This window comes from Apium graveolens, chromosome 4 (genome assembly GCF_009905375.1).
Source record: "Apium graveolens cultivar Ventura chromosome 4, ASM990537v1, whole genome shotgun sequence".
NCBI lineage: Eukaryota > Viridiplantae > Streptophyta > Magnoliopsida > Apiales > Apiaceae > Apium > Apium graveolens.
This window is the reverse complement of record NC_133650.1, coordinates 286,568,827-286,640,915: the sequence shown is the minus strand read 5'-3', so window position 1 is coordinate 286,640,915 and position 72,089 is coordinate 286,568,827. Positions and strand designations below refer to the sequence as shown.

The window sequence follows — 72,089 nt, the reverse complement described above, 5'->3', positions numbered from 1 at the left end:
AATTGATGATTCAGTCTTGCTCTTGAATGAAGATTTCCTTTGTTTGGCCTTCTGACAAGAATCACAAAGGCCATCAGGAGCAAATACTGACTTTGGCAGTCCTCTCACAAGATCTTTCTTGACCAGCTCATTTATATTGTTGAAATTTAAATGAGAGAGTTTCTTGTGCCAATTCCAGCTTTCTTCAATTGATGCTCTACTCATCAGACAGATTGCAGAACCATCAGTACTTGTTGAAATCTTAGCTTCATAAATGTTACCACGCCTGTATCCTTTCAGAACAACTTTGCCTTTAGATTTACTCACAACTTCACAGTGTTCTTCAAAGAAATCAACATGATAACCTCTGTCACATATTTGACTTATACTCAGCAGATTGTGTTTAAGTCCTGAGACCAGAGCTACTTCTTTAATGATGACATTCCCAAGATTGATATTGCCATATCCCAATATTTTTCCAATGTTGCCATCTCCATAAGAAACACTTGGGCCAGCTTTCTCCACAAAGTCTGATAGCAGGGCCTTATTTCCAGTCATATGTCCTGAACATCCACTGTCCAGAACTAGGATAGTTTTCATGTTGCCCTGCAATCACAAAGGCCACTAATGATTAGTTTTAAGGACCCAGACTTGCTTGGATCCTTTAGCCTTATCAAGTTTGTTAACATTTGCAGCGGATTTAGCATCAGAGTTTATGTTAACATTTTTCTTATCAGAACTTACACTATCAGACTTTGAATCAGAATTTACACTAGAAGGAACAATGGAAACTTTCTTCAAAGAAGGTTTTATTTGATAATAATCATAGTACAAACTATGATATTCCTTACAAGTATAAATGGAATGCCATAAACTACCACAATGAAAACAAGGATTTTGTGGTTTGTATCTAACAGACTAACTTTTAACTCCTGATTTTGAAGGTAAGGAGTTTATGTTCTTATTCTTCTTGCAAAAAGAAGCCAGATGGTTAGAACTTCCACAGTTATTACACATTTTCCTAGGAGCATCAGGAACAGGTTTATAATCATTGCTTTTATTCACACCTTCCTTTCCATTCATATTTTTCCTAGGTGATTTAACCTTGTTTGCATTCTTAACATTTTTCAGCTTATGCTTTAGCTGCTTCTTAGTCATTAAGCCTACGTTTACTTCAGCTGTCTTTTCCTGTTTTAGTTTGTCAGAAGTTAATTCCACTTTAACTTCTGATTTCTCATTATCAGACTTTACAGTTACAAACTTAACAGGTTTTAACTTTGGCTTTTGCTTAACAACAACAGGCTTAATTTCTACAGTTCCTTTATCATTCTTATCCTCTCCATGACCTAAGCCCTCTTTCCAATTTTCACTACTTAGCAAATTTTGAGTTGTTCTGCCAAAGTTAGTCCAAGTCCCGATAATCTCTCTTTCCTTTTCTAACTCAGTTTTTAGAGATTCATTCATTTTTAGCACTTCATCCCTAACATAAAAAGCATCTTCTCTATCCTTCTGAGTTTGATGGAACATAACTAACTCTTTTTCTAAGAAATCATTTATTTTCTTAAAAGCAAGATTTTCAAAAGTTAATCTTTCACATGTTAAAGTTTGATCTCTATAACTAACAAACATGGTTTTAAGATATCTTCTCAACTCATTAATATCATCAGTATGAAAAGCATAAGTAGTCTGAGGTACCTTTGTTTCAGCAGCTTCAGAACTGCTCTCAGCACTTTCTTTATCAGCATTTGCCATCAAAGCATAGTTCTCCTCACTTTCAGAGTCTGAGGTGTCTGTCCAGCTTTTCTTCTTTGTGACAAGAGCCTTGCCTTTGTCACCCTTCACTTTCTTGCAATCAGGAGATATGTGGCCTTTCTCACCACAGTTATAGCATTTGACATTGGTATAATCTCCTCTGTCAGACTTTCCTCCTCTGCCCTCAGATCTTCTGAAATTTTTCTTATCATAACTTGTGCCTTTCCTGGAAAACTTCTTTCCCTTCTTGAACTTTCTGTATGCAATCTTTGTGATCCCTTTCACCATAAGAGCACACAGTTTCATCATCTCCTCATCAGCATCAGTCTCAGGCAAGCTTTCAGAATCTGAGTCATTATCACTTTCAGAACTTGATGACTCAGTATCAGACTTTGTGAAAAGAGCTTTACCCTTGTCTTTCCTTAAGGTAGCTGCCTTGGGGGATTCTTCTTCAGCCTTAAGAGCAACTGTCCTTGACTTTCCTCCTTTCCTCTTGCTTCTTTGTTCCATCTCAAGTTCATGAGTCTTGAGCATTCCATAAATTTCATCAAGAGTTGTTTCATCAAGATTGTAGTTGTCTCTTATTATTGTTGCCTTCAAATCCCAGCATTCAGGAAGAGCTAACAGGAATTTAAGGTTTGAATCTTCAAGATCATACTCTTTATCAACCAATGACAAATCATTCAAGAGTTTGACAAATCTATCATATAAATCAGTCAATGACTCATTAGACTTTGAGTCAAAGTGTTCATACTCTTGAGTGAGTATTGTCTTCCTGTTCTTCTTAATTGTATCAGTTCCCTGACACCTTATTTCCAGAGCATCCCATATCTCCTTAGCAGTCTTGCAGTTAATTACCCTGTTTGACATTACATTATCAATGGCACTATGCAGTAAGTGTCGTACCTTAGCATCCTTAGCAATTGATGTTATATCTTCAGCAGTATAATCACTCTTCTCCTTTGGTACAGTCTTTGCTGCTTCACCTGCAACTGCAACAACGAGCTTGGTTGGTTTGTGAGGCCCTTCCTTGATTCTATCAAGATATTCTGGATCTGTTGCTTCCAGGAACATGGTCATCCTCACCTTCCATATGGGATATTTAGATGGTCTCGGTATGGGAACTCTGATGGTCTCATACCGACTCTGAATTTGTGTCTTTGGTGGTTCTTCAGTTTTGGTAGGCTTAGTTGGAGTTTCTGTGTCAGACATGATTGTGTTTGGATCTTTAACTGTATGTGCGTTAACAGATATGCTCTGATATCACTTGTTAGGTCACACACTGTAGAGGGGGTGAATACAGTGTAAAATAGAATCAAATCGAACTTTTAATATTTCAAGTAACAGAAAACAAACTTTATTGAAACAATAAACTATGTTACAGTATGGAACTGTTACCTCTCAGTGATGAACAAATATCACGAGAGCTGCTAGGGTTACAATGAATAATCTTCTCGAATATGATAACACTTATAGTGTAAACCCTATGTATGTGTTTATATACTACACAGTTACAAGATAATTGCTAATTGATATGGAATATAATTCTATTTCCTAAAATATATCAATCAGATATCTTTTCTTTCAAGTATTCTATTCTTCATAGAATTCCTTCTTCATGCATATCTCTTCTTATGTTTATCTCGATCTTCTTTCCTTTAATCAGCTACTGTCCTTATCTGAACGTCCTTCAGCACTTAAGTTCTAATATCTATCTTCTGATGATTATCTCCTGATAATATAAGTACTGATATCCTTAAGTACTGATTTGTCCTGTTAAGTAAGATCTGAAAACTAAACATAAATCATATTAGCCATGACATTATCAAATATATCTAACACTTCATACTATGATCAGAGATGCTAATGACATTGTTATCTCCAGTAATCTTTGACATCATCTATTATATATTACAGCTTGAAATAGAGCAAGATCAGAGGATGGAGAAAGGAAGGAAGAAAGAAGGGTCCATAGCACTGGTTATTGAGTTAGCAAAAGAGAAAGAGATGAAGGTAGAAGCTGTTGAGTCTACATCAAAGGTCTATGAAAGCAAGGGTAAAGGAAGATTTTCTAAGCTCAAATTCAAGAAGAATTTTGGAGCATCCAATCCAAATAGAAACATGGTGGATAAATCTAAATTCAAATATTTAAAATGTGGCTTGGCAGGGCATTTTGCAAGTGAATGTAGAAAGTCTGATTCTAGCAAGAAGAAGTTTGAGCCTGTTGATTATAAGCAGAAATACTTTGAGTTGCTCAAACAAAAGAAAATGGCTTTCATCACACAGGAGAATGACTGGGATGCAGATGGTTTGGATGAAGATGAAAAAACAAACTATGTCAATCTAGCCCTGATGGCCAAGTCTGATGAAATAGAAACAAGTTCTTCAAGTAATCAGGTAATCACCACTAACCTAGCACATTTATCTAAAGTTGAGTGTAATGATGCCATAAATGACATGTGCATAGAATTATATCACTTGCGTGTTACACTTAAGTCCCTCACTAAGGAAAATGCTAAAATTAAAGAAAATAATTTGCTTTTAAGTGAGAGGAATAATGTGCTAGAGTCTCAGTTTATTGAATTTAAAAAATTAAGAATTGAATGTAAGATTGCTAAGGATGAATTAACTGAGTTTTTGAAGAAAGAAGAGATTTTAAAGAAGCAGCTTGAACGAGAACATGAAGTGATTAAAGCATGGAAATCATCCAGAGATGTCCATGCTCAAATTACTAAAGTTCAAGGTATTGAGTCCTTTTGTGATGCAACCTGGAAGAAGAGTAAAGAGAATCTTGAGTCCAATATGGTTGAAGGATTGTTGACAGATGTGGACTCGAAGAATGATGAAAATCATCCGTCGGATAATCAAAAGGATTATCCGTCGAGTGACAAAGAGCCAAATCCATCGGCTGTGAGTAAATCTGTGAACAAAGCTAAGCTTGCCAAGCTGAATGAGAAATATGGATCAGTTTCCAAAAACTTTGTTTCAGGAGAATTAAGTCAAGTGAAGAAGGAGAAGAAAGTTAATGTTGGTCATCTGTCCATCAAGCAATTTAATGACAGATTAGAAAAGATTGAGGTTAAAACAGAAGCTAAAAAGAAAAACAATAGAAATTGGAAAGTAGAAATTAACAAGCATAACAACTACACACCTGATAAATATGCACCAAGGAAAATATGTGTTAAGTGTGGTAGTGTTAATCACATGTCTGTTAATTGCAAACTTGTCATGCCTACTCCTATGTCTGTACCTCCCTCTTTTTCCAACATGACTGTTATGCCTACCATGCCTATGAATGTTATGTCTACTCAGAATATGAATGCACAATTTGCTAATATGCCATTTGCACCTAATCCTTATTATGCTGCATTTAGTATGTCATAAATGCCATTTAGCATGCCTTACTGGAATAACATGTTTGCAAATAGCATGCCTTTTCCTGTTAACCAAAATGTGCATGATAATTCTGTACTAATGACTGGTTTTAAAGGTTCAACTTAAATGACTAAGGATGAATCAGAAATCCCTAAGTCAAATGAGATCAAACCTAAGAAATCAAATAGGAAAGCTAACAAGGCAGGACCCAAGGAAACTTAGGTACCAAAATCAACTTGATTTGATTTTGATGTGTGCAGGGAAATAGAAAGAATCTTTGGTATCTGGATAGTGGTTGCTCAAGGCACGTGTTTGGAGATTCTACCCTGCTCACTGAGTTCAAGGAAAGAGCTGGACCAAGTATTACTTTTGGAGATGACAGCAAAGGTTATACTGTGGGATATGGCTTGATTTCAAAAGAAAATGTCATCATTGAAGAGGTTGCCCTAGTAGATGGTCTCAAGCACAATTTGTTGAGTATCATCCAGCTTTGTGATAAGGGCAATTCAGTAACCTTCAATTCAGAAGCCTGTGTTGTAACAAATAAAAAGAGCAACAAAGTGGTTCTCACTGGAGTGAGAAAAGGAAATGTGTATTTAGTTGACTTCAACTCATCTAATGCAGAATATGTCACTTGTCTTCTCAGTAAAGCAAGTCAAGATAAAAGTTGGCTATGGCACAAGAAGCTGTCCCATCTAAACTTCAAGACCATGAATGAGCTTATCAAGAAAGAACTGGTTAGAGGCATTCCTCAAGTGGAGTTTTCTAAGGATAGATTGTGTGATGCCTGCCAAAAAGGAAAGCAGATTAAAGCATCATTCAGAAAGAAGCTTGATTCAACAATTGAAGAACATTTGCAATTGCTGCACATGGATTTATTTGGACCAGTCAATGTGTTGTCCATCTCAAGGAAAAGATTTGCCTAGTAATTATAGATGATTTCTCAAAGTTCTCTTAGACATATTTCCTAAATTCTAAAGATGAAGCTAGTAAAATCATCATCAATCACATAAGGCAAGTCAACAATCATCCTGATTTTAAAGTAAGAAGAATCAGGAATGATATTGGAACTGAGTTCAAGAATTCTGTGATGAGATCATTTTATGAAGAGAATGGGATTATGCATGAGTTTTATGCAGCAAGAACTCCATAACAAAATGGAGTAGTGGAAAGAAAGAACAGATCTCTTATTGAAGCTGCAAGGACTATGCTTGAAAAATCAAAGTTACCAACATATTTTTGGGCTGAAGTTGTGAATACTTCCTGCTACACTCAGAATATTTCTTTGGTTAATCATGCAAAGTGTATGACACCCAGCCAATTTTTCAAGAATAGGAAGCCAACTCTAAATTTTCTTCATGTCTTTGGCTGCAAATGTTATATCTTGAGGAATTAAACTGATCATCATGGGAAGTTTGATGCTAAAGCAGATGAAGAAATTTTTGTTGGATATGTTGTGGGAAAGGCATATAGGGTCTACAATCTAAGAACCAATATTGTTATGGAATCAATACATGTTGTGTTTGATGACAAAAAGATTGAAGGGCTGCAAGATGGAGATTTCCATAAAAGCCTCAAGTTTGATAATGTGGAGATGGTTAGTGATGACAGTGATGATGAAAGTGATCAAGAAATAGTGAATAAGGATAATGCAGAAAAATCTACAACTAATGAAGCACATAATTCAACATCTTTTGAGTTACAAAATGCTTCATCCGTCGGGAGACAATCAGCTTCATCTGTCGGGACACAAAGTGCATCATCCGTCGGAACATTAAGAGAAGCTGAAAGTCAGAATAGATCACCTACATAAAGTTCCCCTTTCTTAAGTCAAAGATTCACAAACTCAGGGGGAGTTTCTAATAATCAAAACTCAGTCACACATCAAGACAACAATGAAGCCTCTTCGTCTAGAGCTAATCTACCTCAACAAAGAAAATGAACTAAAGATCACCCTTTTGAGCTCATCATTGGTGATGCATCTTCTAGAGTTCAAACAAGGAGAGCAACTCAAGAAGAATGTCTATATAGCAGCTTTCTATCTAAGGAAGAACCAAAGAAGGTAGAAGAAGTTTTGTTGGATCCTGATTGGATTTAATCTATGCAGGAGGAGCTAAATCAATTTGAAAGGAACAAGGTATGGAAGCTGGTACCCAAACCTAAAGAAAAAAATCCAATTGACACCAAGTGGGTATTCAGAAACAAGATGGATGAAAATGGCATAGTGGTCAGGAACAAAACTAGATTGGTGGATAAGGGCTATTGTCAATAAGAAGGAATAGATTTTGATGAAACCTTTGCCCCTGTTGCAAGACTTGAAGCCATCAGAATCTTCTTAGCCTATACAGCTCATGCCAATTTCAAGGTCTATCAAATGGATGTCAAAAGTGCTTTTCTGAATGGAGATTTGGAGGAGGAAGTCTATGTTAGTCAGCCCCCTGGTTTTGAAGACCCAAATTTTCCAGAATATGTATACTATCATTTGAAGGCACTTTATGGACTGAAGCAAGCACCTAGAGCCTGGTATGACACTTTATCAAAGTTTCTTTTGGAAAATCACTTCACAAGAGGTACTGTTGATAAAACTTAATTCTTTATAAATGTTAATGGCTCTAGTATACTTGTTCAAATCTATGTAGATGATATTATATTTGGCTCTACAAATGAAAAAGTTTGTAAAAAGTTTGCCAAATTGATGCAAAGTAAGTATGAAATGAGCATGATGGGAGAACTAACTTACTTTCTTGGTTTACAAGTTAAGCAAGTTAGTGATGGAATATTCATTAGTCAAACTAAATATATTCATGATCTTTCAAAGAAGTTCAATCTAATGGATTGCACATCTGCAAAAACTCTCATGGCCACTACAACCAAGTTTGAATTAAACACTACTGAAAAGTCTGTGGATATTTCAAGTTACAAGGGCATGGTTGGCTCACTTCTATACTTACCAGCTAGTAGGACATATATAATGTTTGCTACTTGTCTTTGTGCTAGATTTTAGGCTGATCCTAGAGAATCTCACTTAATAGCTATTAAGAGAATTTTCAGATATCTCAAGGGAACACCAAAACTTGGCATTTGGTACCTTAGAGATTCTGGTTTTGATCTAACTGGTTATTCAGATGCAGATTATTCATGTTGTAAAATAGACAGAAAAAGTACAACAGGAACCTGTAAATTTTTAGGGAACAAGCTTGTGTCCTGGTTCAGTAAAAAGCAAAATTCAGTTTCTACTTCTACGGCTGAAGCTGAATATATTATTGCTGGTAGTTGTTGTGCACAGATTTTGTAGATGAAAAATCAATTGTTGGACTATGGTATACAAGTGGATAGAATTCTCATTTTCTGTGATAACACAAGTACAATTGCCATCACTGGAAACCCAATACAGCATTCAAGAACAAAGCACATAGACATCAAGTACCACTTCATAAGGGAACATGTGATGAATGGTACTATGGAACTTTATTTTGTTTCAAGTGAAAAGCAGCTTGCAGATATCTTTACCAAGCCACTTGATGAATCCACATTTTCAAGGTTGGTAAGTGAGCTAGGTATGCTTAATTCCTCTTGATTTATTTCAGATATTTTTGCAAATTTTTAAAGCAGCCAGAAACTTAATTGATTTTTCTGTTTTGGAAGAAATTTTGGCTAAGTAAAAATTCACATCCCGACGGATGTTCATTATCCATCGAGTTTGATCATCCGTCGGAATATTATTTGTTAATAAAAATTAATTACTTTTTTGGATTATTTTATAACCCGACGGATAACCGATTTATCCTCATCCGTCGAATAGTCTCAATCTTAGCCTTTATGAACTTTATCCATCAAGTATACTTACAGTTTGTAAGCATGACACGATGGATAAGTGATAGAATTTTTACAGTTTATTTATTTTTAAACGTCTATTTTGGGCTATTTCAATTGGTTACTTTATTTCACTTTATTATTTTTGACAGTTTATTTCTGAGATAGTATAAAAGTAGAATTCATTTTTATTCTCCTCTTTTATCATTCTCAAATCGATTGCTCTAACTTCCTTTCTTCTTCAAAGTGAATATCCTCTCTGTAAATTTCTCATTCTCTAACAATGGCACCAGTAGTGAAAATCATGTCTCAATCTGGATATATCTATGAAAAGAACAACTTTGCAGCACTCGTGAATAAGGAGATTCCTCAGCCTGGAGAATTTCACAAGATGATGGATTTTGTGAAGAGTTGTAAACTCAGTCATGCTATGCTGGAATCACCCACAATCTACTGTGAAGTTGTGGAGGAGATATGGACAACTGCAGTGTACAACTCTATTGACAAGACCATAACATCCACTCTCAAAGGTAAGCAGTTTTGCATTAATAGTGACATTGTCAAAGCATGCTTTAGAATTCCAAATAATACTATTACTGTTCCACACACAGACACTGATATAGTTAACATACTAAATTACATGGGATATGCACTTACTACCTCTAAGTTAAGTGAAATTAGGAAGTTAGGTCTTAGAAAGGAATGGAGTTATCTGTGTGATGTGGTAACTAAAGTTTTCTCTGGTAAAATTAGAAATTTTGACTCTGTTAATATCTTCATGCTTTACATGCTAGTTTCTGATAAATACTTTAATTTCAGTGACTTGGTATTGTTTGAGTTAGGTTATAAGTTAAGAGAATTGAATAAGAGAGGTAAAAGTGTCTACTATGCTAGATTCTTTATGATGATTGCTAACCATCTCATTGAGAACATTGAAATTGAGAACTCAACCAACAAGCTGAATTTTTGGGTTCAAGAAAGGAGGATTATTGCAGATCTCAACAGGACAAATCACCACAAAGAGGTGCATCTCCAATATTTTTCAATCATGGAGGGACCTCAGGTAAGTGAGGTAAGCACCACTATCTCCACTCTTCCAACCTCACACATTTCTTTGCCTTCAAGTGTAGCAATGGCATCTGTGTTAATGACCCAACAGATGCCTACCCAAGCTACCAAAATAACAATTTCTAAACCCAAAACTAAGTAAGCCCCCTCTGGTTTCTTTCAAAAGAAATCAGTTGCAAAATCCACTAAACACAAAGAGGGTAGTTTGAAGGTGAGTGAGCAAGGTGAGGGACAGGGTGAAAATTAAAGAAACCCTAAGGATAAGGCTGGTGAGATGAGTGTACCCAAGCCTAGCCACACCACAGTTTTCCAACAAACTGTGGTTGTTAATAAGGAAATAAGCTCAATTCTAGTTTCATCCTCCCAAAAGGATGTTACTATTGAAACAAGCTCCCATCCAGGAGCACATATCAAGAGGGCTAGGGATACAAGTTCACCACAAACTTATTCTAGAAAGAAAAGATCAAAAACCCTTGGGGATGCACAGGGAACACACACAGTGTAAACTGGAGCTAAAGACCCAGTCACTGCATAATCTCAAATTCAGATTGATGTGGCTCCAATAAATGTGGAGTCACAGCCAAAATCCTTAACAATTAAAGCACCTGAAACACCAAATTCACCCACACACTCACTGGATGTTGACATGATCAATACATCACTTCCAAATTCTCCATCTTTAACTCTTGTGGAGAAGCCAAAAATCCAATCAAGTGAGCATCATCTTTTAGATAATTTGTTGGCTCACTTTCCATTTCTTTCTGAGTCTGTTGAGACATCTGTGCCTAAATTTTCATCAATTTGCAAAGAGTCTACAATAGTCTCCACTCCAAACTCATTCATTTTTTCTATCCCGATGGATATTCATCATCCATCGAGTAGTGATTATATACCGACGGATAAGCCTACAGCAGTCATCGGTCGGATAGCCATACTACTGTCCCGATGGATATTCATCATCCGTCAGGTGTCTCTGCACAACTTCAAATTTCTTCAATTCTCACAAGTGCAGAAGACTTAATGGTAGTGCAATCACTCTTAGGACTAAGGGAAGGGAGTGAACTGAGTGAGAGGTTGGGTTGCTCCCAGAAAAAAGGAGAGAATATGAGTGAACAAATGCAGTCCATTTCTTTAGGACTAATAAAAGTGAGTGAGGGGAGTCCCACCTTAGACAGTGAAGGTGAGGGTGTGAGGGTGGGAAGCCAAGGGGAGCCCTTGATACAAAAAGAGAGAGATATTGAGAGAAATACAAGTACTGAAGAGATAAGGATGGACACCATTGCTAGTGAGTCAAAGAATGTCAATGATGCAGAAAGGAAAAGACTATTTCAGCAAGAATATCAAGTTATCATAGATTATATTTCCCTAGATGCTGAGACATTTACTCATCATGTTACAGCTTATCAAACATTAGTTGTATAGGGTAATGAGGAGGCTGAAAGAATTCTTAATTTGGTGCATACTACCCAATCTCTACAAAGAGAAAAGGATGCAATCACTGTTATGCCTTCAACTACTGGCAGTGATTTTGAACTGGCTGAAGACTTATTTGGGGATGCTGGTGGGGATGATGAGGAAGACAGCATGAGCATAGGGGGAGATGCAGATGTCCCTGTCTGGATGCTAACAAAAGAATGTTCCTACTCACATCTTCAATCAACACTATTCAAGCTGATTCATGACACCCAAACAGCCATTCAGACATCTACAAATGCCAGCACAAAGAGGCTACTAACAGCACATCTTGAAGCACTCCAGCTGCATAAGATTCAAGCTCTCCAACACAGTCAAATTATGGATAAATCAAGTAGGAAGTCTCTGAAGTAAAACAGGATTTCATAGCAAGGTTGGATGCTAGACTTTCTGGAACCACCATGACTGAGATAGCTCAGAAGCTAAGGAAGGAGGTTGATCTCAATAGAAAGGTTGAGGCCATGGAATCTAGATTATCTGATATAGAGAAGTCAATGGCCAAGATACTTGTTAATCAAGAAACTCAGACTGCTTTGCTCCAACAGTTGGTGGCTGCTCAACCTACTTCCACTCTCCAACTTGATGCTAACAAAAAGGGGGAGAAAGGCTCATCTAGTGAGGGGGAGAAACAGCTCAACATCCAAGTCAGCAAAGTAATTATGCCAATAATTGCTTTCATAAAGCCACCATCCATGGACAACATTGACATCATAAATCTGGCAGCAGCAAAACTGGAAACAAATGACAAACTGCTAAAGATTGATGTAGCAGCAGCTGAGAAGGAGTTAAAAGAGAAATGGAGGAAAATAGATGCAAAAATTCAACGGAAATTTGGACCAATTCAGAAACCATACAAAGTCTGCAATCATCATTCTCAAGTCAAGCACATCTCTATGAATGAAATGAGTTTAAATTATCTGGAAAAGGGTCAAACATCTTGCATCAAATCTCCAAAAGCAAAGCTGATCATGAAGCCTAAAAGAAACTACTCAAAGTTTTCAGACAAAAATCCTATGGATATTGTGTATGAGACACCTAGGCTAGATGAGAAGAAGCTGTTGGCTAGGTCAATTGTATTTTACAAAGATCCAGCTGATTCAGCACTTAAAAGAAGATTAGCCAAGATTTACAGAAATGGTAAGGAAATTTGTGTGATGGTTGGACACCCTATATTTGTGGAAGTTAAAAAGGAAGAGAAAGAAAGAATCAAGAAAGAAAAAAAAGCAAGTTGCTCTGGATGCTAAGAAGCTCAAACAAAAGAAGAAGCAAGCTGCTATCTTCGCCAAACTTCAAGCTGTAAAGACCACAACTGAGATTTATGCACAACCATCTGTGATTGCTGAACCTCAAGATCAAAAAGTGCAAGATGAACCACAACAGAAAAGAAGATTCAGATACAAGCTCCACTCCAAAAGAAAATTGGACTTCAGTGATAAGGAAATGGAAGACTACATTCCTAAAAAGTCTACAACTTCAACTCAGACATCAAAACCCCCAATGGTATTTGAAGAATTCAAGGTGGTGGATCCAACAAGGAATATTCATGGTGAGCCCATAATTCCAAAGGATGAGCCAGTAGACTGGGATAGTTTTCCAATTCCTGAACTAAACTTTCCAATATTCAACAAGCCAAAGAAGACAAAGACTAGAGCAAGCAAGAAAGTGAAGCCTATGACTCTCAGATCCAAGACCCTAACCAAATCTCAATCTACAGTCAACAAGGGAGATTTGTTATACATCTGTGATATCAAGGAGTTCTCTGACATAAACCTCTACTTAGATGAATTGGAAGAAGTAAGGAATTGATGCTCACGGACATCTTCCTGGAAGGCTTTAAATATAAGGGAGAAAAAGAGATAATATGGCCACTTCACAGGATTCTTCTAGAAAGCCAATCTGTTCTAATAAAGATCTAATCATCTTTCAAAAAGAACTTTGGATACAATGTGACTACAAGGAGATTAGTTCTAAAAAAGATTGAGGAGCTGAGGAGTAACAAAGCTAAAGATGCACTACCAAAAACTCTATCAATTCCCTTCATAGGAAAGAGAGTGCATTTGAGGCCTTATTGACTGATGGAATTTAGGGATGAAAAGGGAGTAAGAAGATTCTTCAGATTGGAGGACCAGTTGAGTATCTCTAGCAATGAGACTCTATTGGAAATGTAAGAAATATTAGATATCTCAGAAGCTGATGAACTTGAGTTCCACAGACAACTCCAAAATCAGATAAAAGAGAACAACAAGAGGCTTGGGAAGAAATCCAGACAATCAAGGAAATATACTTATCTACTCAGACTAGGAGCACCTTGATAATGATTGTGAGCAACTTCTTTGTATACTTTGCTTTATTCAATTTCCAGTAAATATTGTAGCACTTACAGTTTTATCTACTATTTCTTTATTCTGTATCTTTAGGATATTTTGTTATCATCAAGTTCTCTTAATTTATGGCTACAATTTCAGTAGACATAAATTGGGGGAGATTGTTAGGAATATGTTATGAACTTGATGATAAATTGAACAAAACACCTTAGTAGATTTAACTTAGTATATTTTGTAGCACTCGACGGATGATCAAATATAGTCCCGACGGATGATTTAATATAGTCCCGACGGATAAAAATTTGACATCCATCGAGTGAGTAGCTTATGTAACAAATAAGTATTGTAGCACATTTCTGCAAACAAATTTGTGTAGATTCTATAGGACCATATGAGTCATGTTGACTACTAGTGGATATGCAGAATAGGTTAATTAATTGTAAATATAAGATGTCTTGTAATTCTGTATAAGTGAAATGGAGTCAAGTGACAAATAGCTACCCGACGGATGATCAACAAAGCTACCCAACGGATGATCAACAAAGCTACCCGACGGATGACAAGCATGTACCCGACAGATGATCAAATTCAAATATCTGTTGACAGTGACAACACAGTCACATGCGTTGGGTGTTTGTAAAAGGAATGTGGCATCCTGTTAAGCAGGAATTTAAGAATAAAGAAGCATTGTCATTTCCATGCAAATGTGAAGATATTCAAAGATGTTGAAATAGAGTAGTGAAACAGCATGAAGTTAGACTAAATATGTTTGTTTTATTATCTTGTCTTATTGTCATGTAAACTTGGTGATATATAAACCAAGTGTAGCTAGTAGAACATTCAACTAAGCAAACACATTTCAAATAGAGATAGAAAAAGCTGTACTTGTCAAGAATTTCTCTGTAATTTGTTTGTTCTACTTGTAAGCAGTTGTGAGCTATTCAAGCTTCACAAAGTTCTCATTCGATATATATATATATATATATATATATATATATATATATATATATATATATATATATATATATATATATATATATATATATATATATATAGTGGATACTTTCAAATCCACCAGAAAGTTTTAAAAACTTGTGTTTTTATTACTTTGTGTTTTGATTTATATAACTACTTCATTCCGCAATCTGCAAATCAAACAATTATATATCTGTCGAGTTAGAACTGTTTTAAAATCTTGAAAAAGTAGCCAGAATTACATTCAACCCCCCCCCTTCTGTAATTCTTGTTGTATTGTTAGGAAATAACATATATATCAGTCACTTAAACATTGGGAGTACTACCTGGATTCATCAAGAGTTTGTACTCTTTACTGATTATCAAGCCTTGAGAAATATCAAAAGCAATACTAACTCTAACAGAATGCACCAAAAATGGATTGACTACATTGAACGATTCACTTTCACTGTCAAGCACAAATCTGGCCAACAAAATAAAGTGGCTGATGCACTCAGCCGTAGGGCTTCTTTACTGATTTCAATAAAAGCAGAAGTCATTGGGTTTGATTATTTGAAAGATCTATATGCTGAAGATGAAGATATTGGCGATACATGGGCTAAAATTACTAAATCTGGATTGAAAGTTGTTGATTTTCATCTTGAAGAAGTTTTTCTATTCAAAAGGAATAGATTATGCATTCTGAGAAGTTCTCTTCGTGAGCATTTCATTAGAGAACTTCATGGAAGTGGCCTTAGTGGACACATGGGAAGAGACAAAAGTATTATTTTAGTTGAGGAACGTTATTATTGGCCTCAAGTAAAAAGGGACATGAATCGTTTTGTTCAAAGATGCTACACTTGTCAAACGGTAAAAGGAAGTTCAAACAACACTGGATTGTATGCAACTCTTCATGTTCCGGACACACCATGGGTTGATATTTCCATGGATTTTGTGTTTGGTCTTCCTAGGACTCAACGAGGTATGGACTCTATCTATGTAGTGGTTGATAGATTTTCTAAAATGGCCCATTTCATACCCTGCAAAAAGACTTTAGATGCTTCTCATATTGCACACTTATTCTTTAAAGAAGTTGTTCGCTTACATGGTATTCCAAAGTCTATTGTTTCTGATCGAGACAACAAGTTTTTAAGTCATTTCTGGTAGACTGTATGGAAAAGGTTTGACACTAGTCTCAAATTCAGCACAACGTGCCACCCTCAAACTGACGGACAAACAGAGGTTGTAAATCGAAGTTTGGGTAATCTTTTAAGGTGCATTTCTGGAGATAGACCAAAACAATGGGATTTGGCGCTTGCTCAAGCAGAATTCACTTATAATAATTCCATTAATCGATCTACAAAAAAATCTCCTTTTCAGATTGTGTATACCAGCATACCTCAACATGTAGTTGACTTAATAACCTTTACCAAAACTCCCCGGAAAGAGTATAGCTGCAGATCATATGATTGAGAAGATTGCAAAACTTCATGAAGAGGTTAAACTGAATTTGGAAAAGGCCAATGCAAAGTACAAAGAGGCGGCTGATAAACATCGTAGGTTTAAATCATTTGAGGAAGGAGATCTTGTCATGGTGCATCTACGAAGAGAAAGATTTCCAGCAGGAACCTACAACAAACTTAAAGCTAAAAAGATTGGGTCGGTTCGTGTTCTCAAAACGATCAATGATAATGCATCTATAGTTGATCTTCCTGAAGAATTAGGCATTTCCAAAAGTTTTAACGTCAAAGACCTTTACGAGTATCATGGAGATATGGAAAGTCTGATGCCTTCAATTGACTTATGGACAAGTCTTTTAAAAGACAGAGAGGATGATGTAGTACAACACTAAGTGAAGTCATAGCTTTCTCAGCAGATCAATTCATAATAACTTTCACTCAGTTATTGGTCAGTTATGAGTGGGTACTAAAAACCGATCCTTGTGAGAAATCACCCCTGGTGGTTACTAGCTGTTAGTATAAGTAGTTATTATTACTTATTTGAAATGAAACAACCTATAGGAGTTCGCCTGGTGTTTTTAAGCAGTTAACTATTGTAGGATTGTATAAATATGTGTAAGCACTTATTGTACTTCCGATTTATTCATACTACTATCAAGAAATATACATACTCTTGTCAATGTTCTTGTTTATTCTATATCGTTGAACTAGAATTGTGCGATGTTGATTGACAATTCAACACTTCTGCTACGCCACTTTTTACGCATCATTTGATATGTATAAAAGTCATAGCTCCATATAATTTTTTTTAAAATTTATTTTTGATAAATTAAAATATAATATGTATACTTTTATTCTGGAAAAAAAATTGAAAAAAAATTAATGGAACTATTCTTTTTATTCACCTAAAAATACGCGTAAAAAGTCAAATGGGCTTATATTTTGGTACCGAGGAAGTATCCTGAAAGCAATAATGAAATATAGATAGCTTTTAGATAGTGTTGTCAATATATATATATACACACGTTGGATGGCTATTGTGAAAGACTTGGCAAGCATAGCTTGCAAAAATCAAATGGGTCTCATCAATTGCTGCCCATGAGCTACTCCATTGATTATTAAAGTTTCTATTAATGAATTGCTGCTCCGTCAATAATCGATGGCTTTGAAAAAGAATGGCTGCATCACTGTCTCTCCATCAGCACATTAATAAAGCCTCTAAATCAACTAAAACAGAAGTGCGGTGCATATGCTCTAATACTATGTGCCCACTTATTCATCAAGGCTTCAGGTTTGTTATTTCCCCGGTCTTTTTTCTTTTGAAATGTTTCTTCTCTGTATATTTCTATATGAGATCATGCACGAATGCAGTTTCAGAATGTTCGTTTTGTTGATTTGATAGTTGGATTGAGTTGATTTGATAGATGGATTGTGTGAAGAAACTGTACTTTCTTTTTACCAAAATGTTAGCTAGGGTGCAGCTAATCCTATACTCTTCTTTTGAATTAATAATGACCTTTAAGGTGTCTGTATGCTTTTCCTGCCATGATATCAAGAATGCACCGCCCTGCACTCTTTATTTTGTGTAATCTAAATTCCTTGCCTTCTATTACATGTCTGCCTGTACATTTTCGGTTTTACGGATGAGACTACTCTAACCTTCACCAAGTTGTGGTGAGGCTTCCCCTGCTGCAAAGATAAAGGAATGCTGCAGTAACTTTTCATTGGCAAACTGTTCAATATTGTATATATCAAATGTAGCCATACATGTAAATGGTTAAGCAAGCCACTGATTTATCTCACTCGATTAAGTTGTTACTACAGACTGCATTCTAGCAATCCGTCGCACTTTGTGTTCAACATCAGGTTGATGTCCCAAATGTAGCCAAGACAGGGAGATATCAGGTGCCTGGCTCAGGAGAAATTAGCAGAATCACCTGAAATTCCATGCAAGTACTATACACTGGGATGTCAAGAGATATCTTTGTATTACAGAAAACTTAAAAACAAAGTAATATGCAATTCTAGACCGGAGTAAAGAAAGTGCAACATGAAGAACCTTTGTATAACAGGGTCCAAACTGATTAGTAAAAGACTAACAAAAGATTGCTTTGAGTGGGAACACGAAACCACAAAATTATTAGAAATTTCTTAATTACAAAAAGGTCAACTTGCAGAGGTTGAAATACATGAATATCATAGAAAAGAAGACACCTTAAATCATTTTCAGTGTTTTACTAAATTGCATTGAACAAGAGAAATAAGTGATAACTAGGTAGATACCTTATAACTAGTTCGCCAATGTTACTTAAAATGTTCCAACTAGATAGAACCAGCACGATCGCTAATTACTTCTGCCTCTATAACATCACTAGCTTTCAATTCCTCGGTTGAGTCGGCATTACCAGAACCAGCATCTCCAACTTGGTCAAGAACATTTTCTTCTTTCTCCGCTGGCACCTCTAGATTCTCTGCTGTGGTCTCAGCATTTTCAGTATTCGCTGATGAGTCATCCAATCCTTTATTCCCAAACAACTTCGAAGGTATCAAAGAAGAAACAGCAGCCCTTGCACTAGCCTTGGCTTTTTCCGCAGCTTCAGCAGCGGCAGCTATGGCTTCAGCCTTCTCTCTTTCTACGTCCTCCATAAGCTTCACCACCTCATCCTCCCTCCCTAACTTACCCAATTCTTCCTTGGCAAACTCCTGCAATTCTGCCGTGAAGTCACTAGGATCATCCCTCAGCATACTGCCCACAATTGCAAGCACCTCATCAGGCTTCCCAACATCAAACAACGATTTCATAATGAACTTATAGCTAGCATCATCCATCCTAAGCTTCCCCACCATCATATCAAAAAATGATTTAGCCTCGTCTACCTTCCCAACTTTAACCAGCCCCTCCACACATCTACCATAAACTGCCAAATTAGGCCTCAACTTCGCCTCAACCATTGTCTTAAAATAACCAGCAGCATCATCTGGACGATCCTCTTCAAAGCAAGTATCCATCAACAAGACAAAAGTGAACTCATCCGGACTAACCCCCTTCTCATCCATCCCTCTATAGAGCTCCTCCCCCTCGGCCAACATATTATTCTTACACAACTGCTCAATCAGATTATTATACGACAAAGTATCCGGAGCACACCTCTTCTCCCCCATACTCTTAAACACCTCAATCGCCTCACTAAACTTCCCTTCCGCACAATACCCATCAACAATCACATTATAACTCCCCAAGTTCACACTCAACGTCTTCGGCGGACTATGCTCAGTCAACATCCTCTCAAACAGCTTCAACGCCTCATCAAACTTCCCATTCTTACTCAACGCATCCAACACATAATTATACGCAACCGCATCCATCTTAACTTTCGACCCCTCACCAGCACACTCCTTATAACACTCCATCGCCTCACTCTCCATCCCCTTCAAAAAATACCCTTTCATCAAACTCCCATAAACCCCACCACCAACAAAATCATCCCCAACCTTATTTCTCAACTCCTCGTAAAGCTCAAAAACCCCCTCAGCATTTCCCTTCTTCGCAAACCCCCACATCAAACTCGAATAAACCACCTTATCGGCCTCAAACCCCTTCTCCAACATCTCGTTCTTCAACTCAACCCCCTTCTCAATCTTATCATTATCAACCAACCCCCTCACCAAAATCCTATATGTAGTACTCGACGGATTAAACGGAGCCTCATTAATCAAAAGCCTATAATTCTCCAACGCAGTATCCGTCTTCCTACAATCCAAATAAGCATTAATCAAAAGATTATGCGTAACCACATTTCCCGCAACCCCAGCCTGCGTTATAAACCGATGCAACGACAACAAATCCGAGTACTTACTCTGCCTTAACTGAGCAGCCATAACACTATTACAAGTAAAAATACTCGGCTTACAATTCGAGTAAATAGAATGCCTAGTTAACAATGCAGCTTCTTCGAGATCATTTACGCGAATAAGTTTCAAAATATTGTTATGCAATTCGAGACGCTTACCGGTTAAGACCGAGGCGTGTTCGGGTAATTTCGGGGCATCGGGGTTGTTAGGATTGGGGCGAGGAGTTTGTTGGGGTTGTTGGGATAGGCGGAGAGAGTTTAGAGGAGGTTCGATACGGAGGCGGCGTTTACGGCGACGGCGATCGGCGGCGGCGTCTTCGGGGGTGGCGAAGGAGAGGAGGCGGAGAGAGATGAGAGAGGGAGGTGGGGTTTGGGTGAATTGAGTTAGGGTTTTGAGGTGAGAGAGAATTGAGGGTTTTGAGAGAGCCATCGGAGAGAGAGAGATGAAATGAGAGAGATTTGAGAGTTAGGGTTTAAATGGGGTTTTAGTCGTTTAGATAAGGGAGGGGATTATCGGATCGGGTTAAAAGATGGGGGGGGGGCTTTTAGATGTGTGGGCCCATTTTTAAGTTGGATTATTTTTTGGTCTTGATTTGAGAAATGCAACGAATTCCCGGTTCATTTGATTAATCATCTCATTTTTACTTCAATTAATATTAACCGATATTTTTTCAATTAAGTTAAATTTTCGATTTTTGTGAAAAAACTATGTGCGTAAAACTCTTTAAATAAATTTCTACGGAATGAGTCTAATGTGAACTTTTAGACAACTTTTTTTATAATGTTACTGTTCGAAAAATTATTATCATTTTTTTTAAAAATCGCTTGTACAGTTGTTCAACGGAGTTAAGGAGTTGTTACATTCTTGCAAATATAATTTTAATGGAGTACAAAAGAAATGTTTATAAACTATTTTCTCCATTTTCCAGTTTAAGACTAGGCCACTTTATTATAACTATGTGTTCTTTACAGCTTGCATCAACATCTGCTTAGATAGTTAAGATCGGATGGTGCCACGGATGTTTGCTCTTGACAAGTGCTATCGTCCCTTGTGATCAGACGTAGTGATTTCTCATTGTAACCAATAGAACAAAGAAAGGCTTTATAATCTGCTAGAGATGCATCATAGATTAGACCAGGGTCCAGTACTCTTGTCAGACTCACAAATCCCGCGCCAAAATCAAGGGCATTGCCTCTCCTTCCTTCGCGATCCACTGTCATTGGTTGGCGATGCTTATCTAGCTGTAGCAGTTGTCATGATTGCAGATTTGATGGGGGAGGGTGACCATAAGGATGCACAGACTTGATCAGTGCTACGGTTCCTGTTCTATGTGGTGCAGCCTTGGAAGTTCCGGATAGAATGTTCATATCCTTTTCAGAAGCTGCTGGAGACCAGGCTGCAAGGGTATTTAATCCTGGAGATGTAACATCAGGCTTCAGAATCTGCGGGGTCAAGGCGTTCGGACCTTATGAAGAGAATGAAGTAATACGAGGAGCTTGCCGAGATCCTAGTATTATTGTCATTTAGAGAACAAACTGAGTACGATTGACATAAGATAAGATCAAATTTCCTGTTCGTCTGCCAACCATACCAGCAGGACCTTTTGATATGCATTTTTTCGCATTTAGAACATTTGTATATGTTTTTAAGACAATTTGCCCATGTACAACAATTGCCCTTATTTCAGAACAAGTAACTGAGTGTTGACTATACAGTCATCAAAACAGTAGCAATAGAACAGATCCTCCGAGTAGCATTGAGCTGTGGATCTTATGTTTGAATTGTTTAGAAATTTGCACCTTTAAGAAATGCATGTACTGGTGAACGGTGACAAAAGAGAAGACAAGAAAAAGCAGATTTATGCATTTCACAGAGCTCGCAACCATACTGAGGTACATTCAAGACAAGAAGTCGAACCATCCACTACTTGTATATATAACAACTCTAGGATGTAAAGTTAAACAGAAAACTAGTTTTCATCTTCGCAATCTAGACATCCAAATTTAACGTTTCTGAGCTTTCCTGCGCCTAGACTGTGCCTTTTGCCATTTCTTTCGGCGGACTAGCTTACTCTTTGGTTTTAACTTCAACTCAGGGGAGAATTTATAATTTGGATCTCTCATACGGGCTTGTATATCCTTAAAAAACTCCATATTCAACCTCTTTGGACCTCCCTTTCTTAGCTCTTCATATTCAGGCCCCGAAACAATATTTTCAAATGCTCCTACAAGAATATCCAAATCACTCATAACTTCCCACACATTGGTGTATCTCCCGTCTGGACCCTTTTTTAGTTTCTTCAAGGCATTTTCAACCGCAATTTTTCTAGCTTGTTTTCCAGGAGACAATTCTTCTGGCTCTTCCTCTTCTTTTAACAATTCTGAAATTGTTCGATATTTTGGTTTTTCATCAAACTCAAATAGTTTATCCAAATAAGCATCACTTTTCTCATTTGGGTGAGCTTCCGTGGGAATATCATCGTCATCATCCCCTTCATCACCCGTCCATAGTGTCTTCTCCTCGTCATCCCCTGACCAGACACTCCATAATTCATCACTATCATCACCATCAATAAGATCAGCGTTCTCCTTTGCTTGCTGTTTCATTTTCCTCATCTCCTTTTGAAGACGATTTTGACTTTTCTCATTTTCACTTTCATCCTCACTTCCGGTCCAAAGAGTTCTATTGTCCTCCATCTCCTTCTCCAATGCTTTCCTAAAGTCTGAATCTCCCAGCCTCCCCTTTCCAAATAAATCATAATCTGTGCGTCGTTCACGTGCATATGATCGTGATCCTGCATCAAAAAACAGAACATTCAACAACCTTTCAGCCGAAAAAAATATAAACGAGTAGCTCATAACAACTAATTGATAGATAAAAATGGTCCAAAATGTTACTTCTGGGAATTATGGCCAAAATGTCACTTCACCACATTACATCGTGTAGCGTTTGGAAAACAACCCAAAACGCTACATGATATAGTGTTTTGCTTCCTTTTTTAATTTTTTAAAGTCATAACGTTACTTCATGTACCGTTATGATGATGTAGCGTTTTGTGCCAAAACTGTACTCTGTCACGTTTTGCACATTAAAAAAAAAAAAAAAAAAGTGCATAACGCTACACGATGTAGCGTTTTGGACTTTTTGTCTAAGCGCTACACAATGTAGAGTCTTGAAGTAACATTTTGGGCCATTGAAGTGACATTTTGGAGCATTTTTCACGTCAAAGTGATATTTAGGGCTACCACCCATGATTAGACCAGTAATGACCATTTACAGCCAGTCTTTCATGTTCATCTTATAAACTCGTAAACAAATTTATGATACTTAATCCAAAACCGAAAAGGGATGCCACAATCAGAGGGTGCAATGCAAGTAAATAATTGTTTTTAACCTTGATAAATAAATACCCTCGTGACCGGAACATTATAGTTCATTATCAAGATTATTCGTATATCGGAAACTATAAATGCCAATAACATTCGAAATGAGGTGTATGTGTTCATTCAGGACTTTTAACAAACACTAGGTGGGCATCCCCGCGCAAAAGTATAAGATGTGTAAAAAATGGACACAAAATGAAACTGAAGCATAGAAATAGAGATATTAATAACACATATTTATATATAGGACAGTGTGAAAATTAAAGAAGGTAGAGTGTGAAGTGTTTTTACCTTGTAAAAATGGGGAAGAAAAAAGAGCAGCTGGTATATATAATGGATTTGTTTTTGATAAATAAGTGGTAGATTTCGAGATTTGATTTGTATTTATGAGTCTGCAAATGCAAATACTACGATATATAAGGAAATTAAGCAGTTGCTTTTGCGCCATTTTGCTTTAGACCAGTGTGTCTTCCTGAGAAAAAACTCAGGTTCTTGACACTGCTGATGTTATGTTTTTAAAGTTTTTTATTTTTTTAGAAGAAACAAATAAAATTAGCTGAGGTATGTGGAAATGGGGTTGAAATATGAAATTGATTAGAAGGGGGGAAGGGATTTTTTTTCAATTTATTTTTTAAAGAAATACATATAATTATACTTTCGTTATCAAAATTACGGTGTGCCGAGAACTTTTTTTAAACAAATAATGTTGAATGGTTGATCCAATAACTCTAAAATTTTATATGTTATTCCCTCCGTTTTAAAATAACTGATCATTTTTTTTTAAAAAAAATTCAAAATAGTTGTCTACTTACAGTTTTAATGTCACTATTTAAATTATAAAATTTAGTTTATATTTTCAAAATATTCTACGCTCCACACAATTATTGTATCACTAATTTCTATTTTTAAGACTAACTATTTACCATAAACAGTGATGTATGTAGTTAATGTAATCAATGCAATAAATATAATAACTGATATAATTTTTTTAACGATGTTAGAATTTCTTAATATACGTAATTTTTTTAAAAGTGAACAGTTACATAGAGGGACTACTAAACTCGTAGTATAGAATAGAATTGTGTGAGATCTTTTTTTTATTATCTTTTAAACAGTTGAAGTTAAAGTTTAAGCTATCTAATTTTAATTTTTCACGGGTTACAATTATAAAAGAGAACAAGAAATTTAATTCTGTTATGTTACATAACCCTGACAAAAATACATTAAAACTTCATTTACATTTTTGTCAGCTAACACGTTTCTGAGAGTACACTGTAATTTAAGACAGCGTGTTCAATTCATTCTCCGATATCTGTGTACCACAAGCATGCCAATTTCCGGAAAATGGATCTCACCGGAAGGCACTCTAAATTTTACAAACAATTATGTCAACTTTTGGCAAGAACTTATCAAACTCTAATTCGATTAGTACTTGTCCATCTTTTATCCGTTGTTATGTATGTCAGCTGCAAAATGGCAATGCAAAAATAGACTAAACGTGTAGAAAGCATAGCACTGGAAGATCCGGTATTCATGAAACATAGAGTACATAAACAACGAAGCTACAAAAAAGTAAATAGAGACGCATAAGCAAAATTAGAGAAGTTCTCAGCATTAATATTGTGGTATGAATACCTTCACTCAGAGTTCTGCATCCATCGAGTACATTTACAGTAATCAATATGATTGAGTAATTGTATACCAACTTTACAAGACTCCTACTCAATAATATTTCAAACCTACAAAATTGTGATGCACCAGAGATTGATGTCCTTATCCTCTCTTCGATGATTTATCAGGTTCATGATAGAAACAGTACTTCAACGGTTAATCATTTGATGATATAAACATTGTTATTGTCCATATGATGCAATGTTGCTGAATGTGGTGTTTGGATATCTCAGATAAACGTCTTTTCATCTTTTCTGGAAGTTAAGGACTTTAACAGAGATGGCAAAAACCGCAAAAAAAATAAGCAGAATGCTACAAGTATCGCAGCTGATGCACCAACCATCCCTGGACCATAGCCTAGGCTAACTTCCAAGTATTTTTTCACAGTTCCATCAAAGTCAGGTCCCTCAATCATTGTTTCAACGTCTCCGAGTTGGGAAGTAATGATACCCCGCAGTGTCCATGAAATTGGACATATGTAGTAGAACCATATCCACCACTTAAGAGTTTTTTTCATAAAACCAAGTACAACAAAGGAATCCAATAAGTAACAATTATTGATGAAATATTATCAGTTATTTGTCAAAAATTATACGCTGGGTTATGACATCAACCTCATTTTGAAGTATAATGTACCAAAATTATGTGGATGGTTTGATTTCAAAAATGGAGTTGAATAGTCAAAACACATGCTACTTGGCTTCAGTATTAACTTTTACTTGAATGAGAAAAAGGAGAATGGGTACTTACGGGTATAGGAACAAGAAAACCAGTAAGTAGGTTCCATAGTGAGTAAAATGCAGAAGATATAACGGATGCCAGATGTTGAGTAGGGGTAAGACCAATTGCCATTCGCTCAAATACATGCCGTTCGCTAACATATTACATATCAATGAATAATAGATGCCGTTCGCTCAAAGTTAGTCATAAAATAGGTGATAACTCCATAAATCAATGTCTGCATAAGAATGTAAGGATCTCAACCAGGCCCTGTTACAGGAAAAAGACAATTAACTTCGTTAGCCAATCATATTTAACTTTGGCAAAAAAACCATATATATTCTCTCTTAGACACCCTAATATGCTTAACATTTATAAAAAATCTGATGGTAAGAAACACCCTACTTTCGAGTGGGTCACATACCTGAGCTGCCGCATATGGGAAGGGAGAGTACATTCCAGCTGCCTTCTCTATGTAGAAAACTGTTCTCTCTATCGAAACTAATGGTTGCAATGAAGCAGCATTATTCACTCCAAGAAACATAACAGCAGAGAAGAGAGCTCCCATTATAACTTGTAAATCTTGGGTACTTTCTCTAAAAATTATATTAAACACACATAAGATCCTCATACTAGAATTGTTTTATAATTATCATAAGGCCTTTATGAATAGAGAAGAATGATAAAAAAAAATTGATAATTAATAATAAAAATATATAAAGTAACTGAAATTATAACTAAAGGTACTTGTGTAAAATATTTGTAACATAAATTAGAATGGTGATCTACTTAACATGTAATTTGATGTGAATAGCTTGCTTAAACAAAGAAATATAATATTCAATAACACTTTGTAACTTCATTACAGTAAAACCTCTGTAAATTAATACTCGATTAATTAATAATCTCTCTAAATTAATAATTTTGTCCGGTCCCGACTTGGGCCAGTTCAAAAAATAATCAATTTCGATAAGATAATAAGATAATAATTTTTTTAAAACCCTGTATAAAAATATGGTCCCAATAAAACTATAAATTAATAATTCCCTTATATTCATAAAAATATACCTATTACATCTTTGTAAAATATGATTCAATTGTAGTTTGCTTTTTCATATAATTTAAATCAACATGAAACTCATCCCTAATCTTCCTTATTGCATCCAAAAACTCGGGTGTGGTGCTTTCATGTTGCATCAAAAAGTTATTAAGCATTTTTGATGCCTTGAGTGCTTCTTTACGTGTAACCGGCTCGGTGTTGTATCGTCTTCAAGATCATCTTCAACACTATTTTCAAGGATGGTGTTTGCAATCTCTTCTATACAGTATATATAATATATTTTATGACTACACATACATTGAATACTTTCTATGTAAAATACAATGAATTAAATTAATTCATGTACTTTGAATTTTCCTAATATACATTGAATATTTTCTATGTAAAATACAATGAATTTAACTTATACATTACATGGACTTTGAATCTAATATATTGTACATTACATTGACTTTCTAAATTCATATACATTGAATTAATTAAATTAAGTATAAAATATAAATTGTACAATTCATTTTATTTAAATTTATGTGAATAAAAATTTAATCAAAAGTTAATTTTGTTTGCTACCGAAAATTCTCTATAAATTAATAATTATTAATTTATCGATTAATTAATATTTCTCTAAATTAATAGAATTCTCCGGTCCCAACTATATTAATTTATAGAGGTTTTACTGTAGTTGTTAACAAAGACCACGTTGATTTGAAACGAAATCTTTCTTACACATCTAGTTAATGTAACAGTCTTCAGAAATGTGCAGATTTTACTTCTCACTAACAATATTTCCAAAGTAACATATGAGCACATTAACTAGATATCTATAGTAGTTATCTAGCATACTATTAATTAATAAGGAAAGTCTTACACTTCACAGATACATACTTTCAGATTTTTATAAGTGCTTATCAAGATATATATCTATCAGGATTCTACTTAAAATATATATAATTATAAATCTTAAATGATCAGAAATTTATTCGTTACAATCTCCAAAAAGTTTGATAGAAAAAAAACCAGAGTAGATACACACACAATACACAATACTGCAAGGGAAAAACAAACTGATTGTATTGCTTGAAAAACTAATTTACAGAATGGAAATATTAATACTATTCTAAACAAGATACGAGCAAATTATTCTCCTACAAATTAGCCACTAATTCCACTTCTCCTAATAAATAGAAACATACCACCGACCAAGTCATAACTCATACAAATCAGGAAGCTGACCATTTATTTAAATAAATAAACATGCTGTAATTAAATACCAACATGCTCCCCCTAATCTAAGCATGTTTCTGCATATTCTGAATCACAAGCAAAGCTCTCATTTGTTCGAACTTCACAGTCGCCATGGCCTTTGTAAGAAAATCAGCACGCTGCTCATTCGTACTTACATACTTAACTTCAATCTCCCCACGCTCAACATACTCACGAATGAAATGATATCGAATATCGATATGCTTACTCCTACCATGGAAGACCGGATTCTTTGCAAGATCAATAGCTGATTTATTATCCACATAGATGACCACCGGACCATGTTTCACTCCTGTAATCTGAACCAACAAATTCCGCAACCAGACTGCTTGACACGCAGCAGCTGTAGCTGCCATGAATTCAGCTTCGCACGAAGATAGAGCCACGCATCGCTGCTTCTGAGAAACCCACGTAATTAAATTTTCATTCAAATAAAATACCATAGCACCTGTGCTCTTCCTATCCTCTGTATTTCCAGCAAGATCACTATCCGAGTATCCTTCCAACAAATGATTACCAGTTCCTTTTGAGTAGATTAAACCATAATTTGTCGTCCCTTTAATGTAGCGCAGAATCCTCTTAACAGCTGCTTGGTGAAGAAGAACCGTGGGTCGTTCCATGTATCGACTCACAACTCCCACTGCATAGGCGATGTCTGGTCGAGTATGAACCATATATCGTAACCCACCCACGATGCTCTTGAATTGAGTAGTATCCCCAGCTGTACCCTTTTCATCTTTATCCAACTGTATCGACGTCTCCATTGGATACTTAGTCGGCCTGCACTCAGCCATCCCAGCTCGAACTAGTAACTTCTTAGCATATGACTTTTGTTTAAGTTCAATGTACCCTTGCTTTTGATTGACCTCCATGCCTAAATAATGAGACAATTTACCGAGGTCTGTCATGTCAAATTCCTCCCCCATTTGCCTTTTAAATCTTTGTATACTCGAGATATCGGTGCCTGTAACCAACAAATCATCAACGTAAACACCGATGATTAACACTACCGAACATTCTCTCTTTGTGTATACAGCCTGTTCATATGGACACCTGCAAAAACCAAGCTTCTCCAAAAATTTGCTGAGACGGGCATACCATGCTCTTGGTGCCTGATGAAGGCCGTATAAAGCTTTCACCAACTGGTAGACTAGATGTTCCTTATTCTTCACTTCAAAACCTGGTGGCTGAGACACAAACACCAATTCTTGCAGTTCACCATTTAAAAAGGCTGATTTCACGTTAAGATGGTGAACCTCCCACTCGTTTCGAGCCGCCAAAGCTAGTAAAAGTCGTACCGTCTCAAGTCGAGTAACAGGAGCAAACACCTCGTCATAATCAACACCCTATTTTTGGACATACCCTTTCGCTACAAGACGCGCCTTATGTTTGATAATATTTCCGCTGGTGTCTTTCTTTAGTTTATACACCCATTTTAGTCCGACTGGTGTGTGTCCTGGTGGTAATTCGACCAGATTCCAAGTGTTGTTATGTTCAATAGCCTCAATCTCTGCTTTCATAGCCGCTGTCCATGCCGGGTCAGCTAGTGCTTGCTTGTAATTGGCTGGTTCCTCCATTCCCAACAGTAACATGTCCTCATCGAGGAACACTTCCTCACTATCAGCATAAACATCATTCAAAGATCGAAACTTTCGTGGAGCACTTTCATCGCTGGTGAGGTTTTCAGTTACATGTGACTGGCCAGAGATTGCAGATGACACTGGAGTCTGAACATCATTATTTGCACTGTACCGTGGAGACGCAATTTCTTGTACATTAGTGTTATCACCTGGGATGTTCATCATATGAGATTCTGAAACTCGAATATTGATTGCAGGAGACTCCAAATCTGTTCCTTGAGTAGTCCATTGCCAAGCTTTACCTTCTTCGAAAATTACGTCACGGCTTACATGAATTGTGCCATGAACAGGATCAAATAATCGGTAGGCTTTGGTTCCCTCTTCCTTACCCAGATTGACCACGATCTTGCTTCTATCATCCAATTTGGCCGTGTGCACACTAGGCACTTTCATGTGTGCCACACAACCAAACACTCGAATATGTGCAACATTTGGTTTATCACCACTCCAAGCTTCGTACGGAGTCATGTTTGACAAGGACCGTGTGGGCAACCTGTTCAATATATATACCGAATGACGCACAGCTTCACCCCAAAGATTTGAAGGCAAATTCATCTCCTTTAACAAACTACGAGTCATGGCAACAACAGTTCGATTTCGTCGCTCCACAACCCCATTTTGTTGAGGGGAGTATGGAGCGGTGAAATGTCGTGTGATGCCTGCCTCATGACAGAAATCAACAAAATTCTTAGACATGAATTCTCCTCCCCTATCAGTGCGAAAAGTTTTAATCTTATCTCCAGATTCTTTTTCCACAAACGTTTTGAATTTCTTAAATGCACCAAATGCTTCATCCTTGCTTTTTAACATATATGTCCACATTACTCTACTAAAATCATCTACCAGGAGAAGAAAGTACCTATTTCCGCCAGCCGTTGATGGTGAAATCGGTCCACAAAGGTCTCCGTGTATAAGCTCCAGTCTTTTCTTCGCCCGAAACTCTGTTTGTCGAGGAAAGCTCGTCCTTGTCTGCTTCGCCATTAAGCATCCAACACACACCTTCTTTGGCTGTATCAATTCTGGTAATCCCTCCGCCATTTTTTTCGATGACATCAACGCCATTGCCTGAAAGTTCACATGTCCAAAGCGTGTATGCCATAGCCAAGTAGATTCCTCCGCCTTTGACATCAAACATACTGAGTGAGCTGTTTCGAGAAGAATTTTATACAATCGATTGCCAGATCTCTTTACTTTCATGAGAAGGCGCCTCTGATCATCATAAATCCACATATATTCCCCTTTCATTACAACCTCATTACCCGATTCAGAGAGTTGGCCCAGTGATATGATGTTGTTTCGCAATTCAGGGATATAATACACATCATGAAATAATTTTTCAGTCCCGTCTTTTGTTTTGAAAACTACTGAACCTTTGCCTCTTATATCGACCGTGGACCCATCTCCAAACTTAACCTTTCCCGTTACCCCTTCGTTCAAATCCCTGAATTTTGTACGATACCCAGTCATATGTTGACTTGCTCCATTGTCTAGATACCAGACATTGGACTCCGTAGTTTGATCACCACTTTGACTGAGCCTGGGCATCATATTTTTCTCATTCAATAGCAACTGCTTTGATTCTTCTTTAGTGCATTCTGTAAAGAGTAATACGGGTTCATCGTCTTGTGAAAACGTTAAATTTGCCTCCTGTTTGGACGTGTCTCTGTCCTTGTTTTGTTGATCACGACGAGGCCTTCTGCATTCACGCTCGAAGTGACCTACAATACCACAATTGAAGCACCTGAGTGTCCGTCTGTCACGACCTCCACGACCCCAATCCCGATTGTAATAATTACCACCTCCTTGGTTCCTTGATGTTTCCATTCCTCCCTTACCATATTTCTTAGCCCATTCTTCTTTAGTCATCAGCAGTTTCTCATCGCCAGTCTCTCTTTTCTTCCACTCCGCTTCTGTCAACAGTAACTGATTACTTGTGTTTTCAGTCGAGCCTTTCAATCTCTCCTCATGTGCTTTAAGTGACCCAATGGTTTCCTCAACTGTCATGACTTCAAAGTTCCCAAATTGCTCGATTGTCGACGTAATTTGGAGAAACTTTGGAGGCATGGCTCTCAACATTTTCTTAACTACATATGACTCTGCCATATTCTCTCCCAGTTCGCGTATCTTAGTGACCAACCCATTTAACTTCATACAAAAATCATCCAGACCTTCAGTATCAGTCATCTTTAGGGATTCAAACTCGGCCTTCATCGTCTGAACCTTGGCTTGCTTGACCCGATCTGCACCCAAACAAAGAGTTTTGAGTGCCTCCCAAGCCCCTTTGGCTGTCTTTTTCTCCGCAATTGTAAGCAACATATCATCTGGAATACATTGATATATTGCAGCCAACGCGAGCTTGTCTTTCTTCTCCTCGACCACGGCCTTCTTGTCCTTCGATTCAATTGCCTCCCAAACACCATGTGCTTGCATAAACACTTTCACTTTCAATGACCACGCTGTGTAGTTGGTCTTTGTCAACATCGGGTAGTTTAGTCCCACCGTACTCTCCTTGCTCTTTTCCGTTTCTATAGCCATTACTCTGGGCATATACTTTGGCATACACCTTGTTCAGGCTCTGATACCAAGTGATGGAAAAAAACCCAAAGTAGATACACACACAATACACAATATTGCAAGGGAAAAACAAACTGATTGTATTGCTTGAAAAACTAACTTACAGAATGGAAATATTAATACTATTCTAAACAAGATACGAGCAAATTATTCTCCTACAAATTAGCCACTAATTCCACTTCTCCTAATAAATAAAAACATACCACCGACCAAGTCATAACTCCTACAAATCAGGAAGCTGACCATTTATTTAAATAAATAAACATGCTGTAATTAAATACCAACAAAGTTTAACTTGCCTTTTTGAACCTATGTCCCAAAATATGGTTCCAAGTACAAGCGCGCTGACTGTAGTAAAGAATAGTCTGACAGAGTTGTAGGCTGGACTCCTAAAATATATAAGATTTTGCATCCACATGCAAATTTTAAATTGTGCTATCATATTTCTAGAATAAGTGGAAGGGAATTTCAAAGGCTTCGAGCCTTCTGCTGGAACACTGTGTTGCTAAATGGATGCTTCAACCTCCCTATGAATTGAAAAATATCAGATATAATTATATTGAACATTACAAAATGACTTGATAATTTCAGTAGAAAATATTCTCCAACCAAATCAATAGCTACAAAATTCACCTGAATTGGTCACTATGTCTCTAGATATCCTACAAAGTCTCTACCGATTCTTTCTTCTGCGGCAGGTGTACTAATTTCATGCATCCAAGTGGCTGGATTATATCCATCAGGAAATGGAGAGGTCCCAGGAATTCCCTACAAAACATGAAAATTAGTAGTGTAGCATAAGAAGTGCTAGACGTGATGTAGGCCTTTTCCTTTCATGAATTCAACCAAGCATATTTCGCCATATTTAGCATGTTTTATCAGATGCTGCTTCTATGAGTATATTCTTTCAAGTAATTTAATCCTTGAAGTGATAAATTTCTCTGATATGTTTCAGCTACAAGCCCTCTTGCCATATTACAAGAGCTGAGGAGCAAGCCATTTACTAGGCTAAAAAAAGTGATAGACATAGATTCCTTTACTTCTGCAAAAAAAAGTAAAATAAAAGGCAAGTTGTGCTAATAATAAACACACACAACTTTTACCTGGAAATAGTTTATCATTGTCTGCGATTTCTCACCCAGCTTACCTCCATAGATTACTTGTCCTCCTCGTTTCATAAGAAGTAACTGAGTTTTGAGTAGACTATCAGTAAACGATGTTATAGAAATAGAACAGATACCTGAAGAAACATACTAGCCCAAAATCACAGTGCAAAACACGCTAACATTTTGAGAATATCATTTAGACATTTACACATCCTATATTTTAAAAAACAGTGTGGGTTGACACATTGCAAAAACAGTATACATTTAAAAAAAACAGTGATTCTATAATTTTAGTAGCATTTTGAGGATAATTTATTGTCAGTGTTTTCCTCCTAAATTTACAAAAATTTGCACTTAAATGTTTCACTACAGTAAAAAACTATATTGACGTCAGTCGTTAGAGTCTAATTATAATTCTGAAGACTTGACGAAAAAAATTAAGTGAAAATTTAATAAAACTACGGAATTATCTAGCACGAACAAAATTTAATAAGAGTTTCACTGTACTAGTTACTAACCTCATCAAATGCTTCAAATATTTCGATACTAGGTTGATGTATCGTGCATACCACTGTTCTTTGTGTGTCAACAGTATTACAGACAGTACTCATTACAATAGCTGCAGCTCGCGCATCAAGTCCAGATGTAGGTTCATCCATAAAAATTATGGAAGGATTTGCAACAAGCTCCACTGCAATTGTTAAGTTAGAAGAGGAGAGGCTCCTAGCTAAAGGCAAAGGCAAGAGGACCCGGAGGGACCCCACTCCCGAGGTCATCTCTGATGATGATGAGGAGGGGCAGAAGGACCTGAAAGACATGATTTATGAACTCCAAAGAAAGACGGAGAAAGATTTTGGAATGGAAGTCGGGGAAACTCTGACACCCTTCAGTCATTCTCTAGAAGTCATTCCTCGACAGAAAAACCTCAAACAATACAACTTTGATTCTTTTGATGGACTCGAGGATCCGGAAGAGCACCTGAATTATTTCGATCAAATCGCACAAATATACTACTACAACGACTTAACAAAGTCCAGGTTCTTCGCGTCGACCCCAAAGGGGGGCTCAAAGATAGTTCAGCAGGATCCCCTTACGAAACATCCACTCCTGGAAAGAGTTTAGAGGAGCCTTCCTTAGAAGATTCAGAGCCAATAAGACACACGAAATGCATATGTGTCACCTGGAAACCATCCGCCAATATGACAACGAATCACTCTCAACCTATATGCGGAGGTTCCAGGAAGCAATCAACAAAGTCTCGAATCTTGATGAGCGTGAGACACTGAGCATATTTTGAAGAAACCTGGATCTGAAACACAATGAGAGGTACATTGTGGAGCTGATAAATAAGGAACCATAAAGCCTAGCCGCTGCCTACTCTATGGCATCCAGATTCATCAAAGAAATAGACGTACTCTAGGCCATGAGGATGACCCGAAATGGGGGATCCAGGAGTAAGACCTCTGATGACCGACCGAAAGGGGGAGGTGGTTAGTTCTCGATATAATGTGTCTATTTACAAACAAATCTATGGATTTAGCATATCCCCTATTCCTGAAAAAAAACAATGGTCAACCTATGAGAACCTACTTGTTACTAAACCCCCAACAATAAAGAGAGGGGTTGGAAGGATTTATAGGAACAAAAGGAGAGAAGAAGGAGAGGAACTGAAGGGGAAAAGGTCCAAGACTATGAAGTACAAAAAGTGTGGATGCTTTGTAAATAATTCAAGGACATGCAAAGGGGGTTAGCTGAGAAACAAAAGAAGGAGATGCAAGCAAGTAGGGAGACTCATGTCATTAAAAATCCAAGAGTGAGGGATCAATCTAATACAGCAAAATAAGTAAAGGCAGCAGCAGCAACTCAGAGTTCCCAGGACAACAGCTCATAGTTAGACTTAACCAACTGTTATGCTTCTTTTTGTTTGCACATATGAATTTTAATGTCTTTTAGGACTCATGTCTTTTGATCCCCTATTTTTAATTTTATTAAGTTAGACGGTTGCAAAGGCTAAAAGCCCGGGAAATTTGAATTCATTTAGTTTACATATCATTTCTTACTATTTTAAACGTCTTCTTAACGTTTATTTCACATAATGCTATTTTTATTTAACATATAAATACATAGTGGTACCACATGTAAGCCAAAAAGGTATGGTGGTACCACTAGAAAAAACAAATAACAAAAGGGTGTTATTGATAATTTCCCTTAGTTATACATAGTGTAGTAAGATATTAATGTTACTCAACACATGAAAAATTTGGTTCTAATTAATAACCTTTATTGATAAGAGAAATATCATTTTTAAGTGGCAATTTGGTTTCACCACTTTTTGGTTTCACTATATTTTAGTTTCATCCTTTTTAATTATAACTATAAAAGTGTATCATTTTCATCTTTTTTTTATTCCTATATGACTTATAATTCTGTATGTATAATTTTTATCCATTTTTTGATTCTTATAAGCCATAGATTTTATTATTTTTATAGGTTGAAATCATATTTTTAATTATGTTTGAAAAAAATAGGTTCATAAATTGGCCCAACTAAATAGATTCTGAAAAATATAAACCACTACCAAGTAAATAGGTCATCTGTTTAAATTGGAATATTTTAATTTAATTTTTTTTAAAGTTGTTGATGGAATTCTATTTTAATACAATAATATAAATATTATAGTCAACACATTTTGGTTTCCCCCATAAATAATAATAAAATTGTTCAAACCGTATTGTAATTATAATTCTATTTCTCGTAGAGCTCTAATTTTTTTGATAAGTTACTTGATTTCATCTTAATACGGTTAGTCGTTTTTTTTTGTTTCACCTTGAATTCCTATTTCATGTAGAGTTATCTGTTACTTTTTAATAAAAAATAAAATTGGTGGAATCATATTATAAATCTGAAATTTCTATTTTACGTAGTATTCTTTTTTATTTTTAAATAATAAAATTGTTCAAAATCATATTATAATTATAATACTTTCATTTCCCGTAAGCTCTATATTATTTTTTAACGACATGGTACATTATTTCATCATATTTTTGTTTCAATCTGACCCATTTAGTAGTATTTGATTTCACTATATTTTCATTTACCATTATTTGGTTCCACCCCTAAATTGTTATTTCATGGAAGTAATAAAATTATTGAAATCATAGTATAATTACAATAATTCTACCTCATGTATAATTCTATTTCATTTTTTGTTAAAATCATAAATTTATTCGAATCATGTGATATTACAATACTTGTATTTCCCTTAGAACTTTGTATTACTTTTTAATAATATATTACTTAATTTCACCGTATTTTAATTATACCATAACAACAATATATTACACTTATTAAATTATTATAAATAAATTTAATAAAATGTTCTCGGACCGTTGTTTCACACAGTTTATCTTCTAGTTTGAATAATAAGCGAAACGGGGACGGTCTTGCATACATTTGTAAAGAAATTCATTTAGTTTGTGCGTGGAGAAACATAATTTGAGATCATAACACTAGGTAACCAGACACCCCTACAGTAAATAATTGAAACTAATGTTCTAAAAATCAGTAAATCGGTCAAAATAGTAATCGGTCGAGTACCAATTCTAATATTTATTTTTAGGCTAATACTCTAGTCTGAGTTTCTAGTACTCATCTTTAAAAATTATTTTATAAAAAATCAGTCAAACCTTAATTTTTCGGTTTAACTTCCATAATTTTTTAATTCTACGTTTTGAACTTTTCATAAAAAAATGATTAAACGTTAATATACTGTTACATTACACTAATGTTATAAAACACTTAAAACGAAACAGGGTTTGGCGCATTTGCATGAACTTTTAGAGAAATTCATTCAGACAATATCAATTTATAATTGGGCGGAAAAATGAAATTTGGGTTTCGTGCAGACCCAACCGAAAAAACCAAACTAAAAACATCAAATACTACTAACAAATAAGGCGAAAAACAAGTTTTATAAAATTTCGAAACATGGCGGCCTCTCACGTCTCTCTCGCTCCATCTCTCTCTTTATAAAATTCCAAAATCTCTCACCAAAATGTAATATTGATTAAAAAGATTTTTACTGTTGGTTAGAATCGAAGTCGGGTCTTGCAATTATTTTATACTATATTATACCACCAAGCCACTCAACAACGTGCATTATTAATCATATACATACAGTATTAGGGTTACTTGTGTATCTTAAAATAATAAATGTTTAATATTATATATATTGACTAACTAAAATTTTTTACTCATTTTTTTCTTTTTGCATTTGTACTTTGTATTATATAATTATATAATATAAATTAATAATGTATGGTATATAGTAAACTTATATAATTTTTAAATCATTCAACTTAATGATATGGTATTGGTAGTAAATATTTTTATATAGATAATTTAAATAAGTTAACTAGATATTTATTATTATTTAATAAATTCAAACGTGGTAATTATATTATATTAAAAAATAATTAAAGTAGATACATATATAAAATAAAAATAATTTTTAAAATTATATTGTTAAAAGGTAAATGTAATTTAAAATTGTAGAGAATAAAATTATAAATTCTAACCATTTGGTCAAACTAACCGTAAAAGGTGAGTAATTATGAGGTAGAATTGTTATAAAGTGTTTCGACAAGTATACCTATTTTTAGTTTTTATTTAGACTAATATATTTAAACTTATTTTGAACTCGACATCAGAATATCACTCAATTTTTAAAAAATACTCAAAATTTGGCCATTTTTCACAAATGGCGTCAAAGTCTTATCGAATTAAATATATTTTTTTACTCTCGAATTCAGTACGTTTGTTTATTCGTATGATGATGACATTATCTCAATAAAATTGGGTATTTCTTATATTTTACAATCACATGAATTCACGCGTAAGAGACCTTCATAATTTCAAGCCAATAAAATATTGTAGATCAAAGTTGTTAGATTGTTTGTGCTGGGTTGTCAAGGACTTGACCCGGTTATTAAAAATTACTCATGCCTTGGTCAAAGTTATCGCACGATCAGGTAAAAGTATGGGTGTAATACTCGACCAACTTTTTCTCAATATTCCATTTAATTAAAAAAATATGTATTACTATAAAAATTTAAAATATATGTATGTGATATTTTTAATAATGATAAATTATAAAATAGTGGCGTTCAAAATTATAATTTTTTTCATTCAAAATTAGAAGAAGAAAATTAATTTTTTAATTATAAAAAAATGTTAACGGTAAATTAATTAGAAAAAGATATTGACATTTAACGATTTTAGATAATACCTATTTTTTTTAAAAAAAAGTAAATTGTAATTGTTTCACATACTTGAAATTATATTTTTATTCAAAACTTTGTGAATGAAATATTGAACCCCGCATAATTATTTGATTTGATACAAAATTAATAAATATTGCAAAGACTTAAATCACACTAGTTGTCATGAAAACATTACCAAATTATACTTAAATCGGAGATATGAAAATATTAGGTAACATAAAATGTTTAAAATTACTTTAATATTTAGAATTACAATCCATGAATAAAACATGTAAATTCACTCAGTTATATGACTTGACTTATTTCTTTCTTGAATAATTTAAAGAAAAATGATTAAATTATTCACATAGATTATTGTATTCATTATTTCATAGAAAAATAAAATTATTATAATTTTAAACTAATATTTATGACACTTGAAACGAATTTATAATTTTTTGTTTGGAAAAATAATACATATTATTATCATTAATTTAGTATGTGAATTTTTTTTTGAAATCATTCATGAACAAGACCAAATAACGATTTAAATAACGATATATTAGTCCTTAAAATAGAACACAACATATATATGCATCAACGATAAACATACATATATTATCGTCGTGTACTTAACAAAATAGTATTGACATTTTAACACAAGAAAATCTAAGTTGGAACAAATTTTATCAATTCATACGCGAAAAGTTTCAATCACTTTACACCCATATATATCGAAACTACACAAATTAAATATCAACAATATTTAACTCAAGATCACAGACAACCAAAAAATTTGTCATTATCGGAATCATCAAAACCAAGAAAAAGGAAACTATAAACATTACATTACATACTATCACTCAACAGGCTAGACAATGATTGAGAATAAGCTTCTTTCAGTGACATATATCGTATAATTTATTTAAATTATTAGGGACTATATACTTTATTTTTCAACAACACTACAAGAAAAAGGTCAATATCCAACGACTCGGAACTGATGTCTAAAATGTTTAAAAAGGGATATCTTCGTGGGTGTTGTAAAAAGTCCATATTTTTCACATGTGAAAGTGTTAGAAGAAATTGATGATATCAGCATATAAACTATCAGAGTTTATTTATCACTATTTGATATAAGTATTTAGCAGAGGTGACGTCATCAGCATTTGTTATCAGCATTTGTTGATCAGTATTTGACATCAACATTTGGTCACTTAAGCTGAAAGTCAAGAGATATCGAAGAAGGGAAGGATTTACATAATACATATCAGTATAGGACTTTACTTCTTGTAGCAATCAATACATGAATATGTTTTGGGATTCCTTATTGTAGTAGAAAGGATTCCTTATTAATTGTGTAGTTGTGCAGTATATAAGCACATATTAGGACTTTACTTCTTGTAGCAATCAATACATGGATATGTTTTGGGATTCCTTATTGTAATAGAAATGATTCCTTATTGATTGTGTAGTTGTGCAGTATATAAACACATATTAGGTTTACACTTTATGTGTCAGGAATTGATATATTTTTTTATGTAATCTAACAGTCCTCAAGGATATTTGTTCATCCTTTAAGAGATTAGTTTTGTAATCATTTTTTATCAATCAATACAAAATTGTTGAGTACTTAATTCGATTTGTCTGTATAAACTGTATTCACCCCCCTCTAAAGTTGTATTAAGGACCTAACAATTGGTATCAAAGCTTGCTGTTGATACACAAACAGTTTAAGATCTAAAATCAATCTATAATGACAGAAAAAGAACCTCAACAAAATCCCCAACCACCACCACCATCCAATCAACCTATCAATCAAAATATGAGCAGATATGAGGCTATCAAGGTACTAATATTAAAGATTCATGAATATCCAATATGGAAGGTGAAGATGGCCATGTGTCTGGAAGCAACATATCCTGAATATCTGAACAGGATTTATGATGGATCTCATAGGCCAATGAAGCTAGATGTTGTTGTTCCAGGTCAAGAATAAAAGATATTTGATAAAGATAAGAATGACTATTCTCCTGAGGATCTTTCATCTTTTATGAAAAATGTAAAAGCAAGTCATATTTTATATAGTAGTCTTGACAGTGTCATGTCTAATAGGGTTATTGGATGAAAAACTGCCAAAGAGATTTGGGATACTTTGGAAGTCACGTATCAAGGAACCACTGCTATTGTGAAGAACAAGAGGACTATGCTGACTCAAGTGTATGAACACTTTGACTCAAAAACTGATAAGTTCTTGACTGAAATCTATGACAGATTTCAAAGGATGATCAATGACTTGTCTCTGGTTGACAAAGAATATGATCCGGAAGACTCTAACTTGAAGTTCCTTCTTGCACTCCCAGAAAAGTAGGACTTAAAAGTCACATTAAATATGGATAATTATGAACTGGATGATATATCTCTAGATGAGATCTATGGCATGTTGAAGACTCATGAACTGGAGATGGAGCAAAGGATCAAAAGGAAAGGACCAAGAGCAAGACAGGTTGCCCTCAAGGTTGAAGGGAAGCCAAAGGAGAAAGCCAGGAGAAAAAGCCACTTCAAAGTCAAGGTTATGATTGCAAAGTCTGATACTGAGTCATCAAACTCTGATGATGACTCAAACTCTGATAATGAATCAGATACTGAAAGTGATCATGACAATAGTGAAGACATTGAGCAAATGGTAGCTCTTTTGGTTAAAAATTTCAAGAAGATGGTCTACAAGAGCTTCAAGAAAGGGAAGAGGTTTTCCAGAAAGGGCTCCATTTCCTCAAACACTGATAAGAGGAATTACAGAAGAAACTCTGATGTGAATGAGTCAAAAACTGGAAAGTTTGTGTTAGGAAATGAATAACACACAGGGCGGTGAATGTGTTTTACTGTTTTTATACTTTTCTTGAACTTTTTATGGTTGAACAAAGTAAATTAAATCTTGTAGTGAAATGTGTTACTTGCTAAAATTAAATATGCAATAATAAAGAACACAGATCTTTCAAAACTCACTTAATTTTATATTATAATTAAGACTGTTTTGCTACAAAATTTCTAGGCTCTTTGTTGATAAAGAGCTTAGCTTCTCCTTGAGAGTGTTACAAGATTTTCTATCTAAATTGTAACACCTGACTAAAAGACCATTGTTAACTTTATAATTTAGTTAACTGCTGGTTTACACAGTGTATAATAAGACATGCTATAACCTTTAGTAAACTGTCACTTATCATTTCCATTTTAGAAAAAGTATATCTTCCATTTCTGGCTTAGCATATCTTAGCATCATGTGTTTACTTTTATCTTCCTTTGTCAGTTAATCTTTACCATTGATCTTGCACATCCTTCAAGTTGCTTTTTGTAGACTTGTCAATCCAGTTGTTTGGATTGTTTGTTGATTGTTAATCTTGAATATTAAACTGGTCTACAAATTGTACTTTGATATTTTACCTCGAGATCTTCATTTGGTCTATAGAGAACTTGACATCTCGATAAGTATATTGGCTTATCGAGATCTCTAATACTCCATAGTTAATTTGACTTGTAGAGGTCTTTGAGTTCTCTATAAGAGAATTTTGGCTTATCGAGATCTCTAGTCTTCATATCTTCACTTTGACTTATCGATATCTCTGAGTTCTCTAGTGGCTTATTGACTTATTGATAACTCAGAGTTCTCTAGTCAAATTTAACTTATCGATAACTCAGAGTTCTCTAGTGAATTTTGGCTTATCGATATCTCTGAGTTCTCTAATGGAATTTGGCTTATCGATAACTCAGAGTTCTCTAATGAATGTTGACTTGTCGATAACTCTGAGTTCTCTAGTGAAGAAATGACTTGTCGATATCTCCAATCTTCATGTTTTTCAATTTGGCTTGTCGATATCTTTCTGTGAGTTCTCTATAAGCTTTTCTGACTTCTCTACAAGTCACAGATTTAGTGTTATAGAGAAGTCACTCGAGAACTCCAAATTGGACTTAGAATATTTTTATCCAAACAGATTTATTCAACTCCAAGCTTCTTCATAATTCTTCTGAGGCATGATCTTCTTTATCTTCTTCCAGATAGAATCCTTAGGCTTGATATTGTTTAAACAAAAAGACTTCAATTTGCTCTTTTACATTTTTACAGACTTTAGATATTACAAGTACAAATGCAAATTAAGATTACAATACAACTTACTTAGGGTTGTCAATTTGACTTAGTCTTGTAAAGTACAGGCATGTCTTGCATAACAATCTCCCCCAATTTATGAGAAGATTGATTAACACAAATATATGCCTGTTAACAAGACTAACCCCAAGTTAACAAATGGAAAATGAAATTAATACAAAAATCTTGATAGAATTACAACTTTTATACATTAGGAAATTTACAGAGTTTAGATGGTTACAAGTATCAGGTAAAGACAGTTTTTGTTTCTGCTTCTTCTCTAAGAACATCCTTCAAGTGATCAAGAACTTCCAGTTCTTCTATGATAGTTGTTTCACTTAGAGCTTGCAACCTTTGGATAACCACTTTCTAGTAAATCAATCCTAAATTTTGAGAATCCACCGGCTTTGATGTTTAGAAATTTCCCATCCTTAGAGATTCTACTCATTCCTTTAGCATTGAGCTCTTCTGATCTTTTTATGAACATCTCAATTTCCTCATCATACTTCCTCAATCTTTCTTCAGATTCAGCCTTATTTCTTTTTCTTGTTTCCTCCTTTGTAATCAACCATTCAGCTATAACTGATCTTCATGCCCTTGTAGCAGTATCCTTATACTTTAGCAAACTTATTATTCTTTTAATTTTTGTGGGAGAAAAAGAATCAATTAAATCACTGCCAAGGAAGGTGAAGGACCCATCTTCATAGAAAATTCTAACTTCCCTAAGAGATACAACCCATACTCTGACTATTTCCTCAGCAAGTTGTTGATAATGATCTTCATCTGAGCTGCACCAATTTAAAGGTAGAAAGTCAGATTGCTTGAAACAGTTCCAGATGGACCTTTCAGTGACTTCTTCTTTCTTTGTGAGCTTGGCTTTCTTAGACTTTCTCCCAATAGATTTGAGATTGACTTTTAGTGAAGGCTTGGCTAAAGGTAAGGTTGTGATTTTCTTGAGACTTGTTTGACTTGTGGTGATTGGAATTTTTAGGAAAGAGTTAGCTGTTTATTTGTACATAATTTTTTGCTTAGAGGTTGAGAGTAGTTTGTTGATTGAGGTTGTTGATACAGAAGTTTTGGCTAGAGGTTAAGCTAGAGCTGTTTGGATTTTTAGGGTTTGTTGTGGTTCTGAGCCATCATGATTCTTTCTACTTCTCCTCTCACTTCTTCTCCTCATCTTTATTATCATACTCCTTCTTCTTCTCTCCACCCTTGCTGCCAGATGGCTTAGTGAATTGACTTGGATTTGAGCCAGAAGGATTTTGATCATCTTTTTTTTGCTCATCATCATCCTTGTCTTTTCTTAGATTATACTGTGTATTTGGCAGCATGGTGTCAGGGTTCACAACATATCTCTCCAAAATGTTTATCATCTCCACATCTTTATGCTTCTTGTTCTTTTTGTGCTTCAAGTCAGACTACAATGTCATGATCAGCCTCATGTTTGATCTGACACAATGTTTGGGAACAAGAAGATGTCTGGCTTGTTTGGTCATTGGGCAGATGTAAACTACTCCTTGGTTTGGATATAAAAAGGCTTCTGGAAAAGCTTCAATCTGTGCCTTTTTAAGCTCTTAGAGAAGTTGAGTATCTTCTTGAATGACTGGATTTACTCTGTCAATCATCACATCAAGTTCAGATGCTCTTAGAGTTTGGAGATTTGTGAGAGTCACCTGAATGCACCTGTCTACACCACTAGGGTTGTTAAACGGATAATTCAGATACGGATCTGCCTATATCCGGATCCGGATCCGAATCCGAAAATCTGTATCCGTATCCGAATCCGGAAATATTTAAAGAATAATATCCAAATCCGGATCCGACGGATACTATCCGGATCCGACGGATACTATCCGGATCCGAATCCGATTTTCAATCAGATTTTTTTAATTTTATATTAAAAATTGAAAAAATTGAAAAAAATATAGTTAGAAATAAAAAATCATTTTTAAAAATTAAAATAAGTGATAAAGTGATTTGATTATATTTTAATTTTTCAAAAATTAATTTTATTTTTCTTTTCAATATAATCGTTATCTTTAAATTGTTAAAGTCAAATGATTTTTTTTTCTATATGTCTATAAAATTTGTATAAACATAATATTTAATATATATGTGTGTGTGTGTGTACACATAAACACACTATAAATTTAATATAATATATTTTTAGATTATTTAAATATTTAAATATAAAATATATTTATTCGGATTCAGATATTATCGGATACGAATATGCCTATATCCGTATCCGTATCCGCAATCGTCGAATTCGAATACGGATAATATCCACTTTGTGTCGGATACGGATAATATCCGCTTTATCTTGGATACGAATGCGGATTTTTCGGACAAATATCGGATTTTTCGAATTTTTTTTACAGCCTTATACACTACCATCATTGATGTTCATTACAATCCTTTTCTCCAGAAAGTTATCAATCTTCACTACCACTACCCTTAAGAAGTTGATGTTCTTGGCCAAAGCTTTCTTGCAAGTCACATAGTTATTTTTTAGGGACACTCTTAGTGCTGCAAGAAGGTTATTGAAAACCTGATCTTGATTTGGTCCTTCTCCTGCCCTTTGAAGTCTTTCCTTTCCAACATCAATTTGAGCACTTGAGCTTTGACCAATTAGAATAGTCTCTTTAGCCTTAGATTTAGATTGTTAAATTTTAGCCTCAATCTCCCCCTTCATTTTGGTGACAGGCATGAGGAGGGGAGTTGGAATTTCTAGCCGTACTTGTTCAGGTAGGGAAGGTAGTGGTATATTGAGTTTTCCCATGATGCCCCCCAAAGCAACAGAATTCTGTATTTGAAGGTGCTTATGAGAGTCCACCAGTGTCACACCGCAAACCAAACACACACACACTAAATACATTTGAACCATAATTATATTACAAACTTGTAAGTCTAAAAGATGATAATAATATGGTTACAAACCCGACCAAAATAATAACAATCCCAAGATCTTTACAAGTTCAGTGTTTGGAACATCCCTTCTAACTAATACCATAATTACATGTTGGCGGATATTGCCTATATATATTCTACCTGCGCCCTCAAATGGTCTTCACCCTGCCCATCGGTTGACATACGGGCGGTCTGCTTGGTATGAACCATGATTGCTAGTTGTAGAACAGGGTTAAACACAAGAAAATGAGCTAAAATGTTCAACAAGTACTATCAGATCTACTATACAATGTATTATCTCAAAATCACAGGTTCATGAATCAAGAGGTTATATATGCTTGTAAAAATGACAATAAGAAACATGAAGTTTTAATATTAAGACATGGTAGAATCATAATGATCGAAACATGGCATATGGAATCATGGCATTGTGGCAACATGTTATAATATAAAGGCATGGTAGAATCATAACGACCGAAACATGGCATATGGTATCATGGCATCGGGCAACATGTTATAATCAATTAAATATCAAATCATCAAAATTCATTTTAGGACGCTACGGATTATAGCCGGTGATCAGCCGCGAAGTAATCCCGAACCGCGTTGGGTTCTCAAATATAATGGGATCCCTAGGCTATATGTGAGCCTATCAATAAGTGTGAAAATGACTTGCGTCTAGTCCAATCCACTAAGTCAAGAAAATATTTATTTATAATGATTTATAATATGGATGTCGGGGAAAGATTTGGTATCATTTTAATGGAATTATAACAAGAGAATTCAAGTTCACTAATGAGGTTCGCTTTAGGGAATTTGGTAGAGAGTTTAGTATTTACGGTATATTGGATAAGGAATGTTTTGAAGGTAAGGTACTAACAAGGTTAAGGGTTATTAACGGTAGTATTTGAATTGTTTAATGACATGGTGATTATCACAACTAAGCATTCACGAAAAATTATGTATACTTGCAACAATTATAAGCATAAGGAGGTAAGTAACTTGTCTTCCAATAGTTCTAAGATTATTCGATCTTGACGGCACGAGTCTTCCCCTTCGCTTCGGAACCTACACATTATATTAACTTCATTACTATTCACCCTTTATCGACTTATAGGCCTATAAGCTTCTAGACTAACCTTTACCCCTATTATAACTACGATTACACAAACTTATGATTACACATAACTTAATCGCATACAATATCCACATAGTCACATAATCATGTAATGGCATGGCATATGATACTTAGCTATTATCACCTAAATCTCTAAGAACGTAAGAAAATAACACATAAGAACTATCACTAATGCTTCACTCTAACTATTCTGACTTTAACTTAAACCAAAAGATGCTATGCAACACTCAGACCCTTCACTTCTAAGTCCCAAACATAACATACACCACTAAAGTTGCCTAATGCCACTCGAGGGGTGCTCCTCGGGTGCCTTGGTGGAAATGGGGTGTTTCCACCTTGGGCCTTCACTCCAAATCATTTCCCAGAGGGTGTTAAGACTCTAAACTAACTTATAAAGTTGGTAAGACTCAGGGGCCTTACTCCTAAAGGCTTACAAAGATCAATACTCTCACCGAAGTTCCCTGCGAGCATCAGTTTGCACTACCTGAGCTCTTTGGAAAAAATCTCGACTTCTACATAGGGCCTTCTAACAAAACCACTTCCCATGAATTCTTAAGACCTAAAACTAACTCTCAGACTTGGTTTCAGGCCAAGGCCTCACCTAGGCCTCTCTAGGCTTCTGCCCAAAGTTGACTCTGCCTAGCCCCGACAAGAATTCAAAACTGCTCTATTTTTACTTACATAAAACCTACTTTTCTCATTCAATTTTTAAATCTAAAGGTTTTTTAAGATTCCTAGGGATGCATTATACTTATTTAAGCCAAGTCCCCATGAAGGCCTAGCCTATGGCATGATTATAATCGACCAAAGTTCAAGTTTACCCATCCCTGCCCTGATCTGAGTTGTTCTCGGTTATGGGGGTGTGCACCTACCTAAATGCAAGTTTTTCAATAAATCAAAGCCACAGGACTCAAGTACAACTCAATTACTAACTCCAGTAAACTCAGGCCTATCAAGGCCTTACCAAAACTCACCTAAAACAGCCTATACTTATGGTGAAAAATTCTGCTATAAAGTGCCTAGTGTACCTCCTTCCACCTTAACTCCCATCTCAACACCAAAACCAACATGCAAGCCAACAAATCTATCCTACAGTGTACACAACCCTATCAACTATCATTTTATATATGAGCATACACTTAGCCATAATAGTCATTTACCGAGGCAAAAACAAAGAGCATAGCAGAGCAGATTTTACATGTGAACTTCCAAGCAAATTTTCAAACCAAAAACACATGGTAACAACTTGATGGCTACAAGATTTAATTATAACTTATTAAACATAGCATATTAGCATTTTAGAGCAAAAATCGTGGCATGCATTGCACAAAAACTCAAATTCAAGTCACATAGCACATTTGTTCGAAATATCACCTATACTACGACATGCAAGCATTAACTTCAACTTTTAGTGTAAAAATCATAGCATGCGAGGATAGAAACTTTGTAAAATACAGTTTAAAAGATCATATATTCTTTAAAAGTCACATGCAAAGCTTCTTTCTTTTTGGAAAATAAATAAAACTAGCATATAAACCACAAAAATTCATTCGGCTCCTTAGGAGTCATTGCCGAATGCTTGAGGCCAAGATCATGGCTTGAATGTAGAAGCAAAAACTTCATCAAGACCATCTCTTGCTCAAGTTTTATGAGCCACAATTAGTTCAACTCTAGATTCACAGGAATCAAAGTTAAACCCTTGGCTTTAACTACATGCAACTAAGAAACTAACCTTGAATGATGATATAGAACCAAGTGAAATTGTCCTTTGCTTAGAAGAGTTGAAAGATGCAAGAAGATGAAGAAATGAAGAAGAAAAAAAATGAGAGGGGAGGGGGGTGTAGGCGCGACCGAGAGGGAGGGGTAGAGAGAAGAGAGGGTGCAGTGAGGTGTTGGTGAAGAAAATGAAGTGAGTGGAGTGTATAAATTTGTTTTTGTCTCATTAAAATGGTAGTGGAGTTTGAACTTACTAGTTTGTCCTTCATCCACTAATAGACAACTTTTGCATGCAAGGTTTTATTGGTCTTTTGCTTGGTCAAATGGAGTTAGTGGGGAGTGAAAGGACGGTTCTATCCTTGACCTCTATTTGAGTGGAAATTGCATGCAAGGGTACACTTGTAATTCCATAACTATTAAAAGTATAATTTAAACGAATAATTTTTAGTAATTAAAATACAAATCTATAAATCACCAAATAAATACCATAAATACTATGAAATTTTAGAAATTTAATAAAATTATTTTCAAAAATTTCGAACAAAAATTTATATTAAAATAATTTTTCACATATTATTATAATAACAAATAAATCATGAAAATTATACTTAACACATTATAAATTACACAAATAATTGCAAGTAAATTGATTACATTCCACAATACTAAAACAAAAATTTATCGCATAATCGCAACTATTCAAATATTACTAAATCGCGAGAAATCTCTATTATTTATTAATCGCGTAGCGAAAATCTTACTCGCGTACGAAATTTATACGCTTAATATATTCCAGCAACTCTCTCAATGCCATACGACAAAATTATACACAATATATAACGAATTCACATAGTCGGCTTTATAACACAGAATATTTAGGAATATATATATCGTATTTATAAAAATAGCTCTAATATTTACTGGTCGTCACAACCAGGGTCTGGATGTCAGTTTGTTGACTCTTGACAAGAGAAGTCAAGACTTGGACTTGTGCACTGAGAGAAGCATTTGAGGTCTGCAATTCTGAGACTTGAGTTTGAATAGATTGGATTTGTTGATTTGTGGAAGTGGATTCAGGCTGATAAGAGCTAGTAGATGTTGAGGAACCAAAGGTTGCTTTTATAGCCTGTTTGATACCATCCATGAGCAAGGCTGAAGGCTGATATCTGCTTTGATGAAGTTGCTCCAACTTGACCTTTGTGTCATTTGAGTGAGCGATTTGTTTTTGGAGCACTGTATGAATAGAGATGAATGATTGTTTGAGATTTTTGACTTCTTTTTCGATAGAAGTAAGATCCATCCTTGACATTTGCTCAGTAAAGTGCTTAAACTTGGAGGTGATCTTTACTTTAGATGGTATAATCTCATCCATTTTATCCTTCACCAACTTCCTTATCTTGTCTTCATGACCAGACAACTTGAGTTCTAGGGCTTTACCAAACAGGTGAAAAACCTTAAGTTGAGCTTTGTAGACCTCAGTTACCGCATCATAGACCTCTTGTGGAGTCAGGACTTTGGCATTGCTCCCAAGAATTGTGACATACTCATCCTTGAATCTGGCCAAGACTTGATCCATTTCCAACATAAAATCTTGAGATAGCCATGCATCTACATTTCCATCATGTTCTTCATCATTTAAAATCTTCTCCTTCTATTTTTCAACATCTTCATTATATGTGAGCATGATGGATTGATAATCTTGATTGCTCATATCAGAAGTGAGTAGATGCTGAGAGATATTTATCAGTCCAGAAATCTGTTCAACTAGAAGATCATCTATAGATATAGGTTGAGAACCAGATTCTTGCAGCCATTGTGATAAGATGTGTGGTTATTGAGGATGTGAAGTGGAGGGTTCTAAAACACCTGTGACTGAAGTCACAGTTTTACTCACAGATTGCTCTGCGTTTATGACCAGTTGTTGTTCCACACTAGTTGTGGGAACCTCCAATTAAATTGGAGGGGATTTGACTGGGTTACTGTCATGTGAACCAGTCTCAAACCCTAGTGTATCTTGCACCACACTATCACCTGAATGTGCTATACTTGCCTCCCCTATGACAGGATCATTGGAAATTATACTCCTAGCATCTACTGCCAAGGTAATTTCTGCTAGGGTTTTGAGGGGAGTTGTTCCTACATGAGGTACCTCCAATTAAATTGGAGAGGATTTAGATAGCTCCACTCAGGAGTATTACCCTCAAACCTTATAGTCTGTGAAGACTGATATATACATGAAGGTGCATTTAGTATCTCCATGGGATCTTCAGTAAAAACTGATGAATCTCCCATGGTTTTGATGGTGTCATCAAGATCTACCCTAGCTAGTAGCCTCTTACCATCTAATTGAGGTGTCTGGGTTGTGAGTAAGGTTTCTTGAACCAAGTCACTTGAGTTAGCTTGCACTTGAGAATTAGATTTAAGTGCTGTTGGTAGAGAAGAAATTTGAGATATGAGAGTTTGTTGCTCAGATGTGAGTGTTGGCAGCCCCCCTGAATGAATGAGAGAGCTTAAAAAGATGTGCTCTTAATGTGTGTTCCATCCTTATTTCTCCTACCATACACTTGAATTGCTTCAGGTGCAGGCTGTGCAGACTCTGTACATGGTACATTGGGGTGAATGCTCTTTTCAATAGACACACCCTATTGAAAGGATGTATCTAGTATCTTTTTAGTCCCCATTTTTACAACTGCATCCTGTTGAGAGGATACAGAGGTGGCTTGAGTGGTCAGCTCGGTTTTCTTACTCTTCTTTGATCTCTTGACCAAGGGTGACTCAGTTTCATGTTGATCCTTACCACTCTCAGTTATAATAGTCAGGGTGATCTCCTTTCTCTTCTTTTTACTCACCTCATCCTTTTGAGAAGATGAGGTGGTTGGTTTCCTAGATTCTACTGTTTTGAAGGATTGGTTTAAGCTTTGGAAGATCCATGTGGGTGTTCCTGTGTTTGTACTTCCACAGAGTCAGGGATCATAGCTGTGCTAGATTGTACATTTGACCTCATGTCAGACATTGGGTAAGGGTAAGTCCTAAACCTCTCCAACATGAATGGAGTGATTTTCAGACTTACATTTACCTTATTCTTTGTAGTAAGTGAACCAAATATTATTTTGGACACTTGCTTACAATTGCCTATTTTTGTGCTATCTATACCATTTAATAAATGTATGTCTGCTACTTTATGATTTAAAGTGGACATAATAAATCTAGGAAAGAAAATTTCCTTACCTCTAACTGACAGGGGCATTATTAGCCTGGTTGCAAGTTCTTCCAAGATAAATAGACCAACATTCAAGTGTCTGTTGTGGGCAATTGAGTACACCGGCTTTTGCACCACACTTGAAATGTTGTCATACCATGTCTTCCTGTATGTGAAGGCCCTCACCACAGAATCAAAGATAAAGGACCACTCCTTCCTTATATTTGTTCTGTTCAAGCTTGACAGGTTGATTCTTTCACCATAGTTGATGAAGTCCATAAACTCAGTCAGTTCATCAGGAGTTGGTACCTCCACTAGATTTTCAGTCGGCAGCCCCAAAGCTCTATTCACATCTTGTTCATTGAACTCTTTTAGCTGGCCTACAATTGTGCATGTTACCATCATAGAGAGAGACTTATCATTCATATCAGTCCACACTACTGTTGTAGTCCAGAATTCATGCAGAAGCCAGATACAGAATAGGATTTGCTGTCAAAGCTCCTGCAAGATAAGATTTAGCCAAAAGTTTCACAAACCCCTTGAAACTGTCAGGAGCTTGGTTAACATCAATAAAAGCGAGATAGTTTATTCCTTTCTCTGGAATAGAGGCTCTTGCAACATTTAATGCCATTTTTGATTGATGAGACTGAATGGGTAAGAAGAATTTTTGAGAAAGGAGTAAAAATGCGAGAGAAATCGGTTTTGCTTGAAGGGCTAGGTCACTTGAGATCTCAAAAGTTGTAAGTATGTATATGTATCGAGATGTCTGGGTATTTCTACTAAAAGCAAATGACTTGTCGAGAACTCAAAAATAGATGTTTGGAATTAGTCTATCGAGAAGTCATTTTAAGAAATAAAAAGCATATCAAGAAGTCTTTTTAAATTACTCTTATAGAGAATTACAAATTGACTTATCGAGATGTCAAATAAATACCCAGTTTTTCCAAAAATGGACTGAATTAATTCCAACTTTTATTTGAATAAATCCAAAATAAAATTAGAATAAATTTGCCAAAATTATTTTACCTAAATAATTTATTAAGTTAAATTATTTCAGTTCTGAGTTATTGAGAAGTCTAAAAATTTTACTTGTAGAGAACTCTGTGAATTAGCATTACTAGAGAACTCTACAAGGACTTATCGATAAGTCATAATAAAGCTTATCGAGAAGTCACTCGAGAAGTCAGTGAATTGACTTATCGAGAACTCACTGGAGAGGTATTAAAATGACTTGTCGATAAGTCAGTTAGACTTGTCGAGAACTCAGTTCTCTATATACTTTTGAACCCTTTAATTATGTCTTGTGTTAATTTCACATATTAAGAATATAAATTAACAACTGAGCAGTTTACTTAGAATTTGAAGAATTCCAAGTTAAAGATTTTATTTTGAAAAATAAATATGCAGAGATTTCTGAAATATTTATAATTCATATTTCAGTTAATTTCCAATTAAATCAAATTAATTTTGATTTAAGAAATTAATCTGCTGCAAAACAGTAGCTGCGTTCTTGCCTTAGGATGAAGAATTAAGCATTCCAATTTCACCTACAAGTCTAGTGAAAGTTGCTTCATCCAAAGGTTTAGTAAAAATGTCAGCTAATTGTTTTTCTGTTGGAACAAAAATAATCTCAATGGTACCATTCGTAGCATGTTCTCTAATAAAATGGTACCTTACATCAATGTGCTTTGTTCTAGAATGATTAACTGGATTAGCTACTATAGATATAGCATTAGTATTGTCACACATGATAGGAATTTTCTGTAACACTAGGCCATAATCCATTAGCTGATTTCTAATCCAAAGCACTTGAGCACAACAACTTCCAACAGCTATGTATTCAGCCTCTGTTGTAGAAGTTGATACAGATTGTTGTTTCTTGCTATACCGAGATATAAGTCTTTGACCAAGAAATTGATAACTTCCGCTAGTACTCTTTCTGTCAATCCTGCATCCAGCAAAATCTGCATCTGTGTAGCCAACAGCTTTAAAACCAGTTCCCTTAGGATACCATAATCCCAAGTTTGGAGTCCCCTTCAAATATCTGAAAATCCTCTTCACGGCCATCAAATGTGATTCTTTTGGATTGGCTTGAAATCTTGCATATAGACATGTTGCAAACATGATGTCTGGTCTACTTGCAGTTAAATAAAGCAATGATCCAATCATTCCTCTATAGCTTAAAATATCTACACTCTTGCCTTTTTTATCTTCATCCAACTTTTTTGCTGTAGACATAGGTGTAGAAGCAGGTGAACAATCAACCAAACCAAACTTTTTCAATAAGTCCTTGACATACTTAGTTTGGCTGATGAAGATCCCATCACTTCTTTGACTGACTTGTAGTCCAAGAAAGTCACTTAATTCCTCCATCATACTCATTTCATTTTCACTCTGCATAAGATTAGAAAATCTTTGGCAAAGCTTTTCATTTGTAGAACCAAAGATGATATCATCCACATAGATCTGAATTGGGATCATATCTTTACCATATTTCTTGTAGAAGAAAGTCTTGTCTATAGTACCTCTAGTAAAACCATGCTTCAGTAGGAATTCTGACAATGTATCATACCAAGCTCTAGGTGTCTGCTTTAGTCCATATAGAGCCTTGAGTAACTTGTACACAAAATTTGGAAATTCTGGATCTTCAAAGCCAGGTGGCTGTTGTACATAAACTTCTTCTTCTAGCTCACCATTCAGGAAGGCACTCTTGACATCTATTTGATACACCTTAAAATTTGAATATGTAGCAAATGCTAGGAAAAGTCTTATTGCTTCAAGTCTTGCAACTGGAGCAAAAGTTTTATCATAATCAATTCATTCTTCTTGTGAGTAGCCTTTTGCAACCAGTCTTGCTTTGTTTCTGGTAACTATACCATTTTCATCCATCTTGTTCCTGAACACCCATTTTGTCCAATAATGCTTCTATTCTTTGGTACAGGAACTAACTCCCAAACTTTGTTCCTTTCAAACTGATTAAGCTCCTCTTACATAACAGATATCCAATAAGGATCCATTAGAGCTTCTTCAGTTTTCTTGGATTCTATCTGAGACAGAAAGCATGCATGTGTTGGATTTTAATCGCAGCGGAGGCATGACAAAACACTTTTACATATACAAAATCCAAATAAAAGCATATAAATTGTGGTAAAAACATAGGGATCGATTACTAACCTTTAATATGCGATCGAAAGGCAACGATCGGAGATCCTTAGCAGCTGCTCCTGAAGCGTGAAGCACTCCACCGGTATCCACCAAGAAAACGACGTTAAGGAGGAGGAGGTGGAGAAAATAAGGTTTTATAAAAACTTGGGGTTAGAATAAAAATAGGGTTTATAATAGTATATTTATAGGCAAAATTTTCAGCTGAAATTTTCTCATAAATATTATTATTATTATCCCATATATTATTCTCATTAATAATTAAAACACCTTTTAATTATTAATCCTTTTTCTAAACACTTTAGAAATAATTCTCTCTCTTGATTTAATTTCCAAAAAATTAAATTCTTAATTAATAATATTAAGAACTTTTCTTAATTAATTTATAATCAATTAAATCTCATTTAATCAATTATTAAATTTGTCAATTAATTATTTATTTCACAAATAAATAATTATTAGCCATTATTAATTAATTCCCCCACCATTAAATCATTCTCTTTTTATGGTGTGACCCTGTAGGTTCAATATTAAGCCGGTAGTAGAAATAAATAATAATAAAACTATTTTATCATTATTTATATAAATTCTCTAATTTATTAAATATGATTAATTAATTAATCACATTTATTCTACATCGTGAGGGATACTTCTCAGCATATCGCGACTATCCGGATAATATGAATTCACTGCTTAGAATACCAAGAACCTATTCAGTGAATAGTTACCCTACAATAAACTCCTTCTACCCTACAATGTCCCGATTAAATACAAGGCATGGATCTCGTGTCAAGCCTATATAATTTAATCACTTGCTTAGCATTTACTATGCTTAGTTCTATGCAAATTAGAAACTCCTTTCTAATTTCATTCACTCTGGCCAGAGATTCCTGAACTAGCATAAGTGGATCAGGCTTGAACATTCGCTTCCTTAACTGGAAGGGGTAGATCCTTTATTGATCATACACTATCTTCGTGTACAAATTCCTATACCCAGTAGAGCCCTAATAATTGTTCCTGGAGACTAAGAACTAAACCAAAGCATAGTTCAGTGTACACAAGATGACTATGATGACCTCAAGTCTAAGGATACTTGTACAACTATCACTATGTGAACAACTGCTGACACGTGAGTGAACTCCATCAGTTGTTCAGCTGGGCGAGTCATGTTCAGTGAACTTATTCTATAATAAGCACCTACATACTAGCTATAGTGTCACCACACAAATGTCTATGAGAACAGATATCATTCATAATGAAGCAAGCATAGTATGTATCGATCTCTGCGGATTATTAATTACCAGTTAGTAATCCTACGACCAGGAACTATTTAAGTTTAGAGTTATCATCTTTTAGGTCTCACTATTATGATCTCATCATAATCCATAAAAAGCTTTACTCTAAACTATGGTATATCTTATTTAAACACTTAAATAGATAAAGCCCGTAATAAAAACAAAACAAGTCTTTTATTAATATCAATGAAATCAAAACAGATTACACAGGAAGTTATTCCTAAATCCTAATACATGATTGGACTTAAGACATATTCCTTTCAATCTCCCACTTGTACTAAAGCCAATCACTCTGGTATCTAATACCCATCTAGTCTTTATGACGATCAAAGTGACTTTCAGAAAGAAGCTTTGTGAGTGGGTCTGCTATGTTGTTATGTGTGTTAACTCTATTTCAATACAATACAAGAAATGTTACCGCGCTCCCACTAACCCTTTTGTAGACACATGGTTCATCTACGTTTTTGATAAAATCAAACTCTTTGATTGTCTCATCAAAACGGATGTTCCATCTTTCGAGAAGCTTGCTTTAAACCACATATGGTTCGTAGCAGCTTACACACTAGGTTTTCATTTCCCTTGGAAAGAAAACCATCTGGCCATTTGCCAGATTTCATAGTCGTAGTAAGCAGCAATCGCAAGCAAAATCCGAACTGATTTTAACAGGGCTACAGGTAAAAGGTTTCATCAAAGTCAATCAATTGCCTTTGTTTCAATCTTTTGTATACCGTATACATAGATTCCATTCAGGATTTCATGGCACTTTGCCATTTCTCTGAGTCAACACTACTCATAGCCTCATTATAGGTCACAGGGACGTCATCATCAATGATCGACAACTCATTGTCATTCTTAATGACAAGGCCATATTACCTCTCAGGTTGGCGAGACACTCTCCCTGTTCTATGAATGGGCTGTTCCACAAAAGGTTGTTCAGTCAGAACAGGTGTTTCCACTTGATCCATAGTAGTTTGTGCTTCTTGAACTTCATCAAGTTCAATTTTGCTCCCACTGTTTCCTTCAAGGATAAACTCCTTTTCCAAGAAGGTAGCATGTCTGGAGACAAACACCCGATGATCGGTGTAAAAGTAATACCCTAAAGTCTCTTTAGGATATCCCACAAAACTACATTTTACGGATCGATATTCCAGCTTATCTGGGTCAACTTTCTTGACATAAGCTAGACATCCCCAAATCTTAACGTGTTTAAGACCCGGTTTCCTTACTTTCTATATCTCATACGGAGTTTGAGGAACAGATTTGGAAGGCACATTTTTCAGTAAATATGCTGAGGTTTCCAATGCATAACCCCATAGGAATACTGGAAGATTCTCATAGCTCATCATGGACCGAACTATGTCTAACAAAGTTCGATTTCTCCTTTCAGATACCAATCTAGAGGAGTCCACTGGGAGACTATACCATCTACTTTGAGATAATCTAGAAACACTCCATTAAAGTATTCACCACCTCGATCTGATCGAAGAGTTATAATACTATGTTTGGTTGTTTCTCCACTTCATACTTATATTCTTTGAACTTTTCAAAGGCCTCAGACTTATGTTTCATCAAACACATATCCGAATCCAGATCTATCATCTATGAAAGTAATAAAGTATGAAAATCCACCCATGGCTTGCGTAAACATTGGTCCACATACATTTGTGTGTACCAATCCTAGCAAATCTGCAGCCCTCTCTCCATGTCCACTAAATGGAGACTGCAGTGGCACAATAAAGTGAGATTTTCATCATCCCTTTTCTTTTATTAGTTTGTTCAATCTGAAGTAAATCATGCTCTATGTCATATACATACAGACCATTATTTAAAGAACCACGTCCATAAAGAATATTATCTCTAAGAATAGAACATTCATTATTCTCAATAATAAATGAAAATCCAGCCAAGTCTAACATGGGAATAATATTCCTCACAATTGAGGGAACAAAATAACAATTATTTAAAACAATAGTCTTGCCCTTAGGCATATGTAAATGAAATGATTCTACATCTTCAGCAACAACTCTTGCTCCATTTACTATCAGTAGAATCACCTCCTCTTCCTCAAGAGTCCTACTTCTCCTTAGTCCCTGCAACAAATTGCAGATATGAGAACCACATGCAGTATCTAATACCCAAGTAGAAATTTGATTTAATGACATATTCACTTCTATCATGAACATACCTGAATCAGAAGCGGTAGTCTCACTACCCTTCTTTTTCTTCAATTCTGCAAGGTAAACCTTGCAGTTCCTCTTCCAGTGCCCCACCTTGTTACAGTGAAAGCAAACAACTTTGCTCTTGGGGTCTTCAGCTTTTGGTGGAACCAGCGTTTTCTCACCTACTTTCTTCTTCTTGGAAGGGTTCCTCTTCCTTTTCTTAGGATTGGAACCTTCACCAATTAGAAGAACATAACTCTTCTTAGGGGGAAAATTCGATTCCGCAGTCTTCAACATGTTGTGGAGTTCAGGCAGGCTGACATCCAACTTATTCATGTGAAAGTTCATAACAAACTGCGAGAACGAACTCAGAAGCGATTGCAAGACCAAGTCTTGGCTCAGCTCCCCATCCATGGAAAAACCAAGTTGTCCAAGATGTTCAATCAAATTGATCATCTTAAGTACATGGTCATTCACAGATGATCCCTCAGACATCCTAAAACCGAACAGCTCCTTCGATATCTCATATCGAGCTGTCCTCCCTGCCACATCATACAACTCTTGTAGATGCATGAGGATAGTGTGAGCATCCATATGCTCATGTTGCTTCTGTAGCTCAATGTTCATGGAGGCTAGCATGATGCATTGAGCAACATTTGCATCATCTATCCACTTACGATATATAACATGTTCATCATTATGCACATCGCTAGCAGGTTCAGTAGGCTTAGGAGAGTCAATCACGTATTCCAGCTTCTCAATCCTGAGAACAATTCTCAAGTTTCGAAGCCAGTCAGCATAATTAGGACCAGTCAACTTGTGAGCATCTAGTATGCTCCTGAGTGATAGTGCAGAAGACATAACGTACAAAGTAAATCTGTAAATGATAAACACATAACAACACTTAGCAAATATTCGATTTCATTTTAAAACACTATATGAATCGGGTCTTTATTCATTAGTGGCTCCCACTAGTTTACCTAATTTATTCAACCCCCTACGTGAAAAAATTAAGCATTCATAATGCTAGTGGGAATAGGGATCCTACATTCCATTACACAACCCCGGTTGTGGCACGAAATGCCATGTAATGTTCAATAGGCAGACAACTCTTGTCAATTACATCTAATGTTATTCTCTAATCAAACTTTAGCCTCTTGAATAATTGAGTCACGGTTGTGGCACGACAAACTCAATATTCTAAGTCAAGTCTAACCCAACATTCCGTACAATTGAATCAGTCCCCAAAGGCCCACGGCTGTGGCACGTAACGACCTTTAGATTCTTATTCAATGTACACATCTCTATGTAATAGACAAGTATTTCTTATTTCGAAATCAAAACCCTCGGCTGTGGCACGAAATGACAATGATTTAAAAATAAGAACTACTTTCTATCATGTTGGAAGGCTATGACCGACACAAGCCCGTTGTGTCATTGGCCAATTACTACTTGATATTATTTAATTTTAGAGGGATTATATTACGTTACAATCATAATCATATTATAAAGAGATTCTTCCTTTTAAATTAAATATTTCAAATCAATAATCAATAATCAGATGATTCCCAGATCGGGTGGAGCATTGTCAAGAGGCGTCACTTAATAACCCTTTCTTACAGATAGAAATATGTTGTTGATAGAATCATCCTTTCTCTCATATCGAAAATTCATATTCAATTACGTGTTTCATAAATACAAGAATCTCATGATTGTATTTATAATATTATTATTAAGGTTATGAAACAATTTCACTATACTAGGTTGTCTAACAAACGCCTTATGTTCATTTAAGTTCACCTAAATCTATCATCGCATGATAAACTAAGCATATATTACATATATCAACATGAATAAACATCAAGGTAGGCATGTTATATCATCTAGCACATTAGTCTAAGCATTATACATCTCTATGTATCACATGAAGCCTTTAAAAGCAAATAAAACAGTTAAAAATAGCTTAAAAACACTTCTGTTAGCTATAAACAGTTCGAAACAATTTCATAAAATATCATATAATATACCATTAGAAGCGTCTCGAAAAGACGAATCTAACGGCACCAAAATCGCCCAAATCTGAGCTAGCACGCGCCATCACGCGCCGAAACAAGGTCCCCCACGCGCGGCCACGCGCACACGCGCTGTCAGGCGCGTGTCAGAACTCCGCCCACGCGCGCCCACGCGCTTCACGCGCCCAGAACCCTACGCTGACGTCAACATGACGTCACCAACGCGTGTCTAGCACGCGCTGCGCGTGGCACGCCAGCGCGTGAGCCCCACGCGCGCGTGGTCGACGCGCGGTCCTCCCCCTTTCTGCGATTCGCCGCCGCCTGACATCGTCTCGATTGCCGTGCCTGACATTCTCTGTCTCTTTGTCTTCCATGCATTCAACAGGTAATAGCAGCAGCACAACAGATGTACAAATATATATACATACTTACAATTTCAAATATATATATATATATATATATCTTTATTTAATTACGAATTTAATTGCAAGATCTTCAAAAATTCATAATAAAAAATCTATACATCATAAAATTATAAGAAAAATACCCAGACGATCTACAACACTCGTAGAACCCAGATCAACATTCAAAATTATTCTGAGAAACGATTTCTCATCAGACAAAATTAATCCATAATATAACTTGTAAAAATCATAATTAATTCATACAAGCACATAAAATTCTGAAATTTTTACCACATATCTATATGCATAAAACCTAAGCTCTGATACCAATGTTGGATTTTAATCGCAGCGGAGGCATGGCAAAACACTTTTACACATATAAAATCCAAATAAAAGTATATAAATCGTGGTAAAAACATAGGGATCGATTATTAACCTTTAATATGCGATCCAAAAGCAACGATCAGAGATCCTTAGCAGCTGCTCCTCAAACGTGAAACACTCCACCGGTATCCACCAAGAAAACGACGTTAAGGAGGAGGAGGAGGTGGAGAGAATAAGGTTTTATAAAAACTTGGGGTTAGAATAAAAATAGGGTTTATAATAGTATATTTATAGGCAAAATTTTCAGCTAAAATTTTCCCATAAATATTATTATTATTATCCCATTTATTATTCTCATTAATAATTAAAACACCTTTTAATTATTAATCCTTTTTCTAAACACTTTAGAAATAATTCTCTCTCTTGATTTAATTTCCAAAAAAATAAATCCTTAATTAATAATATTAAGAACTTTTCTTAATTAATTTATAATCAATTAAATCTCATTTAATCAATTATTAAATTTGCCAATTAATTATTTATTTCACAAATAAATAATTATTAGCCATTATTAATTAATTCCTCCACCATTAAATCATTCTCTTTTTATGGTGTGACCCTGTAGGTTCAATATTAAGCTGGTAGTAGAAATAAATAATAATAAAACTATTTTATCATTATTTATATAAATTCTCTAATTTATTAAATATAATTAATTAATTAATTACATTTATTCTACATCGTGAGGGATACTTCTCAGCATATCGCGACTATCCGGATAATATGAATTCTACCCTACAATGTCCCGATTAAATACAAGGCATGGATCTCATGTCAAGCCTATCTAATTTAATCACTTGCTTACCATTTACTATGCTTAGTTCTATGCAAATTAGAAACTCCTTTCTAATTTCATTCACTCTGGCCAGAGATTCCTGAACTAGCATAAGTGGATCAGCCTTGAACATTCGCTTCCTTCACTGGAAGGGGTAGATCCTTTATTGATCATACACTATCTTCGTGTACAAATTCCTATACCCAGTAGAGCCCTAATAATTGTCCCTAGAGACTAAGAACTAAACCAAAGCATAGTTCAGTGTACACAAGATGACTATGATGACCTCAAGTCTAAGGATACTTGTACAACTATCACTATGTGAACAACTGCTGACACGTGAGTGAACTCTATCAGTTATTCAGCTGGGTGAGTCATGTTCAGTGAACTTATTCTATAATAAGCACCTACATACTAGCTATAGTGTCACCACACAAATGTCTATGAGAACAGACATCCTTCATAATGAAGCAAGCATAGTATGTACCGATCTCTGCGGATTATTAATTACCAGTTAGTAATCCTACGACCAGGAACTATTTAAGTTTAGAGTTATCATCATTTAGGTCTCACTATTATGATCTCATCATAATCCATAAAAAGCTTTACTCTAAACTATGGTATATCTTATTTAAATACTTAAATAGATAAAGCCCGTAATAAAAACAAAACAAGTCTTTTATTAATATCAATGAAATCAAAACGGATTACACAGGAAGTTATTCCTAAATCCTAATATATGATTGGACTTAGGACATATTCCTTTCAGCATGTAGGCGCTCATTAGCAGTTGCACTTCTAGTCCTCACACGAGCAGTAGGATCACCAATAATTGCTTCTCTGGTGTGACTTCTATCCCACTTCCTTGTATGAGTTTGTTGACTTGTGCCTTTATCATTCTCTTCATTATTGGTATGACTGCTAGATCCTTCTTCTCTTTCTCCCCCTGAGTTTGTGCTATCAAATTCAGGTGTTTGAGATGAGCTTCCATTCCCATGATTTTCCTGTTCAGTAATCTCTTCATTTAACATCTGTTGTGCATTGACTTCATCTTCACCATCAGAATCACTATCAATGTTGAGGTTTTCAAATGCAAGGGCTTCAGCTTCATTTTCATCAAGGCATTCCAAGCCTGGACACTTATCATTATCAAAAGTCACATATGTGATCTCCATAATCTTCTTTTGATCTATCACATAGACTTTGTAGGCAGTTCTCTCCAATAAATATCCCATAAAAATTGCTTCAAAAACTTTTGAGTCAAATTTTTCCACATATTCAGAGTTGTCTTTCAAAATGTAACACTTGCTTCCAAACACATGAAGATGCTTTACAGTAGGCTTTTTCTTAGACATGATTGAGTAAGGTGATTTGCCATGTTCCTTATTAATGAGATATATATTCTGAGTGTAGCATGCAGTGTTAAAAGCTTCATCCCAGAAACTTGTTGGCAACTTGGCATCTTGCAACATTGTCCTAGCAACTTCAACTAATGTTCTGTTCTTCCTTTCAACTACTCCATTTTGTTGAGGTGTTCTAGCTGCTGAGAATTCTTGAACAATCCCTTTGTTTTTGCAAATTTAATTCAATATTGCATTCCTGAATTCTGTTCTATTATTACTTCTCAATCTTTTCACACAATTTTGATCTTCAGCCTGTTTTTCTATCTTCTTGATGTGCTCAATTACGATGTGTGGAGTTTCATCTTTAGAGTACATGAACTCTACCCAAGTGTATCTTGAGAAATCATCCACCATCACATGTGCATATTTGTTCCTTGAAATTGACAAGACATTTACTGGTCCAAACAAGTCCATGAGAATAAGTTGCAATGGTGCTTTTATATAATTCACAGTTTTTGACTTGTGACTTGATCTTTTCATTTTTCCTTTCTGACAAGCTTCACAAACTTCAACTTGAGCAAACTCCAATTTAGGTGTTAATTGCCTTGAAATTTAAGTGAGACAATTTCTTATGCCATAGCTTACTTTGTTCTTCTGATGCCTTGGTGTAGAAGCAACAAATTCCATCCTTATTTATTAAGTCCAAGTCTGCAACAAACAAGCTTCCTTTCCTTGCTCCTTTCAGAGAAACTTCACCAGTTTTCTTGCTGATAAAAGTGCATTCTTCTTTGTTGAATAAGACTTCAAAACCTATGTCTGCAAATTGGCTAACATTGAGAAGATTCATTTCAAGACCAGCTACCAGTGCTACATCATCAATGATAACATTTTCAGAAATAATCTTGTCATATCCCATTGTGAATCATTTGCTGTTGTCTCTAAAGGTCACCAAAGGGCCATCCTTCTCCTCAAACTATGATAGCAGGGCCTTATCACCTGTCATATATCTGGAACACCCACTATCAATGATCCATATGACTTTCTTCACTTTGCCCTGCACACAATGAGTTTTAAGTGTGTTTAGCAACTCAAGCAGTGTTGGGTACTTTCTTCTTGTTAACTGATTTAGTAGAAGTAAAATGATTTATTTCATATAAAATAGAATTCAATGACTGTTGTGCATTTTCCCTATCTGATGTAGACCCAATTTGTGTTTCCTTAAGGTCAACTCTCAGTTTGTGGCAACTCTTCATCACTTTCAAGTTGCAAGGGATACATTCAAACTTGTCAAAAAATGAGTAGGGATCATTTGCATTTACTTCATTGTATTTGCATGCTCCTTCAGCTGGCTTGCTAACAACCTTTTTATAAAGGTGAGTTAGATGATTTACAGAGCCACATTTTTTAAACTTTTTTCTGTTAGCATGTGCAACATAAGCAAAATTATTATTTTTGTTTATCCCAATTTTCCCATTTCTATTTTTCTTCTTCTTCCTTGCATCTTCAGTCTTGGTTTCTTTGATAGGTGTCTTGGAGCTTTGATTATCCATGAGCTTCTCTTCGGCTTTGGAAGATGAAGTTGCTTCTGTATTTTTCTTCTCTTTATCTTCATTAGCAATTTCTTGCTTGATATTCAACTCTTCCTCACTGAAATTTACTTCACATACCTTGAACATAGGTGAGACAACCTTTTTCAGCATTGATGGAACATTTTCACTTTTTGTTGCTTTTCCTTTATCACCTATATCTTTATTTTTGCTGTTCAAGGCATCATAGTCAAGACCAATAGCAATGTTTGCACATGGCTTATTTTTCTTATGGTATTGTCCAATTAACTCAGATGCGTTCTTGAAGGATTTCAATTTAACTTCATTCTTTTCCAGCTTCTCCTTTAGAACTGCTTCTATTTCACTTGCATACTTGAACTTGTTCTTAAGATATGTATTTTCTTGTCTTACAATTTCAAGCTCTACCAACAATAATTCAGTTTCTTGTTTCTCACTTTCAAGCTTCTCATTTATCTTCGTCAATCTGCTAACTTCTTCATTAGCATCAACCATACTTGTATGAATATGAAACATTTCCGTGCTCATCTTTTCTACATTTTCCTTATATTGACTCACATTTAAATTAATGGTAGTGAGAGTTGGTACCTGTGATTTTGATGAGGATGATTCTCCTTGCTCTAAGGCCAATTAAAGCATAATTTCTAACTTCCTCATCTTCATCATTATCAAAATCATCCCAATGTTTTCCCTCTGTAATATAAGTTTTGCTTTGCTGTTTCTTCAGAAGAGCTTAATATTTTGCTTCCTGTTCAAGATAAGCTTTGTCTTTCTTTGCTTTCTTGGGTTTCCTACATTCTGTAGCAAAATTGCCTAGTTCATCACAGTTGAAGCACCTTATCTTTGATTTGTCAACAGATCCAGTTTTGTAACCATTTTTGCTATCAGATGCGTACTTCCCTTTTCCTTTCCAGCTGCTGTTTTTGTTGAAACACTGTCCTTTATCCTTGAAGAATCTTGGCTTCTTTACTCTAATGTTAGAGAAATTTCATTCTAGATAGGCCATTGACTGATCAAGTTCATCCAAGGTGTAGAACTCATCTTCTTCCAATTCCAGAATGACATGTTCTTGTGAATCATTGGTTCTTTGCTCACTTGTTGAGGCAACTGGAGTCTGGGATCTTGGCTCATCATTAGAGATATGGCTTTCATTGACAATTAGGACACTTGAACCATCTACAACATGCCCTTGACCAGAATTTAATGATTTCCTTTGAATCATTTCTAGTTCATATGTTTTCAAGATTCCATACAGGACTTCCAGAGTTATTCTACTCAAGTCTCTCCCTTCCCTGATTGCTGATATTTTCTGTTCCAAATGATCAGGGAGAGTAAGTAAGAACTTCAAGTTCATTTCTTCAGCTTCATAGTATTTGTCATGGAGTTCCAAGTCATTTATCAGCTTATTGAATCTTTCAAACACATCAGTTATACTTTCTTTTGGCTTGGCCATGAAACCCTCATATTGTGAAATCAGTATCCTTCTTTGATTAGATCTAACTTCCTCAGTCCCCTCACAGAGTATTTTAATCTTTTCCCAGATTTACTTAGCAGTGTCACAGTTGACAATGTTGTTGTACATTACATTGTCAAGTGATTCTATCAATATCAGTTGCAAGCCACTATCTAGATAAACTTTCTCTTTTTCAGGCTCAGAATACTCAGAAGGGTCTTTTGGAGCATAATGAGTTGGAATGACCATATCCCCATCTGTTGTTTCTTTAATTCTAACCATAGGAGTGAAGGGCCCATTTTTGAGAATCTGAATATAGAGTGGATTGGCCATCCTGATAAACAACAACATTTTCTTTTTCCAAAGAGTGTAGTTAGCTTTGTCAAAGATAGAAATTTTGATGCTACTAATCTTCTGTGTATTCATTCTTCCAAGATCTTAAATATGTTTACTTTCAGATTTTGCTCTGATACCACTTGTTAGGAAATGAATAACACACAGAGGGGGGGTGAATGTGTTTTACTATTTTTATGCTTTTCTTAAACTTTTTATGATTGAACAAAGTAAATTAAATCTTGTAGTGAAATGTGTTGCATGCTAAAATTAAACATGCAATAATAAAGAACACATATATTTCAAAACTCACTTAATTTTATATTAAAATTAAGACGGTTTTGCTACAAATTTTCTAGGCTCTTTGTTGATAAAGAGCTTAGCTTCTCCCGGAGAGTGTTACAAGATTTTCTATCTAAATTGTTACACCTGACTAAAAGACCATTATTAACTTTATAATTTAGATAACCGCTGGTTTACACAGTGTACAATAAGACATGTTATAACCTTTAGTAACTGTCACTTCCATTTTAGGAAAAGTAAATCTTCCATTTATGGCTTAGCATATCTTAACATCATGTGTTTACTTTGATCTTCCTTTGTCAGTTAATCTTCACCATTGATCTTGCACATCCTTCAAGCTGCTTTTTGTAGACTTGTCAATCCAGCTATTTGGATTGTTTGTTGATTTTTAATCTTGAATATTGAACTGGTCTGCAAATTGTACTTTGAGATTTTACCTCGAGATCTTCATTTGGTCTATAGAGAACTTGACATCTCGATAAGTATATTGGCTTATCGAGAACTCTAATACTCCATAGTTAATTTGACTTGTAGAGGTCTCTGAGTTCTCTATAAGAGAATTTGGCTTGTCGAGATCTCTAGTCTTCATATCTTCACTTTGACTTATCGATATCTCTGATTTCTCTAGTGGCTTATTGACTTATCGATAACTCGGAGTTCTCTAGTCAAATTTAACTTGTCGATAACTCAGAGTTCTCTAGTGAATTTTGGCTTATCGATATCTATGAGTTCTCTAGTGGAATTTGACTTATCGATAACTCAGATTTCTCTAATGAATGTTAACTTGTCGATAACTCTGAGTTCTCTAGTAAAGAAATGACTTGTCGATATCTCTAATCTTCATGTCTTCAATTTGGCTTGTCGATATCTCTCTGTGAGTTCTCTATAAGCTTTTCTGACTTCTCGATAAGTCATTTGGAGTTCTCGAGTGACTTCTCTATAACACTAAATATGTGACTTATAGAGATCTTTGACTTAGAATATTTTTATCCAAACAGATTTATTCAACTCCAAACTTCTTCATAATTCTTCTGAGGCGTGATCTTCTTGATCTTCTTCCAGATAGAATCCTTAGGCTTGATATTGTTTAAACAAAAAGACTTCAGTCTGCTCTTTTACATTTTTATAGACTTTAGATGTTACAAGTATAAATTCAAATTAAGATTACAATACAACTTACTTAGGGTTGTCAATTTGACTTAGTCTTGTTAAAGTACAGGCATGTCTTGCACAACAGTTTGACTAGTCAAAGGAAAAGTGCTACAATTGTGATGGAGTAAGACACTTTGCAGCTGACTGTAGAAAGCCAAGGGCTGAGAAGAAACAAGCCTTAATCACCAAAAAAACTGGGATGACACATCAGATTCAGATGATGGTGTTAACTATGCTCTTATGGCAAATGCTGATATTGAAGTCGACACTGCTGAATTAAAGGTACCTCAAACCATACTTGCTTTTGATACTGATGATATTTGTGAATTAAGATTATTTCTTAAATCTCTGCATGTTAGTTATAGGGATCAAACTCTTGAAAATGTTAGGATTATGAGTGAAAACCTTGATCTTAAGAAAATGAATGATCACCTAGAATCTGAGTTGATATTCATGCTAGAAACTTAAAAAGAAAGAGATGATGTTTTGTATGTTAAATAGAAACTGTTAGAAAAGCATGCTTATTTAGAAAAAGGACTAACTAAAGAAAGGGAAGTAATTAAGCTTTGGACTAGTTCAGGAAAAACAACTCAGGGTTTAATAGAAAATGGTTGTTGGGGATCAGGAATAGGATATGCTCATAAGACTAATTTTGATAAGAGTAGTAAAAAGGAAACTGAGAAAGTTAAACCAGTAAGTACTGATGTTAAGGTAAAACTGAACCACTCTCAGTTAAGACCTATTAAGTTTAACTTAAGTGTTGATGTTATTAAGTTAGTTAATGAAAAAGGGTCAACATTAGCATCTAAGCCAAATTTAAAAACTGATAAGTATGAACCAGTTCATACAAAATCAATAAATATTGGTTTAATGACACAGAAGCAGCTTAAGCAAAAGTTGAAGGATGTTAAAATGAAAAACAAGAAAAAAATAGCCTAAAAGAATAGGAATGGAAAAGAAGGTGTTAATAAGGAGAACAAATATAAACCCATCTTTAATGCACCTAGAAAGGTCTGTTTTAACTGTGGTAGTGTTAATCATCTTGTTGTTGCTTACACGAAGAATAAAGATATAAATACTGTTCCTCCTAAGTCAGATTTTAGGAATAGAAGAGTTAGATATAAACCAAAGAATCCATGTTTTCACTGTGATAGTATTTGGCATTCAATTTACACATGTAAAGAGTATCACAGTTTGTACTATGACTACTATGAACTGAAACCCTCTTTGAATAAATCAAAAGTAGATTCTGCATGTGTAAACTCTGATATTAAGAATGTTAGCGTAAACTCTGATTCAAAGTCTTCTGCTGTAAATGTTAACAAACTTAAAAAGGCCAAAGGATCCAAGCAAGTCTGGGTCCTTAAAAATACTAATTAATTGTTAAATTTGATTGCAGGGTAATATGAAAAATTCTTTAGTCTTGGACAGTGGATGCTCAGGACATATGACTGGAAATAAATCCCTTCTATTAGAGTTTAAGGAGGAAGCTGACCCAAATATTTCTTATGGAGATGGCAACTTAGGAAAGACTTTGGGATATGGCAAGATTAAGCTTGGAAATGTCATCATTGAGAATGTAGCTTTAGTTGCAGGACTCAAGTATAATTTGATTAGTGTAATTCAAATCTGTGACAGAGGTTACCATGTGAATTTTTATGAGGAACATTGTGAAATTATCAATAAATCAGATGGTAAGGTTGCAATGACTGGTGTCATACATGGTAACTTATTTGAATCCAGGGTCTCCATAAATTCTGATAATTTTGAAACATGTCTCCTTAGTAGAGCAACTGTTGAAGACAACTGGAAATGGCATAAATGACTTTCTCATCTCAATTTCAACAACATCAATGAACTTGTGAAGAAAGATCTTGTGAGAGGATTGCCCAATGTAGTATTTACTCCTGATGGCTTATGTGATTCATGCTAGAAAGCCAAACAAAGGAAAACATCTTTCGAGAGTAAAACGGAATCCTCAATTCTTGAACCATATCACTTGCTTCATATTGATCTTTTTGGACCAGTCAATGTAATGTCTATTGCAAAGAAGAGGTATACACTTGTTATTGTTGATGAGTATACAAGTTACACATGGGTATATTTTCTGCACACCAAGGATGAGACACCATCCATTCTTCTTGATCATGTATGAGAACTGGAGAAATGATCAACTCACAAAGTTAAGATCATTAGAAGTGATAATGGAACTGAATTTAAGAACAACACTATGGAAGAATTCTGCAAGTATAAGGGGATCAAACAGGAATTTTCTTCCCCTGGAACTCCACAACAAAATGGAGTTGTTGAAAGAAAGAATAGAACTCTCATAAAAGCTGTAAAAACCATGCTCGAGGAAGCAAAATTTCCTACCTACTTATGGGTTGTGGCTGTGTAAACTGCTTGCTTCACACAAAATGCAACATCGATCAACAAGCATGGAAAACACCATTTAAGATGGTAAAAGGAAAGAAGCCAAATTTGAAGTACTTTCACATTTTTGGTTGCAAATGTTTTGTTCTCAAAACTCATCGTGAACATCTTACAAAATTTGATCTAAAAGTTGATGGAGGCATTTTTGTTGGATATCCACTCTCAACAAAAGCTTTCAGAGTTTATAATCTGAGAACAAGGGTGGTCATGGAATCTATTCATGTGTCTTTTGATGATAAGAAGATTACAGGGCTAGAGGATGCAGATGACCATAAAGAATTGAGATTTGAAAATGAAGTAGCATATGCTGAACAGTTAAATCCTGACAGTTGGTCAGATCCTGATAATCTGAAAAATCCTGATACAGCAAATCCTGACATCACTTTAAACTCTGATGAACCACATTTCAGTGGAAACACTGAAGCACATGTTGAAGGGGAGCAACATGATTCACATCAAGGGTCAAGTGATTCAAATCAAGAAACATCAGTAGATACTCCATCAGACTCTGATTTCACAAATACTAATAAGGCAAATACTGATGATACTGGAAATACTGATTGGGGGGGGGGCATCAGGAAATAACAGTGGTACAAGGCAAAATGAAACAAGAGACTTCATGGATCAAGGGGGAGGTTCTACGTCAAGAAGCTAACTTCCTTCTACAAGAAAATGGACTAAGTCACATACACTTGACTTAATCATTGGAAATCATGTTAGTGGTATGAAGACTAGAAGAGCCACTGAGAATGAATGTCTCTATCATTCTTTTCTATCTCAAACAGAACCCAAGAAAGTTGAAGAAGCTCTTCAAGATGCTGATTGGATCACATCAATGCAAGAGGAGTTGAATGAATTTGAAAGGAACAAAATCTGGACCCTTCACCAAGACCAAAGAACAGATCAGTAGTTGGTACAAAGTGGGTGTTCAGAAATAAAATTGATAGTGAGGGCATTATTACAAGGAATAAATCAAGGCTGGTTGCAAATGGTTATCCACAACAAGAAGTGTTTGGTAATGAATACAACACACAAGGGGGGTTTAATGTATTTTAAATAATTTTAATGGCTTTTTAAACTTTTAAGAATGGCGAAAAAAGTAATCTATATTGTAGAGATAATGTGCTTTTTCAGCATAATTAAAACAAGCATATGAACACAATTATCTTTCAAAACTCACTTAATTTTATATAAAATCAAGCTAGTGTTTGCTACAAATTTCGGGGTTCTTAGTATGTTAAGAACTCAGCTTCTCTCTTGAGAGTTACAAGAAACTTCAGATCTATTTGTTACGACTAAAACAAAGCATCCAATATTTACTTTATAGAACAGTAAATACTGGTTTTTACACAACATGCAACAACATGTACTAAACCCTACTTTTGGATAACCAAATCTTTCTATTTCTGGCTTAGTGTATCTTTGCTAATCTTGCTTGACTGTGACTTTACTTTGCCAGTTAATCTTGGCCTTTGATCTTGTAC

General features: G+C 35.3%; 2 protein-coding genes and 1 long non-coding RNA gene across 3 annotated transcripts; all 3 read right to left on the bottom strand.

The window, feature by feature from the left end:
• Positions 1-18,318: 18,318 nt before the first annotated feature.
• LOC141721146 (pentatricopeptide repeat-containing protein At3g49240, mitochondrial) lies at positions 18,319-20,553 on the bottom strand. Its single transcript, XM_074523906.1, has one exon. It carries the CDS (start codon positions 20,477-20,479, stop codon positions 18,521-18,523), a length of 1,959 nt encoding a protein of 652 aa, XP_074380007.1. The 5' UTR covers positions 20,480-20,553; the 3' UTR covers positions 18,319-18,520.
• Positions 20,554-20,892: 339 nt separating this feature from the next.
• On the bottom strand, positions 20,893-23,962 carry LOC141721145 (uncharacterized). The gene is made up of 2 exons (XM_074523905.1): positions 23,725-23,962; positions 20,893-22,844 (listed from the first exon to the last, which is right to left on the bottom strand). The coding sequence occupies exons 1-2, from the start codon at positions 23,879-23,881 to the stop codon at positions 22,054-22,056; spliced, it is 948 nt and encodes a 315-aa protein (XP_074380006.1). The 5' UTR covers positions 23,882-23,962; the 3' UTR covers positions 20,893-22,053.
• An 8,720-nt stretch (positions 23,963-32,682) lies between these two features.
• LOC141717201 (uncharacterized) lies at positions 32,683-33,612 on the bottom strand. The gene is made up of 3 exons (XR_012573554.1): positions 33,465-33,612; positions 32,995-33,129; positions 32,683-32,888 (listed from the first exon to the last, which is right to left on the bottom strand). It is a non-coding gene; the product is annotated as an uncharacterized LOC141717201 (long non-coding RNA).
• Positions 33,613-72,089: the final 38,477 nt, after the last annotated feature.

Coding starts and splice junctions, on each gene's coding strand:
- LOC141721146 (XM_074523906.1), bottom strand. CDS start 20,479: ATGGCTCTCTCAAAACCCTCAATTCTCTCTCACCTCAAAACCCTAACT.
- LOC141721145 (XM_074523905.1), bottom strand. CDS start 23,881: ATGGCGCAAAAGCAACTGCTTAATTTCCTTATATATCGTAGTATTTGC. Junction 22,845..23,724: donor TTCTTCCCCATTTTTACAAG/GTAAAAACACTT, acceptor TTTTTGATGCAG/GATCACGATCATATGCACGT.